The sequence below is a fragment of the Notechis scutatus genome, chromosome 2 (genome assembly GCF_049901735.1).
Source record: "Notechis scutatus isolate UNSWTSFEM ecotype Mainland chromosome 2, rNotScu1.2, whole genome shotgun sequence".
Classification (NCBI taxonomy): domain Eukaryota; kingdom Metazoa; phylum Chordata; class Lepidosauria; order Squamata; family Elapidae; genus Notechis; species Notechis scutatus.
This window is the reverse complement of record NC_142010.1, coordinates 136,778,411-136,849,497: the sequence shown is the minus strand read 5'-3', so window position 1 is coordinate 136,849,497 and position 71,087 is coordinate 136,778,411. Positions and strand designations below refer to the sequence as shown.

General features: G+C 40.7%; 4 protein-coding genes and 1 non-coding gene across 11 annotated transcripts in view; 2 read left to right on the top strand and 3 right to left on the bottom strand.

Moving 5' to 3' along the window:
• The window catches only part of PTGES3 (prostaglandin E synthase 3), a 17,910-nt gene extending 16,507 nt beyond the window's left edge, over positions 1–1,403 (bottom strand). The window contains exon 1 of the mRNA XM_026683871.2: positions 1,188–1,403. Coding sequence (XP_026539656.1) covers positions 1,188–1,189 — 2 coding nt within the window. The 5' untranslated portion in view covers positions 1,190–1,403. The remainder of the gene's footprint in view (positions 1–1,187) is intronic.
• Positions 1,404–10,538: 9,135 nt separating this feature from the next.
• On the bottom strand, positions 10,539–33,736 carry NACA (nascent polypeptide associated complex subunit alpha). 6 transcript variants are annotated; one of them, XM_026683852.2, is made up of 11 exons: positions 33,588–33,736; positions 31,405–31,476; positions 25,336–25,443; positions 22,678–22,755; positions 18,375–21,164; positions 16,391–16,476; positions 14,762–14,839; positions 13,243–13,389; positions 12,745–12,873; positions 11,257–11,379; positions 10,539–10,650 (listed from the first exon to the last, which is right to left on the bottom strand). In XM_026683852.2, the coding sequence occupies exons 2-11, from the start codon at positions 31,472–31,474 to the stop codon at positions 10,636–10,638; spliced, it is 3,624 nt and encodes a 1,207-aa protein (XP_026539637.2). In that variant the 5' UTR covers positions 31,475–31,476; positions 33,588–33,736; the 3' UTR covers positions 10,539–10,635. The 6 variants fall into 6 exon arrangements, with proteins under 6 accessions (XP_026539637.2, XP_026539639.2, XP_087810123.1 ...); XM_026683854.2 differs by having other exon boundaries at positions 18,375–21,161; positions 33,588–33,715; XM_087953997.1 differs by having other exon boundaries at positions 33,227–33,594.
• A 3,134-nt stretch (positions 33,737–36,870) lies between these two features.
• PRIM1 (DNA primase subunit 1) lies at positions 36,871–58,840 on the bottom strand. 2 transcript variants are annotated; one of them, XM_026683861.2, is made up of 13 exons: positions 58,636–58,840; positions 57,331–57,488; positions 54,395–54,501; positions 52,021–52,094; positions 50,106–50,242; positions 47,872–47,936; positions 46,555–46,664; positions 45,099–45,175; positions 43,900–44,020; positions 42,301–42,370; positions 41,810–41,901; positions 39,705–39,803; positions 36,871–38,325 (listed from the first exon to the last, which is right to left on the bottom strand). In XM_026683861.2, the coding sequence occupies exons 1-13, from the start codon at positions 58,736–58,738 to the stop codon at positions 38,306–38,308; spliced, it is 1,233 nt and encodes a 410-aa protein (XP_026539646.1). In that variant the 5' UTR covers positions 58,739–58,840; the 3' UTR covers positions 36,871–38,305. The 2 variants fall into 2 exon arrangements, with proteins under 2 accessions (XP_026539646.1, XP_087810122.1); XM_087953996.1 differs by having other exon boundaries at positions 58,557–58,760.
• Positions 40,183–40,289, top strand: LOC113422751 (U6 spliceosomal RNA). The gene has a single exon (XR_003372297.1). It is a non-coding gene; the product is annotated as a U6 spliceosomal RNA (small nuclear RNA).
• Positions 58,841–62,230: 3,390 nt separating the features above from the next.
• On the top strand, positions 62,231–67,106 carry LOC113422732 (17-beta-hydroxysteroid dehydrogenase type 6-like). Its single transcript, XM_026683859.2, has 4 exons — positions 62,231–62,651; positions 63,107–63,365; positions 65,062–65,225; positions 66,160–67,106. Exons 1-4 carry the CDS (start codon positions 62,339–62,341, stop codon positions 66,378–66,380), a joined length of 957 nt encoding a protein of 318 aa, XP_026539644.1. The 5' UTR covers positions 62,231–62,338; the 3' UTR covers positions 66,381–67,106.
• Positions 67,107–71,087: the final 3,981 nt, after the last annotated feature.

Genomic DNA, 71,087 nt, shown 5'->3' with positions numbered 1-71,087 from the left:
CAGTAACTTGAGCAAAACATACATTCTTATATTGGCAAGCCCTTTGAACCTAATTAAAGGTCAGCTAAATTTTCATCTTATGTCAGAATAAACAGTTTCCAGAGCAAGAAAACTCATTCAAAAATGGATTCACAATTTACTTTGAGATAATTGTTACCAGCACTGCAAGTATTCTCATTGCTTATAAATCTACCCATTACCACTCACCCATTACCACTTATAAATCTACCCATTACCACTCCTACCCATTTACCACAGCAAACAGGATTTGCCTTTGGTTTTATCGCTTTCACTATTGCTCATGGGAGTTCCCCCCCACTTTAGTACAGTATGTACTCGCACATTCTTCAACCTGATTTCCATTATTCTTCCTTTTACAAGCCCACAAGTCTTATTCCCATATTAAAACATACTTCAGTGCAACAAGTAATACTGTGGGGAAAAAAACCAGTTGTTCTAACCCCTCCCTGTAAACCGTAAAAACTCCATGCTATTTCATTCACATTTTGATCGCCTTAGCTGCATTATTCCCTCCCTTCACAGAAATCTTGTCTCCTGTATGACCTTGCTTCTTAGCTCCTAAAATAAAAGCTGCTTTACAACTCTCTTCCCTACGAGCCTACCACCACCACCCGCCCCAGTTTAGACAAGTAACCATTTTCCTCACAATTTAGCCTGGCACATGCTGCTTAGTTCTTCTATATCAGATATTACACAACACAACCAGTTTTTAGATCGCCACCTTCCCAAGGATTTTGACCGCTCCAGCAAGAAACCACCTTAGTCGGTAATTTCGGTACAGATTAAAGGGAAGGGAGGTAGGTTGGTTTAAGTTGGAGCCGAGGACGGTGGCGAGGTCTTCGGAGCAGAAGAAAGTGCGCTCTGCACGTGCACAGAGGCACTCTTCTCCTATAGATTTAAAGAAGCAACGCCCGGGTAACAAACCGCACCACATGCCAGGGTAAACCCCGCGTTAGGCCGCCTTTCTCTCACCGCTCCATCATTAAATACTACCGTCCACACACCCGCTCCCCTACCAGGTCTAGGCTCAATAAAAGGCACGGGTGGGTCTCTGAGGGAAAGGTTTTCGCCATTTCCCGATAATACACGTTCATCCATCCGGCTGCCACACGCCAGGGACCATCCGAAGCCACTTCGACCGTTCCCGGCCCGCCTCACTCACTCACATGGCGAGCGATGTTAGCAGCGACGGCGGCTCCTACTCGTGCTCCTTCCTCTTTCTCCGTCTCTCCAAAGGACTCGGACCGGAAAAAACGAAGGCGGGACTGAAGGTCTCCCGGCTAGGACGAGGTGGTGGCAGGGTGGCGATGGGAGCGGCAACGACGGTAGGAGCGGCGGCGGCTCGTCCTCGGGGCTGAAAGGCCTGTTACCCACAATGCCGCGCGTGCGCGCGCTCTCTCGCGCTCTCGCTCCTTCTCCAGCAACGGCGGCTTCCAGGCAGCTGGTGACGCAGCAAAATACTCACCCCCTCCCCGCCCCACATCCACCATCCCTTTCAGGCATGGTAAAGTACGCATGCGCACTACTCGCCACCACCTTGCCGCTTCGTCGTTCTCAACCGCGCGCTTATCAAAACCCGCCGGATGTTTTGTACTGCGCATGCACGTTCTCCCCCACCCTCACCCCTTCCCAATACGCACGCGCAACGCTGTCTTTCGCGCACATTCTCTTGCAAGGCCCGCCGTCACAATTCAGATAGCGACGCGTGCGCGTTTTTAACTTTCGCGCATGTTCTCGTTTTTTCTGGACCTTCTAGGCCTAGGCGTTTGACCCGTTTTCAGCGCATGCGCAGAAGATAAAGGTTTACAGTTTTAGTTGCCAGGCCACCGCCGGTCGGTTTAGGATTTGCTTGAATTGATTTACACCGCTCTATTATAAAATGATGCGATTTAATTTAAAAGAAATTGAGCTGTACGTGAGAGGAGCTCAGATTCCCAAAACACATTATTAAAATCCTGAATTCATGATAATATTGTATATGTGCACAGAAAAAGAATCCTACTGTACATGTCAGAAAGTGGAAATTAAAAGGTGCTATACCATATTTCAGCTGCAAATTCTAGGGAATTTCTAGGCAGCAGCAAAGGGAAAGAGCAAATTATAGCTGCTGCCACCATCAGGTTTGGATTTTTGTAGCTGGGATCCAAGCCATTCCTATTAAAATCTTTCAGAGCAATTCAGACAGGGCCATAGGGTGGTTTAGCAGACGGGGAGCCCAAAAATACTCTCACCAAAAAAACCTAGAAAAGTGCACATAAGCAGATGTATTGTTTTATTAAATAACAATGCAAACCTAAACATACTTCCAAAGCAGTAAGAACAACTTGAATAGGATAGAGTTTAACCTGGGCCACGAACACAAGTGTTGGTGAAGCATCTATACTTTAATTCCAATGAAAAAGTTTGTGACAGTTGCTTGCACATCAGTGGTGGGATTCAAATTTTTTTACTACCATGGCTTGGTGGGTATGGCAGGGGAAGGATACTGTAATATCTCAATTCCCTCCCCACTCCTAGGGGAAGGTTATTGCAAAATCCCATTCCCTCCCCATCCCACTAACCTGCTTTCCAGCTCCGTTCTCCTGTGCAGGGCAACAAAAGAAGACCCAGCTGGGACTCGGGAGGCAGAGAATAGATGGGGGTGGGGCCAGCCAGAGGGGGTATTTGCCAGTTTTCTGAACTACTCAAAATTTTCACTACCAGTTCTCCAGAACTGGTCAGAACCTGCTGAGTACCACCTCTGTTGCATATAGCTTCATTTCACCTCATGCTAATCTGCAATTCGGCTTAGCATGAGATTGGAACTCAAGACATTGTGGCTGCAAATCCAATCCTGTGGCAGTTCGGTCATAGTTTTCCATTCAAATGAGACTCTTGGGTTTGTGTGATTGTGTGGAAAGTTACACAATCAGAAATACTTCTACCTGGTAGGACAGACAAACCCAGACTACAAACATTCTGATGACCAGAAAATAATAGCAAGAGGTGCAGAAAAATGTAGCCTGGTTTTTATATTATTATTATTATTTATAGCTTGCATTTGATGGCCTTTTTGCAGACAATTCAAAATAATGTGGTATTTGGACACCCAAGGTGAGGGCTAGCAGCAAAACCTTGGTCCCAGAAACTATGCCATGGTCCTTCATTATAAGTGTATGATTGCATCAAATACAGTGATGCAAGTCAACACACTGTTCTGCTAACATAAATGCAGATAGCTTTAGAGCAAATAGATCCCATTTACCAATCACCGCTACAGTGATTAAATTGAAATGTTTTTTTAAAGATCTATCTTTTTAATTTTTTATAAAAAAACTAATTTTAATACCTTATTTTCCTAGTCATACTGAACCAATCTGAAATTGGAGAGCATCTACAACAGCTTCCTAAAATTATTGGTTTCCTTAAAATAATTGAAAGATAAAGCCTTCATCCTCATATAAGTGAATTGAGTAATCTGAAATGATTATCTCTTTGCTTTACATTTCCTTTGAAATTGACAAAACAATGGGACACAAGATGCACAGAACACACACATGGGGCCAAAGAATGGACATTGATTTGAATCTCAACCTGTAAAAGCTTATTTTGATTTTGTGATCATTAGGAAGACATAATTGGGGACTCTCTGTATAAATGGGGCATAATATCCCTTCAGTGTGACTGAGGGATCTATCAAACTATAGATCACATTGTGACTGGCTGTAAGCCAAGGGCATATACCAATCCAATATCTGATATTTTTAATATAAACGATGCTGCATTTCAATGGTTAGATGGTCAAGACATTGGTATTTGAACTTAGATCTTTTTAAACATTTTATTGTGTTTTACTATTGTGTTTTAAACAATGGCCTGTTAAAATGAATTTTTGTTATGCAGTTAGACTTTGCGGTACTACGTTTCTCCTCCTTTCACAATACAGTGCTACTAACACTTCCCTGTACCTAGTGCTTATTTCCAGTATTAAGATAAAACCATGCCAAAATCACAATATGAAGCTTTAGAATTGTAATGGGGTAGATGTTATAAGTCAAATATATAAGGATTAAATCCTTGAACTTGCCTATTTATGTGCCCCCAAGAAGACCACATAAAAGGAAAATATGACTTCGCTCAAGAAAGGTTGCATTTGTAGATTTTACTCCATTCTGAAATTCTTATAAATTTGTTTAAACAAATAAATTCTTAGACTTCTCAGTTGCCTCTTCTAACCCTGGCTGCTCTGTTTTCACAAACTACAGGGAAGTTAATTGAAGTGTTTCTCAAGTTCCACTCCTCTCCACTGAATTGTGTCATAGATGTGTTTAAAGTGTTATGTTGAAATACAAACACTGCTCCCAGTAGAATGTCAAGAATGCAAGAGATTTCAGAAATGACAACATACTAAATGTTTTCTTTGTAAACTAGCTTTTAAGTGGGAGTTCCTTTGATAGAAGTTCACACAGCACTGGCAATTTTATCTATCTACAATACATATCTTCACTGCATTAGTCTTCTCCTGCTGTGGCTATAAATTGCAACCACTATTCCAATTGATATAATTTCAAATGAATTAAACTACTTTCTATGCAGATTCTTATATGACATCTGATTCATTAAGCACAACCATGGAATGTGAGTGACCCATAGCATGGCCTAAGAAGACAATCACAAATTATTTACTTAGTGTATGGCATACCATACATGGAGTAGCAATATATTGTTCTCTGCTTTTCCCAAATGTTCAATAAATATGAAAATGTTATGACAGCAATTTACATCATCTGTATAATGTTGCAGATGTTATTAAATTCAGAGGACTTTTAACATAAATTTAACTGCCTTGTACAGATTAGTTCAGATACAACAGATCTGAACTAATCCAACAGGGAGGGATGTCTGAATGGAGATTTTTTAAAAGATTTTTTTAATCCCGCCTTTATTATTATATTTTTTTATAAATGATTCAAGGTGGCAAACATACCTTACTCCTTCTATTTTCCCCACAATAACCATCTTGTAAGATGAGTTGAACTGAGAGTGACTGGCTGAAAGTAGCCTAGCTGGCTTTCATGCCTCAGGCAGGAATTGGGAATCATAGTCAGATTATTTTCCCTGAGGTTGCAACTGCTGCACCTAAAGCTGTTTTTGAAGCAAAGGCAAAACAAAAAACAACAAAAAAGCCTCCTTTATCCAAGCCAGATCATCCAGTTCCTCAATAAATTTTTAATCTTCTCATCAACTTGTTTTTGAATGATAGCTTCGTAACAGATTGTAATGAATTATTTTTATTTATTATTTTAAGAAATCAATCTAAAAGAAATTTAAACCACAAATCTCACTTGATATTTACCAAGTAGGGGATGGACAACCTTTGAAGGTTTGGAAGTTGCATGTAATATTTTGACAGGTGAGGCCCATAAAGTACATATGCTCCATCCAGGACTGAGATTTCATTTGGAAGGGATTTGGAGTGGGTCACTATCTTAACACAATGATTAGAGCACTTTTGCACTGACACTTGTTTCCACACATTTCCAGCTTCATTGACAGGAAAATTTCAAGGAGTTGGCAAGGATCCAAAAGAGGGAAATTGGAGGGCATGCATATACAGCCCTACAGCCACAAATTGGTCACCCCCATTTTAAGCCATACATGTTAAGAGATCAATATTAAAGTTGTGTGTCCCTATAATTCATTGGTTTTTTGGTAGCTGAGATACACTTCTAAAGAAAGAGTTGTTGCCAGAATAGGGTTAAATAAATCCAGCCTCTCCTCCTGGCAACGAGATAACCATTAATGCTGACTTGCATTGGGAACAGAAAACATTGAAACAGGTGCATTTTCTCTCATGGAGCCTGACATAATGGCTGGGCAGAATATCAGGCTAGGATTTCAAGGTTTGCATGACATTATTATTAGGTCACTTACCAGTCTCACAAGAAACCTAGATTACTGATGCAGACAACTGCAAATGAATTAGCAAACTACAGGAAAATTACCTTTTAATTCAAGAAAGTGAGAGGAGTGCTAGAAACCAGTCAATAATGGCAGTATCCACTGGATTGGGAGTGATGATTCCCTTTTGGTCTGTTCTTCTTTCAACAGACTTCATCACCAGCCTTCCATTGCCAGGACATTTGTAGTTATCATCAATACTGTAGTTTAATACTGTACCTATTAAATGACATTAAGCATTTAACCTAATTACTAACTGCACCATTATTTCCTTAACTTGTTTAGTCTTTACCCTCCAACATTGCTAGTGTGACATGCAACTGATCATACTTTATGCAGCAAATGAAACTGCATTTAAAATGTATCTAATTCATTTCTTCATCTTAGAGAGGAGTCTAAATTAGAAACTGAGTTTACATACAAGCTGTTTATACCATTATAGAATTTAAAACTATAATGAGAAGCCTGAGGCCACCCAGTTCTACTCACCTCTTTCTCATTCTGGATTGGGACTGATAGGAACCAGGGATGGTAGAGGTTCCCCCTCCCATCTTGAAGATGTGAATTATGATAGGTAGTACAAATTAATATATTTGATACTTTTCAGGCTATGAAACTGACAACTTAATTTTGATTCTAGGCATCTGCCATTGTTTAAGAAATAGGATTTAGAATGATTTTTCTTGTTAAATAAGAGCTCATCTAAATACGCCTTCATTAACAACTTGTGTACTCTTTTGTTGCGAACTCATTTCAAGATGACCTCCAAAGACCATACATATGGGGATGTATTATTAAGAAAACTAAAAAAAATGAAGGCAAAAATGTTACCCATATATAATAGTAACTTTTAATTTTTTTAAAAAAGTACATTTTATTTAGCTATTTATTTAAACATTTATTAATTTTTAAAATTGCTCTATAAATGGTCTTTGGAAAAAACATCTGTATTACTTAATCTTTCTAAAATTATATATTATACAGACAAGTAAGCATACAAACAACACTTCTCCAAATAAGGACCTTGCCTGGATCAGGTTACTTTAACATAAACCGACTGTTCATTTGGTTCATATAATAAGAGATATTAGCAAACATTTTATAACTATAGTACACTGGGAAAGTAAAAATATGGATTCTGTCATTACGACAGGACAGTACTTTTAAATTTTTTTACATATTTTAATGTAACTCATTAATCAGATCAGGTACAAATTTAAATTTTGTGTTTACATACACATGCATATATACAATTCCAGCCCTGCATTAGATGTAAAGCCAAGCTGGGTAACTTTGAGCCAGTCACTCACTCAGCCCAACCCAGAGTTCTAGGAAAATAAGAGAGTAATAGTGTGCATTTGCCACCTTGAGTTATTTATAAAAATAAAGGTGGGATATAAATAAAAATAAACATGCAAAGTACAAACAAGTTCCTATGTTTATCTAAAATTAAAAACATTTTTGCAAAATGGTTCCAGTTGATGACTCTCAATGTTTTGAAAACCCCCAAAGTAGATTTTAAAAACCCAGATAAAATTGTCTAAGCCCATCCCTTATGTTAGAAATTAGTCAATCCTTATACTTTCCGTAGAAATAACACACAATTTCAATAGCAGATAAGTCAAGCCACCTGAATAAAATTATTATAATATTTTGGAGCAACCAGAATTTTTGTAAATGGTATTCAGAATATAAGAATTATGAAGGATTTAAAAATAATTATTTCAGCTGTATTTTTACAGGGGTTGAATGGTTGCAGCCAGCCTGTTTAATTGTGGTTCTTTGTTTTACTTCAGCTGTCCTTGAGTTTTAATGTTGTTTTTATATTATTTTAACTCTTACCTGCCTGGGGTTGCTACAGCAAGATGGATGGCCATACACATTGAAATAATAACAAATAAAATAAAATAAAATGTTTTGCTATAATATTTCTGTTAATCTCCAGAAGGTTGGAGAACAATCTTATCTGGAAGGGCATTGATGCAAAGAAGATCCAAATCATTTTTCTATCTATTCTGTGATGGAATATACATAAACGATCCAGATTTATCAACAGATAAGGACATAGAGTATCATAAACCTTTGCTAAGGTCCACAAAACAATAATCCTGAATAGTTGCTGTCCTATCATTTTTATCAACAGGGAAACAAACAGAATCCACAAATGAAGAGCAGTTCTCAACAATGCAAAACCTCTAAGTTGCACACACTTGTCTGTCAGGTGTTTTTTTCAAGCAGAATCTCTCTCCTTTTATGTGACTCTCTGGATTTATTGCAAGTGTACTTATCTTGAAACGTTTACATTTACATTTTTTGTTTGATACTATAAATGAATGAACTGCATGCTGCAAAATACCCAAATCATCAGGATTTTTGAAAAGCAAATACAGATGTTATCTAAAAATAACCCAATTTCTAGGGTTATATATTATATGCCATATGTACTGTTATCTCAACATTTTATCTTCAGATACTGGTTCCATTGCTAATAATTATAGAAGTTTGCTGATTTGGATTACTCTTAAATGTAAAATCAGAGAAGATCTTAATGAGATCTTCACTAACACCACCCCCAACTTCTATAGCATTAGTTAAGGGTAATTTTACACCACACTAGTGAGAATCATTTTAACAATGTAGGATTTCCTACACAATGTTCTCTACTTTGTGTAATGTGTTTTACAAGTAAATAGATGTAATAGCAGACTTCTTTTTATGGACCTGCAGATTTAGTTCAGTAATAAATAACAAATGAATGTTGTAAGCTACCCAAAGCCACATGTTTATCAGTTGGATAGCCGTATAAATGTGTATAATGAAATAAGTAGTTCAAGGGTATCTGTATTTTCCTTGATTGTAACTCTGAATTGGTTACATGAGCCACTTAACCAAGAGCATCTGTATCAAGCCACAAGGGTGCAATTACTGTATGAAAGTATATTTGATGTAAGTACCAAAATCATGTAATATGCATATTGACATCTTAAGGCACGTGTCATTTGCCACTCTGCTCCCCCATGAATACCTATGATTGTAAGAATCTATTCTCTTCAAGAGACCTGGGAACAAATACTGTGTTTGCAATTAATTCTATCCCAGAATATTAAAAACATAGTTTGAACAATCCATACAGACCAAACTTCGTATCATTCTAAAGCATAAAGGCTTACTAGACATATTAAACCAGAGGTATGCCACATTAATTAGCTTGTTGGGGAACCTAGTCATTACAAAGAGTTGTATTTGAAATCCAAACATTTTTTTAATCTAAGGCCAAATAAAACTGTTGAATATAGCTCCATCATTATTCAGAGCCAGCATAAGATAATGCACATATGCCAGTATTCTTCTCTACTTGGGAGTGATTCCTTTCATGTTTAAAGTAATGCTTTATGAAAAATGTGGACCACTGAGAACTCTAGAATATGGCATTATAAAATATATACTGACACACCAGCTGTTTGAAACTCAATTTACAGTATTTTTCCTATATATAATGGATCAACGAATATGTTATAAGATAGCTGAAACCCCAAATACCAGAAAACCATAATATGCATCATTATTAAGAGCACCAAAATGTCATACTTTAATATAATGTCTGCTTTATATTGAAGATTTTTTTCTATTTTTGTCCTTATTTTTTAAAGCTGAATTTTTAATGTATCTGAGAAATGTGCAGTTAAGTAATTTTCCAGGGGGTAGAAAAAGGGCATATACTTTACTCCTAACAGAACAAATGTAAAAATCATAAATTTATGCAAATTTATTTATAGAAGGGACAAAACTAGATTTTCCCACAGAAATTTAATTTTGTGCATGACTGCTTAAACCAATGTATGATAAAGAAATATTCAAGATAGAAAAACAAAACTGTAACTTACTGCTTCTTTAGCATGAGGAAAGACAAGCTATAATTCTGCCATATTCACTGAACAATTATATTGCTTAGATTTCAGTTATTTGTAAAATCAGCATCGATGTTGCAAGGATGCAATCTGACTATTCAAGAGCATGTCTCTCACCTACTTTTCAGCAGGATTTTTTTTCCTTCACAAATTGATTCTGCATAAACAAAATTAAGTAGTATTCACACACAGTAATGCTACTGCTGAATTTCTAATGAGAAGCTACAGTGACAGCTACAGTATTGTTTGATTTGCATTTTAGGTACAATACTTCATATATGTATTAATCAACAAGGATAAACAACAGAAGGAGTCCAAATTATGAATCAGCATTATAGTGAGAACTATTGTAACCACAGAAACTGTAGCAAAATGTTTTCAGGGATTGCTGAAACAGAAACAACATTTCTCTATCACGTGTATTTTTTAGTGAGATCATTAACAGGAAAATTGTGAATACAACCACTGTTTCTATGATTGCAGCTGCATCTACCGGTATGAAAAAATGATTCACATCAAGCCATTTCTTTGGCATTCTAGCAAAATTTCAAAGAATAAAAACTTTCCAGCAAATAAGGAATTCAAATCAGGATCATTAGCCACTATTTCCCTCCCCTGCCCCCAATTTGAGGATTCTTAACATGTTGTGGAAAACAAATAGGTGTAAAATCTTTTAAACCACCACTTTTATTAACTGATAGAAATAGTACAAATTTTCAATTCAGCTGTAATTTCTTTGTAACACTAAAAAGTCCTTTCCGGATGGCTACATCGTCAATTCCTGGAAAGAAACAGAAAAGAGCAAGTGAGGAACAACCTTTTTCTTTGTTCCCTTACGTGGGATGGGAATGCTCAGAGCAAATTGTTTAGCCACCCAGCAGAGCCAAGTGACCCTGAGGGGTATTATTATAACTGCCTGTGAGGTCAAGGAACAGCAAGGGTGCAATTGTTGCTGTTACAAAGCACAGGCAAAGATACAGTGCCTAGTTCCTGAATAGTTGCCTAGGATATAACATTGAGCACTAAGGCATTTATGTAGTCCCCGAGGAAACAATATTGCCGTAATTTGTGTTAGCTTAAAAAGGTTTAACTGGACTATCTGGAAACAGAAGTTTCTCCTATAAGTCACTTCTCTGCTTCACTGCATAATTAATCTACAGTAGTTAACCAAATTTTTAGAACATATGACATCTTGATATCCATGTTCCCTGTACTCTTAACAATTACTAGCAAACATACTGAATAAAAACAGAACATTATTCCTGTAATGAGCTCGATAATCAAATGAAATAACTACTTAAAATGCCCATGATCAATTCTCCCAACTACCTTCTAGATTTTGCGGTACAGCAGCCTAGTCACATATAGCATTTAATCAGTCACTTACCATAATTGCATTTACAATATCATTACTGTTATTCTTTAGGGCACGAACGGCTTTTGCCCGGGAAACATTTGCTTGAGACATAACTAACTCAATGTCTTTCACCTCAACACCAGTCTCATCAACCTGAAGGAAAAAGATAGATAATCTCTCAAGGCATCTGCCAGGCTTTTCTGTTAATCAGGAAAGAGATGCTCTATTACTCTGTAATACTCAAGATTTCACAGTAACTATAAGAACTTCTTAAGATGCCACGAAATGTATGAACAAAATATAACCTAATGAACCTTACAGATTGTTACATTCTGGTGAACTTTAAAAAAAACCTAATTTGTTTTCATTTTTTATCTCATTAGTATGGAATGATGAGCTTCCCTGGTCTAGTGAAAAATATACCAAAATAAGAGACATTGTTATAAAATCCAGGGAAAACAAGTAAAGAAAAAGAACAAAATGGAGATTCATTGCTGTATGTAGTATCATACACATCTAGGGACTCCAAATGTAAACATAATTTAATAAACAAAATACAACAGCTTGGCTGACTGAATCCTGCACTGTTACATATAGAGAGAGTGTGGCTTGATTAGGAGAGAAGAAAAAGATTATAGAGCAGACTAATAGGTCCACTATGCATACATGTTCACATTTCCAAAGCACTTCCTACTTTGGGCTTTGCTCCATATCCCAGTCCATGCTAGGCATCTGCTACTAATGGCGGAGAAGAAGTCTATGTGCACTGCAGAGAACAGTCCATTCACATAGCTGGTAGCATACAAGCTGTTATCTAGATATCAGGCAGCTCATCCAACAAGAAAGGAAGCTCAAGAACAATTATACTTATTAGGATCATGCATGGCACACAACATAGTTAACAAATGGATGCCTCTAGCAAAAATTCACTGAAACTAGAAATAACAACTGGCACTGTTGGTTTTTTTTAAATACACAGTACTCCATACAAATGCTGGGAGATACTGAAGGAGAATATTCATAGGTTGTTTCTTTCCGCTTGCCGCTTAAACAGAAGGAAATATTTGAAAATGATATTTAAAGGTTCAAAAAGGATTATGAAAAACTCATAAGAAGTCAAGTGGTATGGCACTTCCCTGGCTGCAAGAACAGAAGTACATGCATACTGTATTTTGAAGTACTACCATGACATAACCTGGAATGAATGATACCACTTGCCTATTGTGGGCTTGGACATATAAAGGAAGCTAGATGTTAACAAGAGATGGAGGTCAGCATAGGCTGGCCAGTAGACATATATAAGATACAAAAAAGTATCAGGCTTTTTTTCTCACTGCCATTCCAGTTTGATACCTCTTTTTAGCCTAGTATTACCCCCAGTAAGTAATTTTATATCCACAGGTAGGCTCTTCTGACTCAGTAGACAAAATTAGCAGCAATGATTTAGCATAAAGTACCAGATGCATTTCTTAAAACTTCCTGGAAAGTCCACCTCACACATTAAAGAGTGACGCTTACCTCTTCCTCCTCACTTTCTTCTTGTACAGTAGGAGTCTGTGTGTTTTCCTGAATGTTTGAAATAGCTTCTCCTTGCACTTTGAATTTTTCAGCAGCAGCCAGCTGTGCTTGCTGAGAGAGATCTTCAATCTGGTAGAAATGGATGAGGGGAAAAAAAAAAACCCAATGAGATTTTTTTAATTGTCTACAATCAGGTAGTTTACAACTGACAATGCTAATGGAATGCAAAGAAAGCAAAACAGAGAACTTTATAAATAGTGATACTGAGAGACTCCACAGTTTGGAATAAATTCTTCCTATCACAAAACAAATTTAACCCTTCCCATGAAAGAAACCATTGATCCATATGAACCTGTTGTCAGAAAGGTCCTGCAGAGCGAATGTTCTTCGTTTGTTTGAATGGTAAATCCAAAGTTCTAACTGGTAGCAAATCTACTGATAGTTGCAGAAACAAATGGTAAAGACTTCCTTGCTGGGGATTCCTTAAATTCAGTTTACCTTTGCTTCTCCGAAGACTATATAGGTGTCTGACGCAGGACTTTTATATACATCTGGCTTGGTGATGACAAAGAGGATGTTCTTGGATTTCCTGATGGTAACTCTGGTTACACCTGTGACCTGACGAAGGCCAAGCTTGGACATTGCCTTAGAAACAAAACATAATTGTTCAAGAAAAAGATTTAGACACAGAGTACCTGAGCTAGACTGGTAAATGAATGGCAGATAATAAGCCACAGTGAGATCACAACACTGGACTTATTGTAAAGGTCCCTTTTCTTCTACAGCAGGTGGCCTGGTTTTCACTATTCCTTTTGTCATGTGGGAAAAATATCTAACTCATGGCAAAATTACTCCTAGTATTTTATTTCATTGTTTATTTAATTTATATAGCCACCCACTTCATACCTGTGACTCTGTGTGGCTTACAGTAGACAAAAACAATTTAAATATATTATATAAAAGCGCATAGCAGCTGAGCTTCATAAAGTAATGGTCAACAAAGCCAAGAGGCAGCCTCCATCATACTCTCGGGTTCCAGGCTGGGCATAAACCTAAGTTTTTATTTTTAAAAAAGTCCAACAGGGTCAGAGCTAAAGAGGAATGAAGTTCCATAGGTTAGGTGCCTTGGATTAAACGCCCTCCTCCTGCATCCTGCCAGTTTACACGCCCTCAACTGATGGTACTCAGAGAATGCTCCTCCTGCTGGACTGGACAGGTACAAACAATTGGGGAAAGATAATCCCATAAATTAACACAGTTGTGAAAGGCTTTAAAGGCAATTACCAGCATCTTGAATTGTGCCCAGAAGCCAATGCAGCTTGAGGAGCACATGCACTGAGAAAACAATGCCATTAACTGCCTGTGCCACTGCATTTTGCATCAGCTGAGGCTTCCAATTGTTCCTCAAGGGCTTAATGTACAGTATATTGCAATAGTAATGATTTGGAGGTCATAAGGGCTATAAGATGGCCAGTGTAATGGAAGACATACTTTTTACTCTTTGATTAATGTAGAACACCTACATAATCTTTTCCTGAAAGGGAAATAGCATCTCCCGCTCAAAACCCAAAATTAAAAAAACTCAGGTTTTTGTGCTAGTAATGAGGTCAACTATGGGTTATCTCTGTTTCACCTTCTATAAAACAAGGACTGCACTTCAGCGCTTGACTGTTTATAGAATAAGACTTCTCTGGGCACAAAAATTCCCTGAGGGGAAGCCAACAGACTCAAGAGATGTATTCAAATATATTCCTTTTTGTGGTATTACACAAAAAAATGGGATTTTTGACAAGTTGTGTATAAAAGTTTATCTCATGCCCTAATCATTTCCCAGTAGGATAAGCAGGGGCTTTGCCAAAAAGGAAACAAAGTAATGGGTTCATTGGTATCTTATGCAAAGTTAAGGATGTGCTATAAGAAACGACTTGAAGAAAGAGCAACACCACCACGAGTTTTGATGGTTGCAGATTCAGGGGCACCAACAACTTTTGTTGGCTGAATCAAGCAAGCCACTTACCTTCCGTGCTTTCTTTTCACTCCGGCTCTGTTTTGCTTTGCTAACTGGTTCTTCATCTATTTCAGCTGCTGCAGCAAGCTGCCAAGAACACCACATACTTTTTTAAAAAAACTGCTGATCATCATGAGAACGTGCACATGCATATCTTCACCAAAAATCCTTCAGATTAAAATACAGGGCCAGAGTTTTGCCAGATAACTCCTAGTTTGTTTAATTACCCCCAGCTTCTTGCATAACTTCAAATACTGAACTGTTATTTCTGTCCCAACTCAGATCAAATGATCTGTGGAGAAGTACATTTATTGGATAGTGCCTCTGTCTTTGGAACTTTCCCTGTGTATTCTTCAGAAGAGAAACAAGTTCTGAGTGAAAGTGAGTGAGGTCAGAGATAGGATGACAAACATCACAATCCACAGCATGGAAGTTCCTTATTTACAGTATTAGCTATAACTACAACACCGAAATGTTAAACAAAGCCAACAAAGGTGGAAAAAGATAATGGAATGCAAAGGAAGCAGGGCATGATGAAAAACCTAAGAACAGCAACAGCTGTATTTCCATATTCTGGAAAAAAATATATACAGCAGAAACAAATTCAAGAAACTGCCTAGTTAGCATCCATTGTAGTTTATCTCTCTAACTTCTGAAATGTTATGTTCTTCGCATGGTTTATTCAAAAGGGAAACACCCACTTTTCAAAATATATTACGTATACAGGATACTCTTCCCCTGGTTTCATATTTGGAAATTGTAGCATACCAATTTTAGATACATATACATTGTATTCACCATTTCTCTAATTAGTATAGACAACATGGATAAAAATTGTGTTATAACCATGGCATAAATTAGAATGTGCACTAATGTGCAAAACTAATTATTGCAAATCAGGGTATTATTTTTTTTTAAGTTGAGGTCTGCACATTGCCTTTGAACTGTGTATGTTGGAAGATGGATACAATGAAAGCTAGTTGTTGGGACAAAAATTAACAAGTTCCACTGAGCTGATCATAGCTAACATTTCATAAATCCCACCTCCATTCTAGGTAGGAGGTGATACATGAGAAGAATTGAGATGCAGAATGAGTAAGCATTACCCAAGCCTGCTGGTGATATTGCTAATTTTGACTGGGTAGCTGTTCATTTTTAAAAATATTTCATGTTATTTTTAAAGAGTAGTGGAAAATGTGAGCATCTCAGCAGATGGGAGTCCATCAAAGATAGCAATCATCTGACCAGGATATTCAAGAACATCTATTATTAATATAGGGGATAAGTACCTTAGGCAGAAAAGCACAACTGCAGTGTGCCATTGTAATAGTATCAGCTCCTTATGCATTTAGTAATTTTCTTGGTATTAATAAAAATCATAATGTGGTGGCTAATTTTCGAGAGTGCCAGGGCTACACCCCCAGGATTTAGGGAGTGGTGTTTACATGCAGCCTACATCTCAAGTTATGTTCACCTGTTGTAATGGATATCTTGAGCATTGTGGTGTTAGATCTTACCTAACTAAATGATGTATTCACAATTACTGTGTGAGTTTTTTGAGGTTGAAATATACTTACTTTTACAGCCCTGCCCAAGCATATGAAATACAGTTTATGTGTTCTTCTTTCCCTTTCTCACCTGCGCCTGCTGTGTGGTGGCTTGCGTGGAGTCCTGTTCTTCAAGTTCTGGCACTGATTCATCGCTGTCGGATTCTGTTCCAGAACCTACAGAAATCAATATGCATCATTTCTTCCAACTTAGTCTCTTTTGGGTATGGCAGGCAGGCCCAGGCAAAACATGCAGAGCTTTGCTGCTTGGTTATGAAGAAACCTTCATTCTTTTATTGTGCCAACATTGTGAAAAAATACTTTGAAGCCAGCATACTTCAAAATGTCTGGTAGTAAAAGAACATATCTCCAACATTCTCCACACACATAAAAAAAATATAGACAACTAAATTCTGAAATGGCAGTGATTTAATATAATAGTGGTTTAACTTATGTGGCAATAGGACTTGGAGTTTCTCTTTATTGAAACAAGGTTCCCAGGAAGAACAAGTTTCTTAGAACAAGGTTTTGATCACATTCTCAGGATAAGGATATTGTTTGATTTAACTAGTGCTTAAAAAAAAAAAAAAAAAAAGGTGAGTTTCATTCTGGCATAATTTGGCCCATGATTGGAGACTAGAAATATGCTATGGACCTGAACACTTTTCCTCATTATACATAGATTCCCTTCATTTTCACAGTTTTTGAGACCTAGGGTTTAGCATGATGTGTACATAGGACAAATAACAGCTAGCCCCAATTAAGACTGCTTTAAAGTGAATTCAGACATCATACTAATCCATGTTTTAATTATGAGTTATTGTTCAGTGTCCTGAAGCAGCTGGGTACACAGAAGCCAAAGAAATACCTGTTTAGTACATAGTATGTCATTCAGAAGTATGGTTTAAATTTGTTTTGGCAAACTGGTTATCCTGCATCAAAGAACAAAGGAACGCGAGCAAGGGAAAGGAAGATGAAGAAAGACTGCTCAAGTTCCTGGCATCTTTCCAAGGTTTTAAAGCAACCAAATTTAAGAAAGACGTTTGCAAGGACTAAAAGTAAAAAGTAAAAGTACTTTTAAATCATGTAATAGTTTGCATTTGTAACTTTCAGTGATAACTTCAAGACAATCCTCCCCACCACCATTATATGACTGCCATCTCTGGATGCAAGTTTCAGTGAACTGCTAGCTCACATGCCTTAACACCTGTGTGACTGCAATACAAGAAGGGAATAAATGTGATTACTGACAAGCAAGCATATTCAGGCCAGTTTTTCTGGAACAAGCACAACTGATGTCCCCGTCTAATACTACATTAATTCCAGATGATTCTAAATCCTGACACCTTTACTCCAAATTGCATATGCGTGTTATTACATTTAAGTGACTAGAAACTGGACAGAAGCACCAGACTACTCATTTCTACTTCTCTAAGAGACAACACATGAATTTAACACACAGTATATGCAAGTATTTAACAGAGAGCTTCCTATTTATATACACCCATCCAAAATGCAGTTGCAAATATAGACACTGAACAATAAACTGAAGGACATCAACATTAGACCACAAATTCTTCTACAATGAGGGTAAAATATCACCTCATAGCACAGAACATTTCATGAAATGCAACTGCAATGAACAAAATCTACTAGATATGCAACCACAGGCAAAACATTGGAAACAAAAAAGCAGGCTGAAATGACAGTGTGCCTTTGAAAATAAAGAGGTGATTACAGTTTCTAGGTTAGTTTTCTTCCAGAGGTATCAGCTCAGACAAGGCTTATGACACATCTATTAAACACACACATCATGCCCAGTGATTCAGTGTTCACATTAATAGTGTACGTTCTTAAACATAAATCACGAATCACGGTGTGCACAACAAACTTCAACTAAGATTACTTAATCTAGATTTATTTTGACTTAGTAAATTTTAAATCCTAAATGGCATTTTTCTAGTCTAACAGTTAAAGCAGAGGGAATTCACACTCCATGCCTGTACAACTAAGTTAGTATTCAGTGAGTGGCCTTTGATATCCATGCACACAGCAAACTGAAGAGGCAAAAATACCCTTGTCATTCTTCAGGAAAGGCTGTTTGACAGGAGGAGGTGGTAAAGGAGCAGTTGCTGGAACCTCAGCAAGGGGCACAGCTGTCTTAGGAGAGAAGTCCACCAGGACTGGCTGCAGAGGTGACTCCTCAACATGTACCTCTGGAGGGATCAAAGGTGGCAGCTCGTCGTCTTCAAAGGTAGTAGAGATAGGGCTGGGGGTAACTTCAGGTACTAAACCAGGTGCAGGTGCAACAGGGGATGGCTTGGGAAGCACAGAGGAAGACTCTAGCTTTTTCACAAGGGTAGAAGCAGAGGGTGCAGGAGAAGCTGGCTGAGTGAGGCTGCTTGCAATAGGAGAAGAAACAGAAGGGTCAGCAGGTGCAAGGGGCAAAGGTGCCATTTTCTGGGGAGGCAATGCCTCCCCAGTTGAAATGGAAACCTGGCTCATGTCTAAGGCCAAGACAGTGGAACTAACCGGGACAGGGGACAATTTGGGGCTAAGAGTTACTGGACTAGAAAATGCTGCTGCAGGGGAAATGGGAGGAGTCACTGCAGAAGAAAGAGGCGCAATGCCAGGAGGAGGGATTACAGAGGCTACAAAGTCAGGAGAGGAAAGAGGTTTAGGAAAAGCAGCAGGGGTTCCAGGAATGGTTCCTGCTGCACGCACCTCAGAGGGTACTGGCTGAGAAACTGCCATTGTTGGGCCTACAGGAGAAGTTATCGGGGCTGGGGCAGCTACTGTCACTGGAACTGAAGCAGTCTCTGCTACAACTATAGGTGACACCTGATGTTCTGGAGGAGGTACTTCGGAAGCTGCTACTGGATGGGAGACAGGTGCCAATGAGCTAGGAGTAAACCCTTCAGCCACAGGAAGGGCTGTGGATCCAGAAATAGGTGCAGGAGTACGGGCAGTAGGTGTTGCAGGACTAGAAGCATACTCTGCCATAGACAAAGAGCTAGAAGCAAGTTCAGAAGTTGAAAATGACTTCATAGCAGATGTTGGTGAGACAAGAGCAGGGTCTACTACAGCCACAAGGCCAGAAACAGCTGCAGGCTGAGAAACAGGTATCCCCGGAGTTACAGAAGCAGATAGTGAAGGAGCAGGAGCTGGTTCCAAAACAGATGGAACCATCTTGGAGGCAGGTGGTGAAGGGCCTGTGGGAGGCAATATTGGACTAGGAACAGGGGCTGAGAGGAGAGCAGATTCCACAGGGGGTCCTCTAGGAGCCACAGAACTAGAAACAGTTTTCACAGGTTTCCCTTTGGGTAGTCCTGGAACAGAGATTAGTCCTGCTACTGTAGCAGAAGGGGAAATGGGCTCAGGAATAGGCACTGTAGATTTCATTGGGGGTGATGAAGGAAGCAAAGGTGTAAGAAGAGAGCCCGATGAGGACACAGGATCTGAAGAAATTTCTGAAGGGGAGGCTGGTTTTACAGAAGAAAGTACCGTACTCAGTTCTTTAGACTTGGACACTGCCGTGCCCGGTGAAGTAGAGCCAGAAATAGGAGCTAAAGTGGGACTCCCTGACTGTGAAGAAAGTGGCACAGGACTAGAAGGGCTTATTGGGATTCCAGAAGGGACTACAGACCCAGAAGCAGGCTTCATTATTGGACCTGCTCTGGTTATAGCATCAGCAGAATATTCTGAAGGAGAAGAAAGTTTTACAGAGGACTTGGCAGGAGCCACCTGTTTAGAAGCCAGCATTGCCTTGTCTAGAGAAGCAGTTACAGAGTCAGAGTCAGGAACAGGTGCCAAAATAGGAGTTTGTATCTGGGAAGAAACAGATAGTGGACCAGACACAGGGCATACTTCTGGAGCTGCAGGACCAGATGCCAATTTCACAGCTGGCAGAGAACCAGAAACAGGTTTGCCGGGAGAACTTTCAGGTAACGATGGTGTAGGAGCAGGCTTTGCTGGGGATGTCATACTGGATTCAGGAGCAGTAGTAGACTTTGCAGGTGGTATTGCAGGAGAAAGCTTTGCTGGAGACAAAGGATCAGCCCCAGAAACTTTAGGAAAGGAAGCTGGGATCTCAGAGCTGGAAATAGGTGCCAAAGGAATCACAGGATGATATGCAGATTCTGTAGGTGACACTGCAGGACATCCCGGAATTGATACAGGCATTGGAGAAATGATGGGACTGGGAACAGTCATAGAATCAGGAAGAGATGGAACAGAACTGATGGGTATGGAAGGCTGGCGAGGGGGAAGAGAGGATGAAATGTGAGGCACTGGATCGAGAGTAGGGGTTGCAGTGTTAAGGACAGGAAGTGTTGGTGATAAGGCAGGAGCATCTGCAGAATTTGGAGGGAAAGGAGTTGAACTAGAGGGTGAAGCCACAGTAGTAGTAGCTGGAACTTCAGCGGGGATGGGAGCTGTAGCCATAGGAGGAGATACAGGAACAATTGGGAGAATGAAAGGAGTTGGGACAGGAGATGATGGAAATGGAGAAACTGAGGCTGCAGAAGTTGTCCCTGATGGGCTTATAGGAGATGCTGATGGAGCAGAAGTAAGAGATTCAGAGGAAATTACTGAGGCTGGGGGAGAAGCTAAAGGCTCTAAAGGTAGGGATACACCAATAGGTGCAACACCAGCTATAATTGGTGGCTTCACGGGAGAAAGGGTCTGAGAGAGCATAACTGAGTCAGCAGAAGACAAGGCAGCATCAGGAGTGGCTTGTACCAAAGAGACAGAGGTCACCAGTTCTGGTGGAGTAAAGGGACAGAGGCTAGCAAGGGGAGAGTTAGCATCATGGCAGGAAGAGGAAAGGTGGAGGGGGCTATAAATAGAAGAGGTGGAAACAGCTGCTAAAGGAGAAAAAGTAAATCAGCATTGGAAAAAGAACATGTAGGAAGAAAAATTAGGTTATCTATAAAGCCTCCCACATGAAAGCGCTATTTCTTGTAGGGGAGAAATTATTACAGCTGCTTCCAGAAAACAAACAAACTTTTTCCTCTCATCCCAAGCAACTTTTCTTGGACGCTTATTAATTTTTAGCCATTATATCATTGGCTTGCTCTTGTGTACTGTACTGTATTACTGTTTATTATATAAAATGCTACTATATTTTAGTGTAGTCCAATTTGGCAGCATGCACATTTGATGAATAAAACAAAACTGTCTTTGCGGTCATAACTCTTCAGACTCAACATTTCCCATGAAGACACACGTAGAATTAAGCACTCAAAAAGAAAAAGTATAATCTTTGAGTTGAACTCATTTCCTAGTAATTTTAGAGACATATCCATGTAATTCTTTCTTTTGAGATATCACTTTCTCATTCTAGCCATTTCCCAGTTTCCCACCCAACTTAGTTTTTTTGAGATCAGCCAAAATCAGCTTGATGCTGCCAAACAGTCATGCAAACTACTACCGTATACCATAGCTAAGCTATTCAGGTAGTCGTTGATTAACAACAGCTTAATTCTGCATCTCTTCAAACTTGTATACAGTCTTGAAAAAGTAGATTACAACTGGTCCTTAAAATTATGGCCATTGTAGCATCCTCAGACATATGATCATGACTTGGGCATTTTGAAACTGGTGGGCATCTACAATGTTCACAGCATCCCATGGTCCTGGTATTGCCATTTGTGGCTCTTAATGGTATATTTTCTTACTGACAAGTCAATGGGGAAGCAGGCAGTAAGCTGCAAGTTGTGGTCATGTGACATCAGGCTTAATTTCCATGGGCAATTTGCTTAATGACTGCAGTGGAACTGTATTAGTTGTAAGTTGGGTAGAGTCATGTGAAGTTTCACTTCACCACATTGCTTAGTGCTGGAATTGTCAGTCCCAATTTCAGACATTACATGAGGATTAATTGTAGTTATCACTATTGGCACAAATGAATCTTGCCATACATTCAACCCTTTAACATGTGCTAGTAGTCTTTTCTTTCTATCGCTTTCATTTTAAGATAGTAAAGCTGTTAGTTCAGGAAACAAGTCGCAGCATTGAAGCATTCAATCTTCTAGGGTGCACTGGAATTTGGAAACTTTTGCCATCTATTTTAATGAGGGAAGCCTCTGTGATTTAAAATCAAGTTTACTGCAGAAGCCCCAAATAAGTCAATTCATACTATATCAATGTGAAGCATCCCCATTTCAGGCAAAACATTACAAACTATGAACCCAGGCATTTGATAAGCTAAACTAAGGACAGAACTTGAACATAGTTTTGAAGCCTGGCCTTCAAGTGCAGTGATACCAACTACCATCCACTCTCATCAGATTGTATGCCATATTAAAATAACTGTATTAGCCCAACACTATAAATATACTGTTTAAGATGGCATATGCGAACATTAAGAACAAATACCTGAGGCTAGAATGGGAGGCTGAGAACAGACTGGAGGTGCTTCAGCAGCACCAGGAAAAGTAGCAGGAATGGCAGATGCTGAATGAGCAAAATCAACAGTTATTAAACAGCACATCAATAAAACAGGAGCTAGAACAATTGAGAAGACTATTCTTTCAGCTCGATCAATACAACCAATAAGACCCCTACAATTAAAGGACTTTGGATCAATTCATGGAAGTTGTGAGGATCCAAGGCTATTAGTTTTGATGGCACTGTAAATGCCTCTGAAGCCAATCTACTGAGAGACAATGGGCTTCCTTCTACAGTTGGTTGATTTTGAAAACAGATTGCCACTTGCCTATGCTTTTATATACTTCACATGCAACAGAAAAGCAAATAATTGCATTAGTCACCTGCAGTCTCTTGGGTGAAATTATTTAGAAAAAAACCAGAGGTAACTATATATATATATGTGTGTGTGTGTGTGTGTGTGTTTGTGTATGGGGGGGGGAGGGAGGGAGAGAGGGAAGGAAGGAAGGAAGGAAGGAAGATTCCTTGTCCCATGCAATCAAACACACACACAAATTTTATATATATTTATATATATTAGTATCTTCAAATCTTCCTGTATTTTATTTGACTTATTAATAGAAATATGGCTACTCAACTCATAATGACTCCAGGTGGCTTACACAAGTAAAATCCCAAATACAAAACCCAATATACATTACATTGGATTGGCTTTTCCAAAGTAAGGCAAAAAAAGGAGAAAGTAGTTTTATGAGGACTTGCAATTTCATTTAAAAAAAATACAATCAAGAATCTTTTATTCCTTTATCTAGACCAGGGGTCTTCAAAGTTGACAGCTTTAAGACTTGTGGACTTCAACTCCCAGAATTCCTCCTCCAGTCATGTTAGCTCAGGAATTCTGGGAGTTGAAGTCCACAAGTCTTAAACTTGCCAAACTTGATATGGACTAATGAGTCAGCTGAGCAAAACCTTTTGATAGTGTAATAACTCTAACAGTGTGAGTTGGGATGACAACAGGGCTGGGATGACATTCAGAATTCAAGGCAAATATAGCAAAGGAGTGATGTAATAGCTAGATTAAGCATGTGCTCAAACTAAATCAGTATGGAAACCAAATCTATGAAACTCAATCCTATTTCATCTTGAAGCTTATGCCTTTTGGCTGCTTGCACTTAAAGCCTGTATCTTAATTCAAAATATTCCAGAAAAAAGGCTGGAATCCACAAGTTGGAAGGGATTAGCCTCAATCTTGTCATAACTGACTGTTTTATAAACTATGAACTCATCTGGTTTTAATCCTATATTTTTCCATTAGGCAAATATTTTAATTATTAATAAATAATTGCTCCTTAACATCTCATTTAATAAGGAAAACAGTCACATTTAAAACAGGGGTGTCAAACTTAATTTCATTGAGGGCCACACTTGGAGGCCTGGGGTGGGCATGGCCAGCTTGACATCACTCATGTCAGGAGTGCCTGTGGGGGCCTGAGCACTCTGCCAGCGAAAACGGGCTCCCAGGCTCCGCAGGCTGGTCCTTTGCTATTTCCAGGGTGGCCCCGTGGGCCAGATCTAAGCACCCTGTGGGCTGGATCTGGCCCCCAGGCCTTGAGTTTGATACCCCTGCATTAAAAGATTAGTGCTTCATGTCAATTCCTGCGTACCAAATCTTAGCAAAACTGGTGCAGCAGTTATAACACATGATCATAGGAGAATTGAACATATATTCCAAAATAAAGAGTAAAAAAAGTTCTGGAACAAGGTAGCAAAGCAGCCCAGGATACAATCAGAAAGTGATAAGGTTCATTTTAGTAAGTAGAACTATTTCTCCACGAAGGACTGTACATAGCCATGAGTCTAGCATTAATTTGAAAGGATTATTTATTGATGCTTCCACCATTAGAAACATTTTAGAAAAGATTAAGAAACATTTCATCTTACTTTCCAAATAAAATGCCTATTGGAAATGACAGAAGGCAAACCTAGTACAAATAGTCCTGGACTTATGAGTTGCTTAGCAACTATTTGAAAGTACAATGAACTTTTCCCCAAGGTTTTGAGTCAAGGACACAAAAAGGTACTTGTGACCTGGATTCAAAGTTCCTATGGCTGCCCATCATGCGATCTCATTTGGGTGCTAGCCCGTATTGCTATTGGCAGTCCTGCAATCACGTGACCATGATTTATTACTTTTTTTTGTTGTTGCCAGAAACTGGTATTTACTTCTAGCAAAAATGCCCATTGGGGACAATGGGCTTGCTTAATGACCATGAATTCACTTAATGATTACAGTGATTCCTTTAATGCCTGCTGCAAAACATGCTTTAAAATTGGGTCAGTCATGTGATGATCCATTTAATGACGGGCACAACTTATGGAAGTAATTCCGGGCTTTCGGTTATGACTCAAGGACTATTTGTAACACTTTAGGAAAGGATCAAATACAGTACTGAGCAGCTGAAGAGAGTCTAGTTGTTTTTTCAAATTTATGTGGTTTAATCAAGGAAGAGGGAGAATCAAATCTAAGGCATCAGATTAAACAGAGCTGGCATTTCAGAAACACTGATGTGTTACAGTGCTTTTCTTTCATTTTAAGTCAGATGCATGCGTGGCAATTCTAGTCTGCTGCTTTAACTTCAAACCTACCTGAACACTCTAAAGCAGTCCCAGCCTGAGAATCCTTGCCTCCTACCTCAGGATTCTTGGCAGCAACTGGTTTGTTCATCGTCTCCATGGGAGCCCCAGGAGCTGGAGCTACAACAATAGTTTTAACCATTCAGAAATCCTACAAGGCCACTATATATGTTTTTTAAGGTCAGCTGCTCAAGTGGAAATATATCCAGTCATGCAGAAAGATGTGAGTTAAACTCAGTTGCAAAAGACAAAAAGCACAGGAATAAAAAAAAAACACTACAGAAAATGTCAATTTTCTTTATATTAGAAATGAATTTAACAAATTAAATCCTCTTTCTAATCAAATTAGTGCCATTTTACTGGCAGATTTGAAGTAATTAAATGCCTACCTTCATGGTTTCCTCAGATTGTGATAAGATGTTTACATGCACTCATTTGAACTCTAAGTTAACAGCAGCTGCTGAATGTTAGTAATGATGCATCAAAAGCCAATCTAGATAAACTCATGGTGCATTAGCAGGCATGAATATAACCACCATAGGAAAAAAGCCAGTAAAGGATAACTTTTTAAAAAAGGAGTTGTCAGAAACTGTTTAATATAATATATACTGAAAATCAAAGTAGCTTGTTTAGATTTGAATTGTCAGCTAGAAATCCATTTTGGATTTATAGTATAATGAATCCCCCCCCCCCCCACCAGAAACAGGACAGTTTAAAATGGGTCTTTACCAATCTCACAATTACTGGCCAGTTTACAAGCTTTGATAAGTAAATCTGAAGCAATTGGAATGTGGTAGAGACAAATGGTGAATGCAGATGGTCCTTGTTTGGTGACTGCCTCATTTAGTGACCATTCTCAGCTAAAATGATTAAAAACTTTAGAACCAATCCTTGCATTTTTATCTTTGCAGATCTGTAAAGCAAAGTGAAGCTGAAGATTATAAGCAGAGTCATAGTTACTTAGCAACTGTTTCGCTTAATAACCAAGTTGCCAGTCCCAACTCTAGTTGCTAAAAAAAGACTATTTTTACTGGTAGGTCCCCTAATCCAGTGATCCCCAGCCTTTTGGCACAGGGACCAGTTTCATGGAAGACAATTTTTCCAGACTGGGGAGGAGTAGGAGGAGCAGATAACCTAGATCCCACGTGTGCAGATTTACTCACCTGCTGCTCACCTCCAGCTGTGTGGCCCGGTTCCTACCGGTTCACAGCCTGGGGACCCCTGCCTTTAATCTCTCCCCTGTTCTCAGTACTTGAATGTTCTAGAAATCCTGTTTCCACTATAGAAAAAGGTTCACTGCATCTTTCTCCTATAATGGGGGTCAGATAATTTTCTGGGATAGAAGACCATCTGGGGCTGTGGGCATGGGCCAATAATCCTTGCTGGGAACTATTTTCTGCATTTATTTATTTATTGGCCAAATGATCGTTTTGATGAACTGTAAGTACTGGGCAAGTACTTCTAGAATTAACTGAAGGTTTGATCATGGCCATTCACAGACAGATAGCAGAGAAAATTTCCTTAAAAACAGCTTGGTGTGAGATTGGCAAAGAGCTCTTCATTGCTCTCCGGTGCTAGAACTGAAGAGAGGGACAACTCCTACATGCAGAGGGTTTGGTTACATTACCTTGTTGAAGTCCACATGTAGGAAAGGCAAGACCTGGAAATAAAATCTGATGTAGTAGAGCCTCCCTTCATTTTGGGATCAGTAGTAGAAAGCTTCTCATGTGAATTCATGTTTGTAGATTGTAGAAAGTAATTTGGATTCTAAATGTCAACTCATAAAACATATTGTATACGTGTTTTATGGTTGTCAACAGAAAGAAGGGGGGAATTTCAAAGAGCAGGCAGGAGTGTGGAATTGAAAGTACATTCCATTCATATTTTCTTCAAAGACTGATTAGATTGACTGAACCTTCTGTCCTGCAAAAACCTAATTGGAGAGCATGATTGATGATTCTTGGCTATGGACATGTTTCGTTGGATGATACACCCAGAGGGGTGTGGGGAAAAGTAGGGTCAAGGGTGACAGTGAATTACTTATCTCACAGTTGGTTGCACCCAGGCAAATGCCGGAATGTTAACTTCTAACAAATCCTCTTTAGTTTTGGGAGTGTGGTTCAAGACTCATGATTTAATTGGAGTAACTGCTGGAATCCTGATGCTACAATAGTATTTTGTAACTATTTCTGGGTTGGCGAGATAAATCCAATCTCCTGGCACATAACTGTCCCCCTTGATTTAGTCTAGTGATGTTCAGAAGCTCTTTTTAAGAAACTGATAGGTTGCCTAGATTGAAGTATGGCATCAGTTTCCTGGCACAGTTGAGTGCTATTAGCATACTCAGTATAATTCTATTCTCCAGTTCTGAACTAGTGTCAGGAGCCTGAGTTAATGGGGATGGGAAAGGTATGTAGCAGGTCTTTGGGCCATGTGGATTTAAAGATGTTTACTGCCCATAATTCCTGAGATAGGGAGCATGAGATGAAGATATTTTGCTTTGAACTGATGGGAGCAGGGGTGGGTTTCTACCGGTTCTGTCCACCTCTGTAGAGCCTGTAGCTCTGAAGAGCAGCAGACATAGAACCGGTTCTATGTCTGCTGAGGTTTTTGAACATCCGCCCACCCAGGCTCTTACCTGACCTTTATTTCCTGATTTTTTCAACTTCAGCTGCCGTGTGAGGCACAGCTGCAGTTAAAAAAGCAGGAGAAAAGGGCTTTTTGAAAGGCTGCTTCTCTGTACTCAGCATGCTCGGGAGCGCAGGTGCAGGGAAGCACATCATAAATCACCGAACCTCGTCGAACTGAAAGTTAACCCTGTCTTATCCCACCCCTGGATGGGAGCTATCAGAACATCCCTTGTTAACTCAACATAATTTGCTTGAAAGTGCTTAGGCTGATCTATTACTTGAGTTCTAAACCTCAGCAGTTGAATTTATCTGATGCCCAGCCCAGAAGTTTGTCTTATTGATAAGCTTTGCTATCTTTTCAGAAGTTCTTTTAGATTGTCTCAGAAGATAGAAGCTTTGAGTTTCCTATTCTTAAACTATTTCTCCTAAGCAATCCAGCCTCCACTCCTGAGGGTGATGTCTCTGATTAATAAAACCTGGTCAGAGAGCGTATTTTCCCTTCCCAAGAGTCACAACCTGAGAGATGTCTTCACTTTCAGTGGAATTGATAGGTGTCTTTTGACTATGTGGGCTATTTGGTTCTGGAAAGGAAGAAGCCTTTACTTCAGGGAAAGGAAATTTCAATACATTGATACAGGCAATTATCTAACCCTGGAGACTGTGAAAATCATAAGTTCCAGGCAGCTGGTTTGGAGGAATTATGTGACACCTGTTGGATGGTTTCTTTTCTCTGCAAGGGAGATCAGATCTCTTTGGTGTTCAAGATGGTGTCCAAGTGCTGTGGGGTATATGCTGGTTGAAATATGCTCTTGACTCTTCGATGGTTTAATCATGATTAATACATCCCTCTTTGCCGGTTCAGTCAAAGGGAACTTGAGTAGCAGGTTAATTACCCAGAGGTACACATGTACTCCCTATGATTTGAAGTTGACTATGATAGTTACTATCTCCTTCATATATATTCTGCGAGCTGACTGGCTAAATGAGAAATTCCCTGATGCTGAAACCCAAGCAATGTGGGATAGATAGAATGGAATGTGTAAATAGACTACCTGTTAAGTCTAGCAAGCCTATGGCATACTTTTTTTTTTTCCTAGACTCTCTCACTAGCGATCATGTTTTCCATCTGGAACATGCAGTATTTGATCTGGTAAGATATTCTGCTATCCTGTTCTTTTTAGATATTATTAATATAGAGAAGAAACAACAAACTCTCTCACCCATATGATCTCTTAAGAGGCCATATGAGTGAGAGCATGCGATTTAATGATAGCTTATAGCAGCTGTTTTGTTGGTCTATGTTACCAAGAAGAAATGACATTCTTGGGAGGAGGGGGCCTGCTAAATATGTTAGATTATCTTTAGGAATGCTGTATGTTATATGAATTCAAAGGTAGAGGCAGTATGTTGGCCATCTCGTTATCTAAAGAAGCAGTATAGATCTGCTGGATCTGGGCACCACTATGTTGGCTTAATTCTCTTGAAAAGATTAAGCATGGACTTAGAAAATTAGAAATCAAACTTCTTATTTGGCCTCATAGAAAGCTCCAAGGAATCTCCAGACACTATACTGCTGACTGCTAGATTCACTGTCCAAAAAAGGACAGTGAAAGCCATGAAAACTAAAGCAAGTAAAAAGAAAAAGTGTCATCAGGGTTATTCTAGCCATATTAGTTTGGAGACATGTCTATCTCCAGAAGAGGCCAGGATCAGGGGAACTGTCTTCCACAGGAAGTGACATCAGAACCCTTTCTAGCTCTCTGGAATCAGGAGGTGTATATCTGTTTCTAATGCCCTTGTTCTAGTGTAGGAGTAGAAACAGGTACTTGCTGGAACAAGGCCCAGAAGAACAATATCTCTGCTGCCCAGATCACTCTTCACAGAACTCTCAATGGAACTCCAAAGTTCCCCTAAGCTTTCAAATCAGACCTGCCACCCCCAGGACAGAAACCCCTATATTAATAATTCAGCACTGGACAATAAAATAATGATTTTTAGATTTTATGATAATTGTAAATCTTATGTTTAATTACTGCCACATTATTCTATCAACTAGGTCTCCATCTCTTTTTGTAGCTCTTTGTTTCTTAAATGTTTTAATAAATACATTAACTTATTACAAAAAAGAAATAACAATCCAGTAATGGACAACAGCTCCACGCATGTGTGTATAGAAGCCAAGTCATACATCATGCAATATCCCTTAAGCTTCCAGCCAGAAATGTGGCAAATAATGAAATCAAATTATTTACTATCCAGCATCCAAAATTCCCTCAAGACATATCACTTGAAACATAATAAAACAGTAGAGTTCAAAGTTAGTAAATCCAATATAGTAAAAGTAAGCACACAACACAGCCAAACACACTAAAGTATAACCAGCATTTTAAAAAAGCTCATAGCACACAATTCTAATCCATCAAAAATGAGGCACATTCTTTGCCAATCTCATGTATAGCCAGGCACAGTATGCTTAATAAATGCCAATCTGAGATTTTTTGAAAGGGGGGTCCTGATTTCTTTAGAGTTTAAAAATATGATGGTTATATTTTTCAGAATGAATTAAATATCACTTTTCTTTCCTGAAAAAAATCTCAGACATTTACTAGCAATAGCATTTTAAAACATCCCAATTATTTTGTAAGGTCAGTCTGATATAAAGCCAAAATATTAAATGAGCGTCTAACATCCAATGTGTGTTACAATAGTAAGACAACACCTCTAATATGTCATCTGATAACTCCAAGAACTATGTGAAAAAAAATCTAGTAGCTTAGTTATTGGTATTGTCCTTATAATATACTTTTAAAGGGCCTAATGTTTTCGTGATGTTCTGGATTTAAGCAAGTGTTAACTCAGCACTTGTGGGGAGTGAAAGGAAAGCTGCTCCAAAATTTCAATGAAAGAGCATTTAGTTCCGGTCTGCAATCATGCAGTTGCTCACTTTAAAAACATTATATCCAATCCCCCAAACATGTATACAGTGGAACTTCGGATCACAACCGTAATCCGTTCCACGACTGACTGCACATGTAAAGGCAAAAAAAAAAAAAAAAAGTGCAGAAAGGGAAATCACACCTGGGAAAATTGCTGCAGCTATGTTTGGTTACCACCTGAAGATGTGTTCGCGGCCATATGCAAACATTTTCTGAAATTTTTGGTTGTCACCTGATTTGGTCGCGGACAGAAGCATTCGCGACCCGAGGTTCCACTGTATAATCATTTCTAATGTTTCCTCATAATTCTTAATTAACCATACAACAGCCCTATAAGGTAAATTTCTATTTTTAATACACTACAGATAAGAGGATGAAATTAGCAGATTATTTCCTTAAGGCTATTGGGCAAACACATGGTAGGATGTAAGGAACTCTCCAAAAAGGACATCTATGGGTCTCTAAGCTAATGGAGAGTGTATTTTAAAGGTAGTTGAATCATCCAAAATACTAACCTGTCTCAGCCTGAGGCTGGGGCAGCTCCTGTTCTGTGGCTGGGACAGTTTCTGTGGCTTCTCCAGGCATTTCTGATAGAAGAGGAACAAAATAAAAGGTAGTTATTTTTCCCTATATCTTTTATATTATAAAATTGTAGAATACAATATAGTCTTGATCTGTTGCAGCCACAATATCCAGGCAAACCACTGACACGTAAGAACTTTAGGTTTTGTATTAAGATATTAATCCTAAAAAAGCAATGTATTTCTATATTCAATATTTAGTTTTAAAACATTCAAAAATGCTAATCTATTCTACATTTTTGTAGTCTTATAACAGCCTTACTATCTCAGTTAAATAGCCAACGCTTATGATCTAGCAACAAAAAATAAGGTCCAATTATTAGTCTGAAATTATTACTGTATACTCTGCCAGTTAGAATAGAATAGAATGAATGAACTGCAAGGGACCTTCTAGTCCAGTCCCCTGGTCAAGTAGAAGAACCATTTCAGTAAGTGTCTAGACCAGGGGTGTCAAACTCATGCTGTCACGGCTGCGTCAAGTGATGTATTGGGACTTTTTCCCCCTTCACTAAACCAGGCGTGGGAATGGCTAGCACGTGACGCATCCGGTCCATGGATTGGGAGTTTGACAGTCCTGGTCGAGACTCTCTTAAAAACATCCAGGGATGGAGCATTCACAATTTCTGGAGGCAAGCTGTTCCATGGGTTAATTGTCCTCACTGTTAGGAAGTTTCTCCTTAATTCCAGGTTGCTTCTCTCCTTGATTAGTTTCCAACCATTGTTTCTTGTCCTGCCCTCTGGTGCCTTGGAGAATAATTTGACCCACTCTGCTTTGTGGCAGCCCCCCCCACAAAGTACTGGTATACTGTTAACATGTCACCCTTAATTACTCTTTTCTTTAGAATAGCCAAACCCAACCCTGCAGCAATTCTTCACATGTTTTAGTCTCCAGGTCTTATCTTAGTTGCTCTTCTTTGAACTTTTTCCAGAGTCTCAACAACTTTTTGGTAGTGTGGTGATCAAAATTGATTGCAGTACTCCAGGTGTGGTCTTACTAGGATTTTTATAAAGTGGTACTAATACTTCACATGATCTTGATTCTACACCTGTTTATACAACCTGGGATTGTATTAGCTTTTTTGGCTGCACCTAACACAAGCATCCATAGCCAAGTTTCATTACTAGATATTGCTCATGCTTTTAAAAAAAAGCCTTTATACCCACAACTACCCCTTCCCTAATGAAGCTTGGTTCTCATTTAGCAAACCTCCTTGTTTTTAATTCTATCACACCTCCATCAGTGTGTTCCTTCCACATATCTTTTACCAAGCCAACATCCCTTTGCATGCCACTTCAATCAAAAGGAGGGGCTGACCAAGGAGGGGACAGTTTCAGCATTCTCTCCCTTCCACTAAATATACGATGCCTGCGTGTTGACACTACCGCCACCACCATTATCGCACTTACCGTCCTGCAAGCTTTATTCCTAATTTTTTAACAGCAAGCAAATGATGTCCTGTCGCCCTACTTGACCACTTATGCAGAAAATCTAGGCCAGAGGTCTCCAAACTCGGCAACTTTAAGACGTGTGGATTTCAACTCCCAGAATTCTCCAGCCAGCTTTGCTGGGAGTTGAAGTCCACACGTCTTAAAAGTTGCCAACTTTGGGGATCCCTGATCTAGGCGGTCGCGAAAGAGTCGACTCCAATTCTGACCACAACCCTTTTCAATTCTTTGTATAACACAATATTCAGGGAAAAAGGAGGGATCGTTTAGCGGAGACCGTCCAGCCACCGACCACAAACTGAACACAAACCAAGAACGTTAAGTCCTCCCGTTTCCAAGATGAAGACCTCCTGCTTTAACTGGAAGCGCCGGAGTCTTCCTTAAGGGGCGGCCTTCTTCTCCCTGGGCGCTCATGAGCGAACATCATTCTTCCGTCCAGGGAGACCCCCCCTCACTCCCAAAAGGCCGCCCTGACGCTGCATAATCCAGAGCGAACGGCCCAAGCGGCCTATTCGGAGCCCCCGCCGAATCTTAACTGTCCCAGGCCGCCCCGCCGCCCTCGGACCGTCCCCTTGAGCCACTTCAGCGTTTCCCATTGAAGCGGCTCCCCGCCGGCCGGGTTAAAGAGCCATGAGAGGCAGATGCCGGCGGATACAAACGACGAAACTTACCGTACGAGACGATCCGGGCGCAAGATGGCGAAAGAAAGAGAGACAAGAGAGGTGAAGGGAAGCCAACTTCCGGTATGCGTCGGAACAGCTTCCGGGTCCTAAAAGTCTGTTTTACCACGTGCCCTTTCGGCAACGCCTCCTGACTCTTCCGGAAGGTTTGTTTGTTAAAACTTCGGGTGCAAAACCTTTCAGGCAAAAGTTGGTAGAACTTCCTGGCTCACGGAGGACCAACCCTCCCCCCGTCCCCCCCCAAACCTTCACCCATTAGTCATCCCAAAGGTGCTTTTTTCAAAGGGCAACTGGACTTTTTGTTTTTTTTTTCCTTTGAAGACGTTTTACTTCTCATCCAAGAAGCTTCTTCAGTTCTGACTGGTGGGTTGGAGCTTCTTGGATGAGAAGCGAAACGTCTTCAAAGAAAAAAAACAGAAAGTCCAGTTGCCTCTTGAAAAAAACCACCTTTGGGACAACCATGTCCTGCATGATTGAGGATCTTCATAGACACCCATCAGTCTGACAGTAGGAAAAATAAAGACGAATTAGTCTGTTTATGAATAGATGGTTCTTAATATTTGCTTTATTGTGTAGTGTCTATTTACTTATCCAATTTCTACACCACACACCTCACTTAACTGACATAAAGGAGTTTACGATACAAAAGTATAAGCACAGAGATTAAAAACAATGAAAGCCATTGTTAAAATGGCTTTAAAGCCATTAAACATTTTTAAAAATGTTTAAAAAGTTAAAAAAAAATTAAGGAATATTCTCAAGTCACCAAATATCCCCAGGTTTGTCTGTCATTCTTTAGACCTCCATGCTAATTGGCAGAGCCAGGGGTCCTGACAATCTTCCGGAAGGGCAAGAGTGGGGACCATCTCATCTCTGGGGTAAAATGTTCTAAAGGGTGGGAGCATCGGCAGAGGAAAGCTGTCTTCCTGGATGCCACCAGTCGGACTTCTTTAACCAACAAGATACACAACATACCTTCTTCTTGGCTAGGATGGAGCAATGTAATAGGGATGAGATGGTTCATTTCTGAACCAGTTACAGTAGTGATGAGTGCATTGTTGGGAAACTTGAAAGACCAGATTAAGGATAAATCGTGGAGAAAATCCATATGGTTGCTAAGAGCCCAAAACGACTAGATGACATCAGTCAATTTCCCAAGATTGAGGTTGGCCCTTGATCTGAGAGTTGTAGTTCAACATCTCTGGTGATGTCGTAGCTGGCTGAAGCTGGGCTAGGGTGTCAGAAAGAGATGCTTCTCTAGAGAAAGTCAGCAGGGAGCTGCTGGATTTGTGGGAGATATACATATATCTAATATAACTTGCAGTATGGTTGTGAGGTTAAGGGGGAGAAAAAGCGGAACTTAATATAGTGTTCTCCTACGCTTGAAATAGACTTCAATGGGAGTTGCGATCAATTTTGGGAAACCTTATCTTGGTTACAACAGAACCAGATTCAGTTCCCCAGCCTCAGGGATCCAATGGGAGATTCCCTAGGTGGATCCTGTTTTTTCTTGGCTATGGGATAATTGTACAATAGTGGCGCTGTCAGGTTGTTTCTGATGGACAGATATTACATAAATGTGCTGGCACTAGTCTTTTGTAAGCTGTGTAAAGGATCCACCTCAGTCACTCAATTTCATACTCACCCTTCCTCCCCATTTTTAAAATGCAGCCTTGGAATAAGGAGATATATGTGTGAGATCTAGATGGGAAGCCTGTGGAAAATTGTGTGGAAATGAAACAGTAATGTGGAGAAAATAGTGGGCAAGGTTTTAAGCCTTTGCCTGTTTGCTATTTTAATTTGCTTCTGCTTTTAACTCTGGGTCCAGCACCAAAGCAGAGAAAAACTTAAAGGGTTATGTGAAGTGGGGCAGAATTGATGGAAGATGCTCTTTTTAGCTTTACATGTTAACAAGATAAATGTACTTGTACCACTGAATCATATAATTACCATAATAGGGTGTTTTAATTTTACCGTGCTCTAAACCAGTGAAAATACAGTCTTTCCTCCCCATTGGCTCTTTTCCAGTCCTCTGGCAGTTCCCCAGTGTTCCAGGATCAAACTTGCATGTTTGGATACAGGAATTAGTTTACAAAGCATGGAGATTCTTCGAAACCTTAAATCTGCATAGCTAAGATTTTTTTAAGATCGTCTGCTTGTAAGAAAAGTCCCACATGAATCATTTACACAAAACAATGCAATTCTTCAAAGGTTTAGTAGTGTCAAGGTTCCAAGTAATACATCCCTTTCAATAAGAATTCCGAGACAGGCATAATCCTCGAAGAACATTTTATTGGGACATATCAAATTGGCACAAACTTGCTGGAAAACCGGCTTGAAGTTCCCACGGGTTTTACACCCAATTAAAAGCAAAACTTTGTTACTCCCCCCACCCCATCTCCAGTCACATGGTCCAATCAGCATGTAGTCCAGTTGCTAGGTGACCTGTCTCCACCTTGCGAACACCTGCACCAATCTCCTTGATTCCCAGGGGAAAGAATTTTATTTAGGCTACAATACCCCAGTTATCTCTAAACCCCCCTCCCTGGCCCCTTTGCTCCAGGCTCAGCCCTGAAGCAGTGAGAAAAGGAAACATCCCTAGAGAAAAGCTACAAGGAAAAAATGGCTAGTTAGGCCAGGGTTGACAAGTAGTGCTGCTTTGTGGTAGTCCTGAAGTCACCTGTGCACACTATCCATCCACTTGGATAATTAGTGAAGCAGGTATTTTAGCCAATATCCCAAAGGGTATTGTTCTGTGTGTGCAGACATACATGCTCAACCTTTCAATGGCTAAGACTGCTTTGCAGGGTGGTGTTAGAAAAATATGCAGAGGCCTTGTATGGAATGCCTATTGCCCCAACTATACACATAGCCAAGGAAACCAGGAAAGCAATTATTTGGTCAACTCAAAGAGTTAAATCCCTTCCAGGAACAAGCTCCAGGCGGTTGTATATTCTATGGTAGAACCAACTCCGATGGGTGTGTAAGGGTTAAGCAAATTTGTCACTTTTCAGAACTTTATTTTTTTAATGATTAAAAAAAATAAATTATAAAGATTTGGTGCTTAAGTATAAAAGAAAACAAAGCAGACAAACAAAATTAGTTAAAATGAAATAAAAAGAAATTAAGTATGTAACAGGCAGTTTTTACACATTTATAGAGTCACCTTTTACAGCAGCCTTTTTTTTTTTTAACAGAGAAGGGACCACTCCGGAGGTGTCAGGCCAATTTTCATCTGGTCAAGAGATTACAGAAACTAAAGGACATCTATCTCTGCCACGTTAGGAAAGCTGCTTTATTGGAAGTAAAATGGAACTGAACAGCCTGACTTTTATGTATTACATTAGGTGACTGCATTCTATTTTCTCTGATTTTAAATTATGGACATTTTTTTTTAACCGTAACATGACACTAGCTTAGCAAAGTTTGCCATAAACAGCATTTATCAGCATGTGGACCTCCATTTTTTTTTCTGTATATATAATAAAGTTTTATGACTCATTCAAACAATTTCAATAAGGATGATGTTATCTGAAAGCTTTAGTTTGCAATATTCTATGTTTTGATTTGATAAATCCCAGACAGTTTTACTTTAAAAAAGTGAAAGTTACGTAGCATTGAGGTAAAATCCATTTAAAAGTGGCCTGCTTTAGCTTTTTGGTGAAGTACTGGATGGTAAAAATAAGATCTACCATCTACCATCTACCAAATGACCATTTGTTCATGACTATTTGAAATTACAATGGTGTTATGATCACTCCCCAGGAATTCCCAGAATTCCTGCTGTCATGTGACCACAATTTGGGCACTCGGCAACAGGTTTGCACTTATGACTAGTTGCACACCATTTACAACTTTCCCTGCTAGATTCCTCAGAAAATCAATGGAGAAGCCAGCAGGGAAGGCCACAAGTCACTTGGGTAAGTTTCTTCGACCTGTGCAGCCCACTTCAGCCGCTCTCTGCTTGTGCTGGCCGCCTGTGCACACCTGCGTATCCTCCCCAATTTTCCCCATGCCTCCTTCACATCTGACACAACAGACACCATGTGTCTTTTGCACTTCCTCAGCTGATAGACCTCCCCCCAACCTCCCCAGCAGCAGCCACGTACCTGCCTGCCTGCCTGGGACTTGCAACTTTCTTCTGGCCTTTCCATTAACTTTTGTTTTGGTAAGTGGCTAGGAAGTTGCCTCACCTAATGACCTTGGGATTTAGTTAACAATGGTAAATCGGACTGCAGGGATTGCTGTTGCTAAGCAATGCTAACAGACTTCATAACTGCATTGCTTAGCAATCAAAATTCTGGTCCCAGCTGCCATTGTGAATTGAGGATTACCCTAAATTCTTAAAAACCAAACTGCTTGATACTTGCTTGTCAAATAAAGCATGAATGTGTACGTTACATACAATATTCTGCAATATAAACCCCTATTGTTTCCTGTTTGACAAATGTGTATCCCACTGATTACACTCCCATGCTATGCAAAACCAAATATTTATTTTATGTTGTGCTCAGCTGATAGAATCTGAATGGATAACAACACTTTTCTCACCTCTTCTTCAGCAAGAAAACCTGTTTTGACTTTGTCAAATGTAAATGGCTGATTTGTGCAGAAATCTTAGCAATACAGTCAGAAGTTCTACTGTATTTGAATACAATTATTTGGCCGCATGAAACTGCCCTGTGATAATGCACCATGTCTTCAAAATGTCAGAAATCCATCTGCATGTCTTTAAAGAAAAAAAAAAGAAAATTAATTTTAAACACAATTCAGGCATACTGTGAAGATACTTAATATGTTATACAACTAATTATATTAACCACCTCCAGACTGCAGAAGTGTTAATTACAATTTCTTTCCTGCATGGGTATACAGGTGGCTACTGATAGGAGTTGTAGTCCAACATACCTGGAAAGGCTGTTTCAGATACAGTTAGTCCTTGACTTACAACCATAATTGAGTCCAGAATTTGTTTTTAAGTGAGAGATTTGTTAAGTGGGTTTTGCCCTATTTTGTGACCTTTCTTGCCTCAGTTGTTAAGCGAATCACTGCAGCTGATAAACCCGGTTGTTAAGTGAATCTGGCTTCCCCATGGACTTTGCTTGTCAGAAGGTCGCAAAAGGTGATCACATGAGCTTGGGACACAGCAATGGTCATTAACATGAATCAGTTGCATCTGAATTTTGATCACATGCAAAGGTCGTAACTGAAAAACCATCATAAATCACATTTTCAGTGCTATTATACTGTTGAATGGTCACTAAATGAATTGTTGTAAGTTGAGGACTAGCTGTAGTTGTTAACATTGAAGGTGGTGGAGGGGGGGAGGTATATTCTGCAAAAGTTTTCTTCTTTAAAGTTGAAAACACAAATTATTTGGAAATATCTACAATTTCCTCACAATAGGCAATAAGTGGCAACCAGAGTGTATTTAGGTGTAAGTACTTATCACATGAAGCCAAAATTATTGTGCAATACTTTGGATTAAATTTTAAAAAAATGTTTACAACTCTTTAAAGCAGACCCATCCTCCTGGCCTAGTATAGCTGCCCTCTCTTGATTATTTATTTAATTATCCAAATGTTCTGAGCTAACATAACACTGAATCATAAACTGATCATATAATTTATACAACGCACATAGCTACAGAACTGACTTTTTTGATTCAATGTCACGCATCAAACAGGCTAAGAATTTCTATCCCAGGTAACCTCAAGTCGACATCCTTGCTCTATAATACATAATACAACATTTCCTGATATTGTACCCAGCTCACAACCTGAAGTAAGAACAGAACAGAATTTTTTATTGGCCAAGTATGACTGGACACACAAGGAACTGTCCTAGATTGTTTAACTATTTCTCGTTGCCTGATTCCTACATCCTACCATTTACGAAGTACAATGCTGAGTTTAAAAAAGCTACTTTATATTTGATGTAACGTTTGAATTTAGCTTCTCTCTGTTAACAATTGCCAAAAACGAAGAGAAAAAAGTTTATTTTTTGTATCAAGTTATGTCACTGTCCATGTCACTATGACACTGATGTCACTGAAACAATTTGGGGAGGGAAAGTTGGAGTTGGCATCCTTCTGAAGCAAGCCCTTACCGCTATTTTTCAAACGTTGTCCTTTATAAGATTTCTCCATTTCTTCTAAGAACTGTTCGAAGACTTTCACATATGGAGCTAGACTGGTTTTCTTATAATCTGTTAAAAAAAAAAAGATTGGGAGGGAGGAGAAAAGACTCATTTTATTTTCAATTTTTAAAATCACAATTATTTAAGCAGATGCAAGGCATTAAGCTTGGCTCCCAGTTGTCTATTTTCTCCCATCAATAAAAAATAAATAATAGTAATAAGCAGCATAGCAAGACAAATGGTTAATTGAGATGTAACAGATCAGTTTTCTGAAATGTTTACAAATAGAAAAATATGAAATAATTAGAATTAAATCTGGCATGTCCTTGGGGTCAAATCAGGAATGCACAAAGCATCTGACCTGGAAGTGAGGTTAATCTCTCACAAAAGATGTCCCAAAGGTGCTTTTCCAAAAGGCAACTGGACTTTATTTTTTCTTTGAAAAAGAATGCTGACTTTGGCAACACATATACTAAAATTGGAACAATACAGAGAAGATTAGCATGGCCCCTGTGCAAGGATGACAGAGAAATTCATGAAGCGTTACGTATCATTTTCAAAGAAAAAAATACCCAAGAAAGTCTGGTTGTCTTTTGGAAAAAGCACCTTTAGGGCAGCCATAACCTGGATGATTGAGAATCTTCACTCTCACAAAAAATATGCTCACTTCCTTTTCAATTCAACACACACAGGAGAGAAAACAACTACAGTTCTCCTCTTTTTTTGCACTACTGATATCAACAGCAAGTCACCAAATGATAGCATTGGGAAAGAAGAAGGATAGGCATTAAAATCAAAGTAAGCTTGGTGCACTTATAAAGTTTGGTTTGATTTGCTGCTTACACCGAGGGAGGAAACTGTCTAAAAATCATAATTCCAATGAGATATAGTAATGTCAAAAATTAGCTGATTGGATCCTTCGGCAGTGAAAATAATTTTAATAAGTGGTTGCATCTTCTTTCAAAAAGCTTTCTACTAAAAGCATTTCCAGCCTATAATTTTGCAGGATCTCTATACAGGGGTATAAAATAAGAGAAATTATACACAATTGAATAATTTAGTGCCACCAATGCAGCATTTCAACCTGTTCCTCCTCATATCTACCTATGCATCAAGAAAATGACACATTCACAATGACAACAGAATTGGCTAAAGAATTGTCCTGATCTTTTCTACTGTTTCTCACAAAATAAGGCCGGGCCTTATTGTCTTTTCGGGGGTGACTTAATTTCCTCCCCCACGTAGAGTGGCCCATACGCATGTACCTCACCGCGAGGCCACTTCTATCGGCCGACGAAAGCTCCCGAAGGCAGAGTCCCCAGCTGCTTCGGGCGAGGCGTGGCTGCCCATGTCCCCTCGCCATTAGGCAGTCTCTTTCGGGAGATGGAAGCTCCCCAAGTGCAGATCAGCCACTTCGATCGGCCAGTAGAAGCGGCCTCGGGCGAGGGGAGTGTGTGTGCGCGCTCGCCCTGAGGCCGCTTCTACTGGCCAATCGAAGTGGCTGGTGACGACACTTGGGGAGCTTCTATTGCCTGAAAGAGACTGCCTAAAGGCAGCCATGGCACGCCCTGAAGCGGCTGGGGACTCTGCCTTCAAGGGAGCTTTCGTCGGCCGATAGAAGCGGCCTCGCGACGAGGGAGTGTGTGTGTGCACTCGCCCGAGGCCGCTTCTACCGGCCGATCGAAGTGGCTGGTGACTGCACTTGGGGAGCTTCCATCGCCCGAAAAAGACTGCCTAAAGGCGAGGGGACATGGGCAGCCACGCCACGCCCTGAAGCGACTGGGGACTCTGCCTTCGGGGAGCTTCTATCGGTAGATTGGGGTATTCTAGCCTAGGCTACCTGCAGGGCACTCCTAAAGGCAAGTTTTCTCCCCACCCCCCGCCCTTCCCCCCCATTTCTCTTCATCTCGTGTAGTTCTAACGAATGATGTGAGAAATGGCGGGGAAACGCATGGTTTAAATAGGCCTAAATTTTGGGGGCGGGGCTTAATTTCACCTCATGCTTAGAAATCATGCTGGGCCTTCCTATTGGTGGAGACCATATTGTTGGAGAAACACAGTATGATAGTACGCACCTCGGCTTTTACGAGAGCTTTCTGGCAGACCTTCAGTTTCCTTTCCATTCCCTTCATCTTTCCCAATCATGTCCAGCTCATGACAGAGGTTGCTAAGAAATAGAACAAAAACAATGGAAAATCCACGGAAATTGACCAACCTATATTGATCACAATCATTTCACTCTGAACTTGGATCCAGTAAATTGACAATTTATGCAATGGAATTCATTGATCCACTCTTGATTTGTGTTGGAAGAGACTGATTGGATGCACCTACCACATTAAGTGATATTATGTATTTTCTTTTGCTTGAGCCACTAAGTGGATGTAGGCACTATGATGTTTAATCCAACCAATTGTTGATTATGCAAAAAAACAACAACAACCCCACCAAACAAACCAGTGACTAAAGAAACCATAGTTAATGTGTTGTGTGAACCTAGGCATTATTTCATTCCTACACTTTCTAGGTGCATGTTTGTCATAAATCCCAAAGAGATAACCCATACCTTATAGTGGGGACAGCAAATGGATCAAAGTCATCCAATTTCTTCAGGTCAATTGGAACTGAAATGCGTCCTGAAAAAAAGTCAAAGGCAGCATTACAACAGCTTCCTTTAAAACAGAGTCCCCCAACCTTTCTGGCTTTCCGGACCGGCCATGGGGCAGAGGTGGGGGGTGGGGAAAGAGAGGGGACGGTTCCATGCGAGCGGTGAGCAACCATGCATACACAAAACTCATTTGCGTGAGGGGCGAGCACGTATGCATGCCGCTTGCACAAATGGGAGTGTGCACAGGCTTCCCTGCTGCTCACACAAGTGGAAATGTGTATGCACACACAAGTGCTTGCCCGCCACTTCTGTGGCCTGGTTCTGAAGGGTTCAAGGCCCATAGTGGGCTGCTGCCTGGGGGGTTGGGGGCCCTTGGTTTAAAAACTACTAATGGGAAGAGAAAAAACATGCAAGGGATTACATTGCTGAACAGCTCCATGAACTGGGTAAATGTCCACATGGAAACTTTTCCAGACTTTGGAAAGTCTCAACTTACAACAGTTCATTAGTGACAGTTTAAAGTTACAACATCACTGAAAAAGCAATGTATGACTATTTTTCACAGTTACAACCATTGTAGCAGCCCCATAGTCGTGTGATCAAAATCCAGACCCTTGGCAATTGACTCTCATTTATGATGGTGGCAGAGTCCTGGGATCATGTGATCTCCTTTTGTGACCTTCTGACAAGCAAAGTCAATGGGGAAGCCAGATTCACTTAACAACCGTGTTAATAACTTAACAACTGCAGTGATTCACTTAACAATTGTGGCAAGAACGATCGTAAGACGAGGCAAGCTCACTTAACAAATGTCTCACTTAGCAACAGAAATTTGGGACTCAATTGTGGTCATAAGTCGAGGACTACCTGTATTGTCCTATACTCTAAGCACACGCTGGGAAACTCAAGAGGCAACCTTCAAGATTTAATCTCTTAACACAGAAGAGTCAAAACATGCTTATCTGTTGTTTGTATCCTGGCTGTTCTTCCTAAGATGACATAGTTAATAGAACTTATTTAATGCCTAACAGGATTCTCAATCTAAAATATTGCTTTAGATTGATTAAAACTCGCAAACTCCAGAGACAACATTTCCATTTCTATAGTTATAATTTTATATTAGCAGTATATGCTGGACCCATTTGTTTTCACAAAATGACCCCTTCAGGCCTCAAATCACATTGGATTTGAGCATTATTTCCTCCAACTGCTCATAACTGAAAACACTAACAGGGAAACGTACATTTCAGAAGCACCAGAAGGAAAAATTGGTCCATTAGACAAAACAATATGTTGCTACTAATGATGCTTAAATCCTCCCTGTTCTCTATGCTCAATGTTGCATATATAGCATTACCTTATTTCATCTTCCAAAAAGTCTGAAGTCTCAGCCAGGCTGAGAGATAGCAAGTAGCAGAGTATCAATACAGTGATCTCCACGGTTGAAATCAATTCCCTGTGTTTCCACCTCCAGCTTTAATATTTCTTGCCATTTTAGGCCTTCGTCGAATTTCCATCAAAAAGAAATATGCAAGAGTATTGTGTTCAGCAACTGACCTGTTTTGGGGTGAACGCTGAAAGGGCTCTTCAGCAAATGATTGATGCCTTTGCTAACGTTCATATCCAGGCGTGGAAAACAGTACTGCAGCATAATCTCTCTTTCAGCCTGTACCATTTTCTTCAGAATGAGAAAGAGAAAAGCATTAACGTAAAGGAAACTGGCCTAAGTCAAGACAATGCCTAGGTCTAGCTAACTCAGTACAGGTAGTCCTCGACTTGCAACAGTTCATTTAGTGAATGTTCGAAGTTACAATGGTACTGAAAAAAGTGACTTATGACAATTTTTCACACTTAAGACCATTGCAGCATCTCCATGGTCACATGTTCAAAATTCAGATGCTGGGCAACTGCCTCGTATTTATGACCGTTGCTGTGTCACAAGTTCTATTGTGATCATCTTTTGCGACCTTCTGGCAAGCAAAGCTGATAGGGAAACTAGATTCACTTAACAACCATGTTACTAATTTATTTAAATGTGCCAAGAAAAAATAGTAAAATGGGGCAAGTAACATAATTCTCACTTTGCAACATAAATTCTGGGCTCAGTTGTGGTCATAAATTGAGGACTACCTGTATTGCCCAGGCAAACCAGCTTCCTACCTTTCTAAGGTTTCAAGACTAAGTCTTTCTCCTTTTTTGGAGACCTTGGAGGCTGAACTTTGGATGTTCTGCATACAAAGCAAGCACTTCTCGTACTAAGACACATCAACATCGTAATTTCATATATTTGCACATTATCAACTGAATTTATATGTCCCCCGACTTCCCATTAACTCTTCTCCAATTACTGTTTGTGCTTTTTTGTAATTCAGCAGCCCAAAAGCTTTCAGAATAACCCTAGCTTCCTCTTCAGATGCTCAATTTTCAATAAGCTATAAATAAACTTTTTTATGGTGGAAGAAAGCGAAGTAGGGAGAATCAGCATACTAAAAATAGAAAGTGTAGTTGTAGTCTGGATATGTCAACTTTCCATCTTAATGACTGTCATTTTATCTCCACTTATTGATTTTCACACTCACAAGTGGTCCCTTGTGCTCTCAAAATCCAGGGCAACTTTAGAAGGCAGAAGCACTAAGATTTACTATCCCCCAGTCTTGAGTTATTGACCTTTTCAGCACTACAACTTAAAATATGAGGCTTACCTATTAGCAAAGTTCTATCCCCAGTGTTAATTTTGCACATGCTATTTATTTTACCTTTTTTTCCAGAACTTCCCAGCGCTGCTCTGAATTGTGCTTTTTACGGAATTCCAAACAAAGATTATCTTGATCTGGTGGCAGAATTGTTAAGGATTTTGCTGGTTAGGCTTTGAAGCGAAATTGCTAACTTTCTGTACCCTCTCCAAGGGGGAATAGCTTTACCTTCCTTCAAAAAGACTTGCATGTCAATCTTCTGTTCCTGATATACAGGTCAGATGGCCTCATTTCCAAACCAGATCAGTTCTAATTCAGTGTTTCTCAACCTTGGCAATTTTAAGATGTGTGGATTTCAACTCCCAGAATTGCCAGGGTTGAGAAACTCTGCTGTAATCTGTTAGTTATCAGGACAAAATGATGGATGTCAGCTGTCATTCAGATATCATCTCTGAATGCTCAGCTCAACATTCCCATAGTGGATACGCAAACGCTTTCTCAGGAGACCAACAAATGTGGAGACTATTTTTCCACTTTAAGATGACAGGCTGATCATTGATCCTTGAGTGTTTGGCTAAACTAAGGTCATGCTTACTAGGCCTCATGATGTATCTGGATCCTCGTATTTATCTCCATGGGACTTCCTTGCAATTAAGTCTGCTTAGAACGGATGCTTTAAATTTTATACAAATCTTGTATGTGCACTACTGAAGAATAAGATGGGTAGAACAGACATTTTTTCCCCCTCCTGTGCATGTGAGTATCTCCCATTTTGGAACAGCCCCCTGGAAAATCTCTCTTCAGGAAGAAAATTAGACCAGTAAGGAAAGCACAGGCCTGATTGTTCTTGACTTTTTCTATCTAAACATCCTGTTTTACTGCCACAAATAATTTTGGAAAAAGTTATCTTAGGAGTTGATTCCTTTTAGGATATGTAGGGAGTCCTTCTGTTGTTGCCGAAATACAATTCTCAGCATTTCTCACCACTGGCTATGTCATCTTGCAACTACTGGGAATTGTAGTTGAATATCAGGAATTTAACAGACTTCCCACCTTATTGCAAATGAGCCATTTATCCCATTTTTAAATACTGATGGTTTCTTATTATACTTCCTTCCTCCATCTTAACTTTCTCTGCTGTCTCTCAGAAATAATCAAAGACAAAGTCAAACCAGGTGCTATCTATTATAAGGAAGAAAAAGGCAGAGATGAAGAAATTGTCTAAGGAAGATGGTGTCCAAACAGCTTACTTGCTTCTGCCTGAAAAATGCCTTAGCCAATTAACGAATTCTATATTGATAAGGTTTTTTTTTTGGAGAGAGTGGGAGTTTATTACATTCTGTTAGAAATAATTTTACTTCCTGGCTACTGCAACAATCCAGATGTTAGATTGTAGATATCTGGATTATGTTTTACACATTGTCTTGATTATTTATGGATAGTCTGGCCAGATAGTCATACAAAACTGCTCTTCCCAAATATAACCTCAACTTCATCTTTGCCAGTCCCCAAAGGATATTCTCTGGAACCAAGGCTAACACTTTATTCCATTTTTCTTTATTGCCAAGTATGTCCTGACCAACAAGAGCATATTCTTTGAAGTAACGTGCCACTATATCCAATGATGCGCTGAAAAAGAAGAGAGGAAAGCATCAGAGAGACAAATGGCTCCTGAATGTTTTAGGATTTTGTAAGAGAAAGAACGTTAGGCAGATGCAACTTTCTCATGCAGAGAAAAATGAAACAACTTCTGCTGAAATCATCTCATTATCATTTAATTTGTTCTTGCTTGAAACTGAAGGCCTTACAGCATTTATAGCAGTATGCAAAATAGCAAGTCCTAATTCTACATCGTCATCACTTTTAGATATAAGAACAAAAAGGCATGAAAAAAGCAAGATTTTACTCTGCTGATTTTCCCAATATGCTAAACTCTTTTTTTGGGATCTGTGTGCATATGAAATAAAGTACTGTAATGTAAAAAGTGCCAAATTGTATATATCATCTGAGAACCCAAAATACTCATCTAAAGGTTTTTAAGTCTAAGCTAGTTTCTTCATGTTAGCATTGGGCGAATTAGAGGAAAGATTTTAACCAGCACATTAATATCACTGCAGGTGGACCTTTATCCACCTGCTCATTCAAACCAGAGCTATCATCAGGATAGTATTAAATATAAGTCATCCTTGGCAATAGCTAACAAGCTTACCTGTGGTTAAAAGCTTCAGACTCTAAACCTGAGATCTCCAAACTTGGCAACTTTAAGACTTGTGGACTTCAACTCCTAGAATTCTCAGCCAGCTGGCTGAGGAATTCTGGGAGTTGAAGCCCACAAGTCTTAAAGTTGCCAAGTTTGAGGACCCCCTGCTCTAAACTAAGTTTTGTCAATGCTTCTTCTAGAAAGCAGAAGCTGAGTTGGAAACAGACCACTGCAGTAGGTGGTATCCTCTTTAGCCACATCAGGAATTGCATCTATCCTGATTCATACCGCCACAAGACAGAGTGTTCTATTTATTTATATGTATTTATTGGATCTGATGCAACTAGAGTCCAAATAAAGCTAAGCTCTTGCTTAGACCACACTTTCTTAAACCCTACGATTCTCAGTTCAGTTCAAAATTGTTTCAGCTTGGAGTGAGGCATCCATGGCCTCTTGCTATTGTTGAACAGTAACAGATACCATTGCCCAAAACAAGGAAATTGCAATTCAATGATTTTTGGAATGTTCCCTACTCAAATTATTAAGATAGATTTCAACTGGAAACCGGAAGGCACCAAGTTCCACTTCATGGCACTTGCACACATTATTGAAAATCCAAAAATTACATTAACTGACCTGATGAAAGGATGAACGTGGTTATTATCTGAAAGGGTCACTTTCTTGATGGTTCCTTCACCCCCCTAGAAATGTTCAAGGAAAAACAAGGTTAGAGTCTGTTTTTGTCTGCTTTCCTCCCCTTTGGACATGAAAGTCTCAGTGGCTCTTCTGGCTACACACGTCACAGAATTGAGATATTGTGCTGAATTGTCTGCCTCGCTTGTCTCTTTTCTCAACATTTCAGTTGCCCCTCGTGGCACCATTTAGTTCAGCATCAAGACCAACATTTTTAAAAAAAAACTCTGAAGGAAAAGCTAAAGGTAAACTTCAGCTAGCGAGTAAGTATTTCCTTAAGATTGAAAATTGATTCCTAAACAAAGAGAACATACAGAACTGATTCACATTGTTTTTCCCTAGGAAAATCAAGAAATGGCAGCCTAGGACGCTGGATTAACAATGAGCGATGCATTGAATTATTTGCTGGGGAAAAGAGTAGTACTGAAAACATCTGCTGGACTTCTGTACCTTTAACCATGATAGAGAAGACAGAATATTTAAAAGTGTATTTTTTCTGATATGGGCAACTGCTGTGAATGCCCTCCTCCATCTGATTATTAAAAATACTGAAGCCTCATCATCCTGGGCATCTAGGCAACCTGGTAAGTCATACAACTGGCTTTAATTTAAAGGGTTACCCTAAGACTAAACGAATAGCATTTTGTGCTGAGAAGTCTAAACAACATATGTAGGGAGTGGGAGAGAACAGGAGAGAATTACGTTGATTTCTAAATATGGTGAACACTGAACCTATTGATACATTGTGCTAAGCCCTGATTTGTTGAATAAATTGTGTGTGTGTTTGTGTCACACACTGCACTGTATAAAACTATACCAGTGGTTTTCAAACTACAATTGGTAGATTCTTGTTGTGCTAAGACAAAGCTAACTAAGTCACACTGGCCTAGCTTATTACATAATGTCTCATAAAAGGGCAAAGGACAGGCTCATGTAATAGTTGTGTAGGCAAGCATCTGATCTGCAGTACTGCACTCACATTGGCAGTTATTTCATAATCGCATTGCTCCTCCTTCAGATTCTCACATTTTTTTAGACTTCTTTTTCCCCCCCAGGATTTCCAAAGAACACAGAAGTCCCTCTTTACCAATTCTCTGCTTTCTCATTAAACAATTAAAGAGGCAGAAAACCTTTCCTTAAATGATTTCCATTTCGAGGAGCTGTGGTTAAAAATTCCAACAATGCATGCCTGTATCGCAGCAGATAACTATATTGTGAATTTTATTATACTAAGAATTTACTTCTCTTGTATTCTTGGTTTCCCCTCTCAGTCCCATTTTCTCATTTTGTGTGCTTTCTTTTCAGTTTGAAAGAGGGAGGGGAAGGGTATAGATTTTTATGGATCCATAAACCATTCTAGGATTCTTTGCAGTTGAAGAATGGATTAAATATCATGTAAGTAAATCAATAGCACCTCCATTTCCTGTCTGTTCTCTTTCCAGATGCAGGCTATGATGTAACAGCCTATTGCCAAGACTGTATTCATGCGTGATTAATTCCCTCACCCTTCTGATGTGAAGAGTTATTTATTTCCCTAGGTAACTTGAGTCCAAGGGATAGCATCTAAGCTGCCGTTCTAGAACTCCCAGCATCCACACTAGTTTTGCCCTGACAAAAATTGGTGCCAGTTGGAAATCAAAGCTTCAGCTATTAAAACCTGACACTTCAGAGCTGGGAAACTGGTTGTTGGTTTTTTTGAGTTCCATTGGTTATTTTGGAGGATTGTCTCCTGGCCCTAGCCCTGCCCACTGCAAATCTCATTGCATAGTGCGGCCACGCTCTGTTCCCCTCTGGCTACAGCAAGGGTGTCAAATTCGAGTTCATTGAGGGCCACATGGCGGTTGTGTTTGACCTTGTGGGGGGGGGTGTTCAGAGGGGGCGTGGCCAGCTCAATGTCACTCATGTTGGGGGTGCTTGCGGCCCAAGCATTCTGCCAGCGAAAACGGGCTCCTGAGCTGTATTCAGCTGCGACAGCTTCCTGCAACCCTCTGCCAGCGAAAACGGAACTCCAGAGGGCTGCCTGCAGCCCTCCCAAGCTTTGTTTTCACTGGTAAAGGCATCGCGGGCCAGTCCTTTGCTGTTTTCAGGGCAGCCCCGTGTGCGAGACCTAAGCACCCCGTGGGCTGGATCCGGCCCCTGGGCCTTGAGTTTGACACCCTTGGGCTACAGGAACACACCTTGACTAGGGAGAGATATTCCACTGCGGCAGAGCGGAGAGTTGAAGACCACTTCCTGACGGCTTCATCACACACCCAGCAATGGACCCCTCTGCGTCCTGAATACACCCACAGTCTATGCTGAATGCCAAAGTCCTCTGCAGAGACAGAAGAATAGCAAAACAACAACAACAAAAAAATACACCGTTTAGATTACCAAGGAAACAAACAAACAAAACTTAAGAGCTGTAAAAATTTACACTTATTCTGTTCAATACAATCTGTGACTCAAACTATGGCAATCTGTAAACAAATGACTTATTACTGAATGTGTTGAATGAACCTAATTACGGCTTATTTATAGTTAAAGCCATGATTTAAGACAGCAGATCAAGGAAAATAGCAGCTTGCTTACAGCTACAGCAAAAAGTCTGCATCTCTGAGCCAAAACACTGCAAATAAGAAAAATAAATAGAAATGCTAGTAGCCGGTTTGCCATTTATTGATAGCTGATTTGATACTGCACATTTCTGCGTTTTACTGTATAGTTTAATCTCGTTTGAGTTGTACTATAAACTGCTTCAAAAAATTTTTTGAAGCAGTAAAAAGATGTTTGAATAAAGACTCATAAATATTGAAAGACCACTAAATATGACTACTGAATTGAATAGAAATACATGTATTTTTTTCCACTGTAAAACATGTGGGGAGAACCAGTGGGAGTAGACCACACAGGTCTTTATAAATCTGAAAAGTAGCAGCCCCTGACTGATTCTGGCTGGTCTTGAAAACCTAAGCAGAGTTGGACTTCATTCATCCTTAGAGGGGAGGCCACTAGGAAATCCTGGGACTAGTTTGGGAAGACAAAGTAGTTCCAGAAGGTGGCAACGAGATACTATTTCTGAGCAAACTATTTATCTTATCCTGACATGTTCACATAGGACCAAGAGTGGTGTTCTACTGAAGGACAGGCAGAAGTATCCTCCTTCAGATGGGAGCTAAGACATATATGAACTGAAGAATAGAAGAGCTGAGCTCTGCAAAGAAAACTCAGGGAATGTGCCAAAACCAGACTATTTGGCAGACATCTACTAAAATTAGAAATGGGCCTGTCCATCTTTCCTATTATCAAACAATAGATGAGGTCAATTCTTCTCAATCAAGTATACTCCAGATGTCTTAGAATTGCTGCTCCAACAATCTCCAGTCAGCATGACTATAGTTCCCCAAAGCGCCAAATTAGGGAAACCCCAATTAGCCACTATCCAAGAATATTGTGCTAATTTGACAGGCCCAAGCCAATATCTGTTCTTCCTTTCTCACGTGAAATGGCCATGCAAATCTATAGGTCTCTCCTACAACTGTGCAGGACCAAGATTAAAGAGTGTGAGGCTAGGAATAAATTAATCTTGATATAATTTTTCAATAAATCAAAGAAATATAGTTCACATGATTATCCCTGAACAATTAATACATTTCCTACAACATTAAAAATTGCACTTGGACACTAACATGTTGTGGAGGGATGTCTGGAGGCAACCGAGGTCATTCATTGCTGTAACACATAAGGGAACTATAGAACCTAACTGTCAGGATTCCAGCGATAGATCATCCTAATTACATCCCTCAATAATATATCTTTCTATGACTCACCATTAATGTCAACTTGCACAACATGGAACACGATTTAAAAATTATTACTAATTAGATATTAATTCCCCCCCCACCCCCATTGCTAAAGCATCTTGAAACTTTCTTTAGGAACTTCTTGAAACTTTCTTTAGGTCAGGCATCTTGTGCAATCAAGAAGGTTGAAGAAATCACATCATTCTAAAATACTTTGTAGGCTGCTCAAAGGTGGATATGTTCTAGCTTTGGTAGAGGAAGAGGGTTAGACTGGATAGCCAAAGGGATTAGATAGCTATCAGCCACTTACCTACAAGGGCTCGGTCTATAATATGGATGGCAACAGTCATGAGAGTCCAGCATTTGGAGCAGATCTCTGCAGAGCTGAAGGGAGACAAAATGATTGCTACTTGTAAAAGGAACTTACAAGATCATGTAAACATTGTAGTCAATACAGGTAATCTTCGACTTACAACCATTCGTTTAGTGACCATTCAAAGTTACAATGGCACTCAAAAAAGTAACTTATGATTGTTTTTCACTCTTGCGGCCGTTGCAGCCTCCTTATGGTCACTGATTAAAATTCAGATGCTTGGCAACTGGTTTGTATTGGCGAAGGATGCAATGTTCTGGAATCATGTGATCACCTTTTACCACCTTGTGATAAGCAAAATCAATAGGGAAGCCAGATTCACTTAACAACCATGTTACTAATTTAACACCTGTAATGATTGACTTAACAGCTGTGGAAAAAGTCACAAAATTGGGCAAAACTCAACTGTCTCGCTTAGCAACAGAAATTTGGGGCTCATTGTGGTTGTAAGTTGACCTGTACCATACAATTTTGAATTCTCTTCCGGTGTAAGCACTGGACTTTTCCCCTTCAACCGAAAAAAATGAACTTCTGAAAGCTAGGTACTTCAAAAGGAATTCTTTATTGAAAGGAAGTGGTCCTGGTACTAGTCAAAGCAGAATCTAAGATGCTTCCAGGCATACAGTAATAAAGGGAGTTAGAACCCCTCCCCTTATTCTGATGTGGATTTAGTCAAACAAAGAACCAACGTGTTAATTCCCCCACCCTTTTCTGGGAACGTATCTTAGAAGAGTTTCCCAGGTAGTATCTTTCAGAGCTGGAATTTTTATGGTCCCTTCTCTTGCTATCTCTCCAAGAGGTGACAAGTTTCTAGGCATCTGGCTCCAGTCCTCCAGCTGTATATCATGTGCAAGTTATACAGATTCAATATAAGATTTAAGGTATTCAGGTTACATCAAAAAGGATTACTTGTACCAACCTCCCCCCTCCCTTCTTCTTCCACTGAAGAATGGCAGATAGATGGATCTGACATCCAGCTTGTCAAGATGGCCAGTGGTAAGGATGGGATTTGTAGTGCCACACTATGATTTAGGTCAGGAGTGTCAAACTCCCATCGTCACATTACGTATTGGGACTTTCCCCACCTTTGCTAAACCGGGCATGGGTGTGGCTAGTGTGTGACACATCTGGTCCGTGGGCTGGGAGTTTGCAGCCCCGATTTAGATAATTCATGCTACTACACTTACCAACAAGTGCACTTATTAGAATGAGCTTTATTTCCAAGTACTGGTTTGAGTTTCATATGTTGGCTTAATCACATTGCTTAAAAAAAAAGGTAGGAAATCAGAATTCTTTCCCACCAATGTCTTGGACAGTATGTGGTACAATTGTTGTCTTGAGATTTTAAAAATAAACACAGCTAAACATGGCTGGGAATGAGCACTCTTTGTTCAGAAAGGGAAGATCTAGATTCTCAGAAGCAACTGGCAATACAGGTAGTTGTTTTTATTATCTTGTCCCCTGGCAATCTTCCCTACCTGTTGACATAAAATGATAATATATCATAAAGTCTGTTGTAGATCAGATACATCAACCATTTGTATTTTGCTTGAAAATAAGGTCCATTGTGTGCAGTGGGGTTTACTTTTGAGAAGTACCATGTTTCCCCGAAACAAGAGCCTGTCTTATATATTTTTTTGCCACCAAAAAAGGCACCAGGTCTTATTTTCGGGGCATGTAATCCACTGACCAACCTCACTTGCGCGTATTGCTCCCAGCCTCCTTTTGGCTGTCAGAGACCTTCAGGAACTTCTTCAGCTGGCAAGGCTTTCCTAAAGGCCTCTGCAGCTGATAACAGAGCTCCGGATCGATCCAGAGCTTTATTATCAGCTACAAAGGCCTTCAGGAAAACCTTGCCAGTTGCAGAAGAAATGGGCCGGCGAGGCAGGTATCGGGGTGTATGAGGCCTGCTACAACTGTCTAAAGTTAAGTAATAGGGCAGCTCCACCCCCCTCATCCCCCCCCAGCTTAATTTTTATCCGTGCACTCTGAAGGGTGGGATCTTCATTAGGGCTTTTTTTTTTTGGGGGGGGGTTAGGGCTTATATCGGGCTCAGGTGTAAAAATCAAGCTAGGACTTACTTTCAGGGTAGGTCGTATTTTCAGGAAAACAGGGTATTTATAACACTATGGTCCAAGGGATTCTACTATTCAGAAAACCACCCTTTTTGTAGCTCAGAGGAATCAAGACTTTACTAGGAAGGACAATCTGAAAGGACTGTAGGTCCAAGTACAGTTCTTTGTGCATAATATTTTGCCCATTATGAACTGGCTAATGAATATCAAATCATGATCTCAGAAAGATAAGGTACCTGCAGCATTGCCTAACATCATCATAATCTGTCAGGTCTATATCGAACACCAATTCCTTTTCCTGAGCTTGAAAAGCACCCATGTGGACGGTGTTATGCTGGATAGGCTGCAAAGAAACGAACAAAACACAAACCAGAATAAGCATCATGCTATGATTTACAATCTAAATTCCATCCTTTCATAACATTTCAGGCTGCTGCATATATTTTTTTTGTTAAATCATGCTTGGCCACTGATTTTACGACTTTTCTTGACACATTTGTTAAGTGAATAACTGCAATTGTTAAATTAGTAAAGTGGTTGTTAAGTGAACCTGGTTTCCCCATTGAGTTTGCTTGTCAGAAGGTCACAAAAGTGATCACATGACCCTGGACACTCCAACTGTCATAAATATGAACCAGCTGTCAAGAATCCGAATGTAAATCACATGACCATGGGGATTGGACAATGTCATAAGTGTGAAAAATGGTCATAAGCCACTTTTTTCAGTGTCATTGTAACTTCAAACAGTCACTAAATGAACTGTTGTAAGTCGAGGACTACCTATCCTATATATTTGTTAATAGTAAACACACACATATGTTCAGGTAACATATCAGGACAGCTTTCATCTGTTAATCCCCATAGGTTTTACATATTAATAACATCAAGAAAATAAGATATTTTATTTGGTCAAGTGTGATTAGACACACAAGGAATTTGTCTCCGATGCAGAAGCTCTCATTGTACAATACAAAGCAACAGAATCATCATTACCATCATCACATCAATAAGGGTGGGTGGAGTAAAGAAGATAAAAAGAATAAGTGATAATACTACAGGCATGCCACATGGGTATATACATATATATACATACATACATACATACATATATATATAGAGAGAGAGACATTGGACAGCACTGTAAGAATTAGGTGTTCAGCAGATTGATGTTGTGAGGGGAAAAACTCTGTGTGTATTTGATTTGGCATAACGGCGCCCTGAGGAGAGGAATTAAAACAGTTTATGTCCAGGATGATATTCTTCTCAGTCCTCCTTCTCACCCACACAACATACAAAGTGTACAGTATGTCAGTAAAAGGCAAGAACTGTAATGTTAAAGTTTATTATCTTGGCTTAGCATTATGTTCACATGGGCTTCATAAATGGCTTATTTTAGGGAAGTTTATTGCACTGATTACAACTGTGGTTTAATGTGATGATGATATGTTCTGATTTTCTAATGATATGTTTTGATTTTCTGATTTGTACTTGATCCACCCAAATCTCAAAATAATCCCTAAGAAATAAAAGAGTAGAACGAAAATAAAACAAGAATTGATCAAACAAGAATTCCTACACCAATTTTTAACAGGATATATGAATATAACATAGAAATCTGATAGAAACACTGTATATCCTTGCAGTATGTTTATGTAGGGATGGCACATTTTTCATGGTACTTTGATTTAACATTTGAGGGTCTGCTTATCCTCCCAGGCTTATCTGGGAGTATAGGTGATATATGGCTATTTTTTAAAAGCTGAGGGAAAAGCCTATCATATATATTCATGGATAAAACCATGGATAAGATCATCTGCAGGTAAGCCAAACCCAATTTTTGGGGTGTATTTTGGCACCTGAAATTATCAGTTTATCTGTGATTATATACAGTGCACAGTAGTTTCAAAACTATACCGATATTATCTGAGGGATAAACGAAGTCTGTTCCTATTCGTCTGTTCACAAAGAAACCTTTATCCAAAGCACCTGAGGACAAGAAGTAACAAATGGAAACTTTTCAAGAAAAGATCCAATCTGGAACTACGAATAAAATTTCTGACAGTGATAACAATTAATTAGTGGAACAGCTTGTGGGTGCTCCCCTACTGGTTTTTAAGAGATTGGACAGCCATTTGTCCAGAATGGTATAGGGCCGTGATGGCGAACATATGGCACGCATGCCACAGGTGGGCACGCAGAGCCATTTGTGCTGGCACGCGAGCTGCAGGCAAACTTACCTCACTGCGCATGTGTGTGCCTCACAGGTTATTTTTGGCAGGTTTGAGGCCTTTTTTGGCCTCCCAAAGGCTTGAGGAAGGCTTCTGCAGGCTTTATAGGCCAAAATCTAGCCCTGTTTCGTCACTTCCGTTATTTTAGGAAAAGCAGGAAATGACAAAACAGGGCTAGATTTTGGCCTACAAAGCTTGCAGAAGCCTTCAAGTCTTTAGAAGGCTGAAAAAGGCCTCAAACCCGCCGAAAATCAGCTGTGAGGTGCAGTGCAGGTAAGGGGGAGGTGGGGGGTGGGGATTGCACACGCATGCGTAGGGGATGTGTGGGGGTGCGTGTTGCCTTCTGGGTGCTGGCACGCGCTCAATTTTTGGCACAGGAGCTCAAAAAGGTTAGCCACCACTGGTATAGGGTCTCCTGCTTAAGCAGGGGTTTGGACCAGAAGACCTCCAAGAAACCTTCCAACTCTGCATTAAATATCCTTTTCAAACCATCACTAACCATATTGTGCAATAGCAGCCTTCCTTAAATGTTACTCTCCAGATATGCTGGGATGGTCTAAGCCAGGGGGGTCAAACTGGATTTCTTCGAGGGCCGGATCAGCATTGTAGTTCTTCTCTGCAGGGCAGTCCGGGGGTGGGGGGGAGAAGGGAGACAGGATGGACACCTCCTGTAGCACCACCCTGCTGGCCAAAATGGGGTATGGGGAGCCTCACATGCCCCCCCCACACCGCCTTTTGGCTACCAGAGGCACCGTGGGCTGGTCCTTTGCTATTTCAAGGCTGGCCCGCAGGCCAGATTTAAGCACCCCGCAGGCTGAATCTGGCCAGCAGGCCTTGAGTTTGACACCCCTGCTCTAGGCATTTTGGGGGGCTGTAGTTTGAATAGATTTTGTAGGCACCTGGCTGAGGAAGACTGCTTCGTATCAAAACATTCCATTCCATACCTTGCATGAATATACGGCTCCAATGTCGATTTTATATGGACACAATTTTTGGATTTCTTTTTCCAATTCCTGTGGGGTGTTGAAAGACTGATACCGCACATAGATATCATCACGGAGTGTGAATGAGAACTCCCGTCGCTGAAAATAGTTCTTTGACACTAGAAAAGGAAAACACACAATCCCATCTTGGTTTCATGGCAGAACATAAGAGTATTTCCTCAAATCTCATTTCTTCCATAAATCCATGAGATGGTCAGTCATTAAGTATTAGATCATCTACATCAAACTTCCCTTAGAGGGTTGTCTCAGGCAATGCATATGATGCAAATGGAAAGCTCTGAAAAATGCTAATTATCTATTATCCCAGGCCAGTCCTTTGATATGGACCAAATCAGGAAACAGACTCAATGGGAATTCTAGAACTCTATGTTATTGATACACCCATAGGCTATAAAAACAGAATCTTGTTTATACTAAAGTCAAGTAGGGTAAGCTTATGTCTCAGGCTTTTTTATTGTTCAGACCAAACCCCATTTTGCTAATAGACTCTGTATATTTCCATTCTCTATATCCTGGTTGGTAACGATAAAGAACGCAAACTGTAAGAGGTGCAGAGGATCATACCTATTATTTGCACTAAGCTGATAGACCAGTTTGGGTACCTCTTTCAGAGTTGCTCCCAAACCAACTTTATAATTCTTCAGAATTACCAAAATCCTTGTAAAATGCTTTATAACTGCTAACCAACGTTGCTTCCCTGCCCCACATTTGATTCTTTTGTAGCATATGTTCTAAAATATTTTTTTCTTAAATACCATCTCTAAAATCCAGTTCAAACGAGGGGCCTTTCTACGTGGTTGTGTAACGTACCTGGTACTCAAAAAGATACAGTGCCTCCAAATTATGGAGGATGCTTTGTTCCTGCTTCGTGAGTCAATTTAAGCGGTTTGGAAAAAAAGCCCCCAACACATCTTTGTATTAGTGAGTACATCCAAGCAGTTAGACAGTGCAAAGAAATCTGGCCGGCACTTGTTGCAAATTGTCCTCATGTTGATGCGCCAACATCAATGCCCATGGCCCTGTCCTTACCTTAAAACTCCACAAAAAACGTATTGACTTCCCTTCTTAACCCATTTAAACCTCAACCTCAAAAAGTTCCTTCCTTCCAATCTTACAGAAATGGAGTGTTCAGCAGCCGAATTTTGCACATGCTCAGAGTCACGCACGTTTCAACTGGTTGAGCAGTTTCCTGCGGACTTCCACGGCCCTCCCACCAGGTCCCGAAACGCCTCGACCTTTCCTCACCATCGCCGTAGCGAAGCCACCGGCCGTAAAGGCCGAAGGGGAAGAGGCGGCGGTAATAAAGGCGCAGCAAGTCAGGCAAAGAACCGGGATCGAAGCTTGCCATGATCACGGCAAAACAGGAGAGCGCGGGAGAAATTAGGCACCACCCTTTTACCGCTTTAGAGCCAATCCGAACAGCGGATGCCTGTCCGATGAGACGTCTTGGTGCTTTCTGGGAATTGTAGTTCCAGAACAAAAAACAATCAAACGGAAGGCGCTTGCTGGTTCTAAAGTGGCCTCTGACGACCTCCAGTGGTTTCTTCCTACCCCCCCCCCCCGTCCCGGTCTCATCTACTTCAGCGAATAGTCAGATTTTCAGTCTGTGAAGGAGCCTTCACAATAGAAGCGTAATTTGCTGCCTTTGACCAGTGTTTCTCAATCTTAGCAAATTTAAGATGACAGCACTTGTTAAAGTTTGGTGATAGGTGGATTTTTGCTGGTGGGAAGAACATCCACCCATCGTACTTCTTAAGCTTTTCTAATATAGAGAAAATCATTGGGGTTTTTAAAAAGGATTTTTGCTGTATCTTATGGGCATTTGCACCTAATCTCACAAACATGTTCTGATAACAGCCTTTTTGTCTGCTTTGTCCCCATGACATGGTTTTAATTTCATTCCCAGCCCATGAGTGATGCAGGCAGAACTCATGTATACTTGGATATTTTGACAAGGACAATTGTTTTTGTATGTGGTAACTGAATCAAAACTACTTCTTTCTTTCTCTTTTTCTTTCTTTCTTTTCTTTCTTTCTGGCGTATGTAGCCAACACAGCTTCCTTCTCCTATTTTTCCCAATATAATAACCTCTCAGTTGGACTGAGAGATGGTGACTGGTCCAAAGTCACCTAGCTGGCTTTCGCAACTAAGGTAGGACTAGAACTCGTGGTCTTCAGCTTTCTAGCCTGGTGCCTTAACCACTTTCCCAAACTGCAGACTGGCAAACATGCACAAAGATAGAAAGACTCTGAAATACCCATGATGGAGGAATAGTTGGTAAAGATGACAGAATTTGTAGAGAGGGCATAATTTATTTGTGTGATTAGGGAAAAGTCATTTTTAAATGACTGAAACACTTTATGGACTTTTTGCTGAAAACAGAAAAAGTGAGCTTGTAATTTATGGGTTTGATGATTAGAAAGGTAGAATATGGAAAGAAGGGAATCATGATTTAACCTTAGAGAGAGAATTAAATATAACTGTCTTCGTAAATGCTGTAAAGAAGATTGGAAGCCACTCCTTTATATCTTTTTTCTTTCATGCCTTTTTTCATTGTTTTTCTATTAATCACCATTTCTTTACTTTCTTTTTTTATCTGTATTGCTTTTACTTTGTAAAAAAACCTGCAATAAAAATATTTTTTTTAAAAAATGTTAGTTATTTTTACGACATGTAGATCAGACGACTGTGTCAATGAGATTATTTTAATTTTAGTGTTGAATGTAAATTGTGTTGGTCAGCGACCAAAATAAATGATGATGGTGACTACTGAATGCCAGATACCTGTTAAAGTAATGTTTTCTCTTTTATTCTAACACCATTGAAATTAAGCTTCAAAGTGTGTAAAATTTGCTGAGCATTGCCTCCTATTGCCTTGTGGAGGGACTGCAATGGAGGGACTGCAATGACATTAAACTAAAGCAGGATAGGGATCAGCAATGGATTCAGCAATCTTATGCAGTTATGTAGTTTTGCCAGCTCAAGGATGACTTAACAATTAGGAAAGGTTCAAAGTCTGGTGGAAGATTGTTTGATGCTCTCTGCCAAAACTGGAGGTTCAAAGATACAAGGAAGCCTCAGGGAAAACTAAATTGGCAAATTTCTATCCACATTGAAATAATATATGGGATTATGAAACTGGAAAGAATGAATTGTGAAATCGACTATTGATGTAAGCTTAACTTCTTAACAACCAGTATGTTCACCTTTTTAATGATCAAGTCCAAACGAATTATAAAAAGGGTGACTTATGTATCTGTGCTAAGGATACAAATTCCAACGCGTAAATTGTTGCTTTCTGCTATGCAACCACTCAAGATCTATTTTAGGATATACTAAAAAGGCAGAATATTTCCTCTAAAAGAGAAGTACAAACTCAGAGCAGCAGAAACTCAGCCCTCCCAGTCAGAGGTGGTATTTGCCTGTTAATGGGGCCAGTCAGAGGTGGTATTTGCCTGTTAATGGGCCATTAAAGTCTGGCCCAGTCCTACATAACAAAGATCTACCTCCTTCAGGCAGAGCCATTGAATTGCCCTTCATTGCACCACCCACCAAGTTTCAACCAAACTTAACACACAGACAACCTACAAAGCTAGCTATGACCTCTGACAACAACCAATCAGGATACTCTTCCTGTGCCCCAGGAAGTTCAAAGCCCAGAGAGAGCATAAAACCAAGGGATTCTCAGCATCTCTGCCCTTTCTTTCTTCGCCCAAGAGCTCCAAGTCACCATTAGTCCACCATTAAACCTTCTTTCCAAACAGCCTCCATGTTTCCAGTATCTTTTTCCCCACTTGAAACAACCCAGAAAGATATTTCCCCCAACAGACCCCCCCCCCCAAATTTCAATAAACACAATATAAAAAGTTAAAAAGATAGATTTAATATATCAATAAAGCAAATAATGAACTCATTTAATGGTGAAAAGTCTAGTGACAGAGATGCCTAGTTACAGAGCTCCTAATTTTTGAGAAAGTGCTGGCCAAACAGTTCTTGAGAAACTGCATTCCCCTGGCTTGGTAATAACTTCAGAGCAATACTTTCCCACATGCCAGAGTGGCAAGTCTCTCTGTGCAGTGGCCTGTTTCTGCTGAGTTAAACAGCCAGGTTGATATCTGGACAGGCAGCCCTTTAGGTAGTCAGACCCCAAAACATTTAAGGCTTTAAAACTGAATACAACACATTTAATTGTGCCCACTAAGCAACAGGCAACCAGTGCAGAACATTCATGTCAGACACCACACACTTTCAGTTGGTTAGAAACCTGGATGAATTATTTTGCATCAACTGCGACTTCTAGATCCACTTCAAAAATAACCCTGTGGTGGGATTCAATTTTTTTTTACTACCGGTTCTGTGGATGTGGCTTGGTGGGTGTGGCAGGGGAAGGATACTGTAAAATCCCCATTCCATCCCCACCCCACTAACCTGCTCCCCAGCTCTGTTCTCCTGTGCAGGGCAACAAAAGAAGACCTAGCCGAGGCAAAGAATAGAAGGGGCTGGGGCCAGTCAGAGGTGGTATTTGCCTGTTCTCTGAACTACTCAACATTTCCACTGCCGGTTCTCCAGAATTGGTCAGAACCTGCTGAATACCACCTCTGCCTGTATGATGCATATTTCAGTTTAGCTGTGACCTGTGACCTATGCAGATGGATAATAGTGAGATCTGCACTGGTGGTTTATCCCATGTGAAGTTACATTGACAGAATTGGCCACCCTGCTGAGGATATTATTTGCTAAAGGAAAGGTGCAATGAACTACAGAGCAGCTACTGCAAACATATCATTAACCATTAATCTGTGAATGGGATCTTCCATGCCAGTTCTCCTGGAAACACATTGCTACCCATCGACATCAGAAGGACGACAGATAGAAGAAAAAAGACCAGGAGAATTGGTTTAAGAACAAAACAAAACAGGAAACCCAAAGATCTTAAATTTTAACAAGCATGTGGTTCTACCTGGCATTGGCAGTTTTGCTGTACTTTGTGATACGATCCTATCGGGAAAGGCAGCAGGTAGACAATTTGAGAGAGAAATATGTCTTCATCACTGGCTGTGATTCTGGTTTTGGAAACCAGCTGGCCAGGCAACTGGATGCCAAGGGTCTGCGGGTGTTGGCTGCTTGTCTCACCCAGAAAGGAGCACAGGAACTGGAGAGACTCTCATCGGATCGTTTGAAAACCACCCTGCTGGAAGTCACCAGTACCGAGAGCATTGAGACAGCAACTGCATGGGTAAAAGAATGTGTGGGCAACAAAGGTACAGTGGCTCAACTATAAACAAGTTTCTCAATAACCTGGAGCAGATTATAAATTGTTTAGGAAAGTCTCCTTGTGAAATTAAATATCTCATAAAGTGTCATAAGATTAGGAACAATTCCTTATGATACCTTTTAATGATATGTTTAATCTGAGACCATGGCATTATGTAGTTAGTGCTGATTAAAACATTATTTCAAGGTGTTTTGGCTGTTAATTCAATTTTATTCAAGGACATTTCCTCTTAGGCTAAGAAACACACATAGAAGATTTTTGAGGACATCCCATTTAAACTAAAGATACTGACATGAAGAGGAAAAATAAATTTGCTTTTATATTAACTGATTCCCTCCCCCACCCCCACCCCCCAAAAAAACCCTCTGCTCAGCCTGGGCTAGATTTTCAGTCTCTTTCTAAAGTTTTATATACTTGCTATGTTTTTTTTTTTTTTTGCAGGACTCTGGGGCTTGGTAAATAATGCTGGAATTATACACCCCATATTCCCCAATGAATGGCTGACCAAAGAGGATTATATAAAAGTGCTGAATGTCAATCTAATTGGGCTGATTGATGTGACACTGCATATGTTGCCCTTGGTGAAGAAGGCCAAGGGAAGAGTGGTCAACATGTCCAGCATCATGGGCAGACTAAGTACCATAGGAGGTGGCTACTGTCTCTCAAAGTATGGAGTGGAGGCTTTCTCTGACAGTCTCAGGTAATCTCATGCCGCTTCAAATAGCAGGTTTGAGTGGATGTCTGAGAAGGAGTAAACGTTTCCACGTTCCTGACCTAGATAGACAAGGAGCAATAAAGTGGAATTCAGTCAATGGCTTTGCTAGGTGTGCCTATTATATCTGGTCTCATTTGAGAAAATGGCCAAAGTTATTATTTGGTTAAACTGTTCAGAAAATTAGTTTATTTTCTGAAAATCAATCTGGTTTTAAAAGTTTATCAATCCAGTTAATGTATTTATTTCCTCATCTTTTGAACAAATAATGTGCCTTTCCTCCAGAACTTTAAACTGACATATATACCCTGTTTCTCCAACAATACGGCCTCCCCCAATAGGAAGTCCCAGCATGTTTTTTAGGCATGAAATGAAATTAAGCCCCTCTCCCCAAATTAAGGCCTATATTAAAACATGCAAAATTGGGGGGAATGGTGGGGGGGCTTGCCGTTAGGAAGTACTTTTGTGGCACACCTGGATATGGTGCTGCCTGCGTTGACCCCGATACGAAGTGCCCCACCAATGCTGAGGTCAACATCCAAGCCGTTGCCGCCCACCCACCCGAAGATGCAAGTGGGGGGGAATTAAGTCACCCCCGAAAAGACAGCCTAGCCATTTTTTCAGGTCTCAAAAAAAAAAAAAAAAAAAGACCCGGCCTTATTATATGAGAAACACGGTAGTATGTCACAGAAGTGAGTATACCCCCTCACATTTTATAAATGTTTAGGCATTAATGGCTATGTGTTGTGTTATTTTGAGGAGACAGCACATTTACACTGTTATATAAGCTGTATACTGACTACATTGTAGCTAAGTGTCATTTCTTCAGTGTTGTTACATGAAAAGATACACTTAAATATTTACAAAATGTGAGGGGGTGTACTCACTTCTGTGACATACTGTGTAGTAGTACCCATATATTATTATCGCCCTAATGACTCTGTAACGCAGTGATCCCCAACCTTTTTTATGCTGCGGCCCGGTACCGGCATCAGCTGGGCGCCGCGGCCCGGTACCGGCATCAACTGGGGCGCCGCGCGGTCCGGCATCAACTAGGCGCCGCCATCTTTTTGACGAAAAGTGCTTCCGGTGACCTCACGGAAGCACTTTTTCATCAAAAAGATGGCGGCGCATCTCCGGTGAGCTTTTTCAGGTAGAAATGGCTTTCTACCGGAAAAGCTCACCGAGCGACAGCGCCTCATCTTTTTGATGAAAAGTGCTTCGGTGAGCTTTCTACCGGAAAAGCTCACCGGAAGCACTTTTTATCAAAAAAGATGGCGGCGCTCCAGCAACCAGCGGCCTGGTAAGACTTGTTCCGTGGACCGGTACCGGTCCGCGGACCGGCGGTTGGGGACCCCTGCTGTAACTTAAGAAAGGTTGTGAAAGGCATAGTAGGTGGCTTTAGTTCAGTATGTGCTTGCTGAAATAGAAGAATCTCTGCCCTGAAATCCCATGCAGAGAGCAATAATTTATTAGCATTCATTAATAATCAAGTGAAACAAAAGATGGGAATTGCTTTAATGGCAAAGAGAACATTTCCATGTCAGGATTGATGTAGAAATGGTTATTTTATCACCAGATTGAAAATGACCAGATTTCTTGAAATCTCTCATGCTCTGCTAGAGGAAGAAGCAGCACCCCCCTCCTCCCAGGCAGTGACTCTGAACTGATAATTTCTTTCTAGGCGTGAGATCCATTCATTTGGGGTGAAAGTAGCCATAATCGAGCCAGGCTATTTCCGCACATCCATGACTGATGTCCCAAAAAGTCTTGCGATCCTGGAGCAGCAATGGATCAAAATCCCAAAGGAAATCAAAGAAAGCTATGGCCAGCCTTACTTTGATTCATGTAAGTCTTTATTGGCTTGAAGGCTAATTAGGGGAAGCTTACCAAGAGTCAGAAGTTGGAAGGGACTGTTGCTCAGCTGCAGTGGCACCCATCATACAGGGTGCATTGAACTCACATGCATTGAACTCCACTGCTTGGACCTCTTGGTTGGGTGCCATTGCTCAGTTGTATCAACACCTCTAATCTAAAGTTGTCTTTTTTTCCCTACGGTTATAAAAAGGACCGTCCTGCCCACAGTATGGAAAGCAATTGGCACTTAGATTCCTGATATAGGTGTGCCTGTGGGGGAAGAGGCACAGGAATCCACCAGTTAGGGCCATGTACACTCAGATTTGGACAGAAGCCCCAGACATCATTGTGGCCAAAGTGGATGAATGGGTTGAAATCTGGAAGGTTTTTTTTAAAAAAAATGGTCTTAATTTCCAGATGCTTTATAAAATCATGCAGCAAGGAAAAATTTTCTGGGCTTTTGATGAGGAAGTAAAATGGCCTGGGAGAGTCAGCCAAGAATGACTTTGGTGTCCTAACCCTTGATGTCAAGGCATCCATTCATGGACTGGACATTTCTCCTGGTCTGAAAGTCCTCTCCTAAAACGCAATTCTGTTTTTCCATGCTGAGCTGTAATAACAGAGCTTGTAGAGCTTACCAGTGCTTTGGTTTTTGCAATAATTCTGGGGAGAGTTTTCCCATCTTAGAAACTTCCGAAATTCAGAGAAAGCTGTCCTTAAATTTAAAAACTATCATTGTTTCATTCATGTAGTAATGAGGAGGCTCTTTTATTTATTTATATTCTCTCTGGTATTTTGACCCCATATCTCCATACTGACTTTTTTTCTTTCCCTTCCACCTGCTCTCTCTTCCCTCCCTCCCTCCCTCCCTCCCTCCCTCCCTCCCTCCCTCCCTCCCTCTCTGTTTCTTTCTCTCTCAAAACAGTTTACAAGGGGTTCAAAGACAACATTGAAGCTCGTTGCTCCACAGACCTCTACATGGTGACTGACTGTATGGAGCATGCTTTGATATCCAAATACCCCCATACACGCTATTCTGCTGGATGGGATTCCCAGTATATCTTCATTCCTCTCTCTTACTTTCCCACTTCCATCACAGATTTTGTGCTGACTCGGTCTTGGCCTAAACCTGCTCAGGCTCTGTAAAAGGAACAGGGTGGAAAAGTTGGGAGGAAGGAGGTCTACGAACAGAAGTTCCAACCACCATCTTTGGCCTATCCATGCAGTTAAAAGTACACATCAGTGTCAGTCCTTGCCCACTGTAAGAGCGCTTCCAGACCAAAGGCTTTTATCTCTTCCAACCCAGCCACCCTGAGATCTGTCGTATCAGCAAGTCTTCCTATTGACCGTTCATTCACAAGACCCTTTGTTTTCAACATTTGCAGATCTCCAATGCTTTAGGCATAGTGGCAGTCATAGCTCTCTCTCTCTCTCTCTCTCTCTCTCTCTCTCTCTCTCTCTGTGTGTGTGTGTGTGTGTGTGTGTCTGTCTGTCTGTCTGTATGTCTGTATGTCTGGTCTGGAGCTTGCTGAGACTATCTTCAACCAATTGTAGTTCTCACTTTCTTCATCCAAACTAGCCAAGGACAGAGAATGCTAGCTAATTATTGTTTGAAGTTTCTCTTCTAAACCTATCCAGTCACTGATAATCTGCCTCTGAACTTCCAACGGTCCATGGATTAATGAATATCCTTTTATCTTTTCTTCACAAAAATAGCAAATAACTTACTTGCATCTTCCCTTAAAACACACATGCTGCCCATGGATTTCTATATGTGTACTTGTGTATGTTTATATTCTGGTAGCCTGATATGAGGATGGCTGGAAGAGAAGATAAAAAAGAATTTAAAAAAGACATTGAAAAGCCTCAAAATATTTCAGTTTATCATTATGAAAACAGAACCACATAAAACCAGACTTTTAGCAAATCCCGTGACAGTAGTATAAATATGTCGTATTCAGGTAGACCTCCAATTGTGACTGCAATTGAACCCAATATTTCTGTTGCTAAGTGAGATGGTTGTTAAGTGAATTTCACCCCATTTTACAAACTTTCTCACCACAGTTGTTAGGTGAATCACTGCAGTTGTTAAATTAGTAACATGTGAATAAGAGAGGTTTGGCTGAGGCTTTGGCTGCTGCTTGGAATGAGCAAATAGCAGCCTTGCATTGGGACACACTCTCGATCCTCGAGGGTCCACTCATTTTCAGAAAGACTACAGGAGATGAAGTAGCATAAGAGGTATCTATGGAGATTCTCAGTCATCCAGGTCATGGTTGTCCCAAAGGTGCTTTTTTTCAAGAAGCAACTGGACTGTCCGGTTTTTCTTTGAAGACATTTCGCTTCTCAACCAAGAAGCTTCTTCAGCTCTGACTGGATTGTGGGGAATGGAAGGATTTATACTCCTTGCAGACAGCTGGTCATTTGCATTCTTTTTAGCGAGTCGTTAGGCCACCTGGAGGTTTATTTGTGTCACCAGGGTCACCTAAGTGGTACCTAGAGCACCACTGGAGGAAATCCAAGAGGTGGAGAACTTATATTAAGGGATACCTACTGGTAATAAGGGTGGCATGGTGGAATCTTCAGCTGAAGTGAGGAGAGGTGAAGAAGGGCCTGAGTTTAGAGGCCTTGCACAACAAAAAGAGTGCGGGCTTTACCTCCCCCAGAGTCCCTGAAGTCTTACCTGACTGTTCCCAAGAGAATGAAATCAGTCTGGTGAGATTTTTGTAAGTAGGCATTGCAGCAGTAACAAAGTCCATTTCATCAACTACGGTGTGGCCTTGGTTTCTTGTGCCTGAGAGGTGATGAAATATACTTATTGCATCCACTGACAACTGCCTGACCATCCTATTTCAAGAGACTTACCCAATCTAAATAAGAAAATGCCACGAAAAGCTTTGCAGGGTGTTCTGAGGATTATGCAAAGCATCTCTCAGATATTGGCTCAGATCTTCTTAGTGTTACTCAGGCTGTGCTGAATATTTCCACAATCCTTTGATACTGTCCAGATGGAGGAAGAAAGGAGGAGGAGGAGGAGGTGGAGGAAGGAAGGAAGGAAGGAAGGAAGGAAAAATGCTTTTGAGAAGTAGGCAGGGGAGGGAAGAAAAAAAAGGGGGGGCTTGTTGTGCTAAATCAAAAGATTAAAAGCAGGATGGGGGAGGTCGGCAGGAAAGCTACCACAGCTCCAAAACGGTATGTGTGTGTCTTGGCACTCAACCCAGTTGCTTGGCTACCAGAATCTGATCGATTGTCATTCTCACAGTGGCTGAACTTTGATGAAAAGGAAGCCAGAAAGGGGGGGAAAAGGGGGGGGGGAGTTGGGAATCATTTTAAAGTAAGCCATCAGCATCCTGAAACCCACCTTTCCAGCCAGAAACATGCAATCCACCCATCCACCCCCTTCCATGGACAACCCCAAAGTTCATCCCAACCGAACCAACGAGGAAACATGATTAAACATTAATGTTTCATTTAAATCCATGGAAGAGGTGTGTTGGTGCGTGTCTCTTGCTGGAAAAGTAGATAAAAGATCCTGGTACAGAGGTGGGTATTCAGTAGGTTCTGACCAGTTCTGGAGAACCAGTAGTGGAAATTTTGAGTAGTTTGGAGAACCGGCAAATCCCACCTCTGACTGCCCCTGCCCCCATCTATTCTCTGCCTCCCAAGTCCCAGCTGATTGGCTGGGTTTTTCTTTTGTTGCCCTGCATAGGAGAACGGAGTTGGAAAGCAGGTTAGTGGGGTAGGGAGGGAATGAGATTTTGCAGTATCCTTCCCCTACCACACCCACTATGCCACACCCACCAAGCCATGCCACTCCTACCAAGCCATGCCCACAGAACCGGTAGTAAAAAAAATTGAATACCACCACTGTCCTGGTAATAAGAATAGTACATTTCAGCCACTTTCTTCAGTTATCCAAAGGTTGCTGGCAAAACCTCACTGTCATTCCCACCCCCACCATCCAAACACTGCTAGCAAACGTGATACTGCAGCTGCCCCCCCAGCCCTCGCTATACCACCACTGCTTTCCAGCACTGCTGCTGCCAACACCCCTTGTGCCTCTCCCCATCAGCCATGCACCAAAAGTGAGATAGAAGCCCTAGAGAGGTGCATTTAATCATCCTTGGGGTGGAAATTAGCCATGAAAATTTGGCTTGCGATGCATCAGCCACAATTAGACAGCTTCAGAGTAGCAGTGGAGAAGTTGTGGCAGTGGTATATCGGCAGTGGAGGACCAGCCATTGACAAAGGGCCATGGTGGGTCAGCCATGCTGGAAAATCCATGGGGAAATGGGCAGGGTCATGTAGCCGTATCAAGGCATCTATGGAGATGCCGCATAGATGGTTCTTGAATGACCTGAGTTATTTAGTTATTTACAGTTTTTATAGACAATGCAGTTCGAATACTCTTGGGCAGGTACAAGAGTTAAAATTCTATAAGCAACAGTAGAGTAAATCAAAATGTTTAAAAAAATAATGGCAATAAATTAATCTTCCTCAGGTGAGGGCCAATAAAGATTTAGCTGGAGTTGAAGACCTAGTGAAAGAACAGTGTCTTTAATTATTTTGTAAAATCTGTGAGGGTTGGAGCTTCACAGACATCTGGGGGTAATGTATGGGGGCCAACACAAAAATGTTGTAAATGTTATGGACTCCATCTGGAGTCAGTAACTTGACAAGGCTTCTGAAGGGAGAGAAGAAAAGAGACAAACAAGCAACTGAGCAAGAAGACAAATAAAGAACAAAGCTATCCGACTTCCAGTTTCGGCTTCTTTGGCAACGGACTGAAATCCACGATCATGCACGGTTTCGATCCAGGCTCGCCGCTGGAGCGCCCTGAGCTGCTTCGATTCGGGGCTGATTTGGGGCAACGGCAACACTGCTTCCCTGGCCGGCGGGTCCGGTGGAGAGAGCCCGAAGCCGCCCGTCCTTTTCACCCCTCGACCAGCCCGTCCCCGTCCCACACATCTCCAAACGCGCCGGCTGCTCCAAACGCTGCAGTGGCACGGGCATCGGGCAGAGGTGTTCACTTGGCGGGGCTCAGCTTGGAGGAGGACGCGGTGCAGGCCGTCAGCTTGCCTCCCTGTCCATGGATGGGTAGGCGCTATCACTGGCTCAGGCGGCCTCTCCTGGTGGCCCCTTTGGGTTCGGGCTGGAGGGACTTGGGAAGGAAGCCAACCTCGGGTTGGCCTGACTCTTTCACTTGGTAGGCGGGCGCGCACACACGGCTCGCTTTCCCGGCTCTGCCCAGCCCACACGGCTCTGGCGCAGCCCTGGTGGGATGAGCGGAGGGCCCGGCAGGGAAGAGCTCGCTGCCTTGGCAAGAGCTCCGCTGCCGGGCAGGAGGGCCCGCCTGTCAGCTGCGCTGGGTGCCCCAGGCGAAGCTCTTCGCGCTCTGCCCGGCGCCAGGCAGGGATGGTGGCTGGGTGCTTCTCCCGGGGTGGGCCGATCCTGCGGCCCCGGGGGATTCACCTCCCCACGTGGGGTTGGGCTGCCCTCTCGGGCAGGGGAGGCTTTGTCGTACCTGTAGTAGGGCATCATTTTTAAAAGAATTGGCTTTGCCTCTGAAGGCGAAGGGAAGGCAGCGTCAGGACCGCCTGAAGCCGAGTGTCTCCGCTGGGCTCCGGTTGCAGGGAGGAGCCCTGGCTGGCTGCGCGTGGCTGCGCCAAATGCCGCAGCGTTGCTCTAAATGCCACAGCAGCACGGGGAGAAGGGAAAGCAACGGTGGCGGAAGGTCTCCCGATACGAAGTGCCCCACCAACGCCGAGGTCAACATCCAAGCCATCGCCACCCGCCCGCCCGAGGATGCAAGGGGGAGGAAATTAAGTCACCCCCCAAAAGACGGCCTAGCCA

What these genes read in the sequence shown, in the direction of transcription:
- NACA (XM_026683852.2), bottom strand. Translation starts at nt 31,474, where the DNA reads ATGCCTGGAGAAGCCACAGAAACTGTCCCAGCCACAGAACAGGAGCTG. An exon ending in GACTGCTTTAGAGTGTTCAG is followed by an intron (nt 22,756 to 25,335) that starts GTAGGTTTGAAG and finishes TTGCTCATTCAG; the next exon opens with CATCTGCCATTCCTGCTACT. An exon ending in GCCTCCCATTCTAGCCTCAG is followed by an intron (nt 21,165 to 22,677) that starts GTATTTGTTCTT and finishes TTTCTCCTTTAG; the next exon opens with CAGCTGTTTCCACCTCTTCT.
- LOC113422732 (XM_026683859.2), top strand. Translation starts at nt 62,339, where the DNA reads ATGTGGTTCTACCTGGCATTGGCAGTTTTGCTGTACTTTGTGATACGA. An exon ending in AGAATGTGTGGGCAACAAAG is followed by an intron (nt 62,652 to 63,106) that starts GTACAGTGGCTC and finishes TTTTTTTTGCAG; the next exon opens with GACTCTGGGGCTTGGTAAAT. An exon ending in GCTTTCTCTGACAGTCTCAG is followed by an intron (nt 63,366 to 65,061) that starts GTAATCTCATGC and finishes ATTTCTTTCTAG; the next exon opens with GCGTGAGATCCATTCATTTG.
- PRIM1 (XM_026683861.2), bottom strand. Translation starts at nt 58,738, where the DNA reads ATGGCAAGCTTCGATCCCGGTTCTTTGCCTGACTTGCTGCGCCTTTAT. An exon ending in GAGCCGTATATTCATGCAAG is followed by an intron (nt 54,502 to 57,330) that starts GTATGGAATGGA and finishes GTTTCTTTGCAG; the next exon opens with CCTATCCAGCATAACACCGT. An exon ending in TTTGCTGTCCCCACTATAAG is followed by an intron (nt 41,902 to 42,300) that starts GTATGGGTTATC and finishes TCTATTTCTTAG; the next exon opens with CAACCTCTGTCATGAGCTGG.